Raw genomic sequence first — 72,089 nt, forward strand, 5'->3', positions numbered from 1 at the left:
GCATACTATTTGGTCCTGAATTGTGACACAGTTCTTAGTTCTTACTGCTGGTCTGCAGTTTTGATGAGTATTTATTTTCCTCCTGTGCCCGGTAAAAAGAGGCTCTGTCTTCACCTTGTCTTCATCATCCTGTTCTGGTCTCCCTCCTCTTCACACTAGGCCAGCATAAGTATTTATGAAGTTGTATGCAGTAAATCAGCTCAAGCACTGACCCTTCTGAAAAATAACCAAGAATAACATTGTATTAGTATTAAATATGTTGTGAGAGAGTGAGAATAAATAGTTGGGGGCATAAAGAAGGTAACAATAGACCTTTATTTCCAGTGACTATGCTGATTTATGTGCATGTCAAAGTACATCCTCAGAAACTAATTACAGGCAATACTTTTTTCTTCCATCTCTGTATAAGGAAACCCATCTTTTTCACTCTGTGTTAGTACAGTTTTACACCTCATGGAGTGTTTTACAATGCTTGCTGAACATAGCGTGTTTTTCATTTACCTTTGACAGCTTTTCCAGATATTTAGAGGACAGTGAAAACAATAATGAACAGAAGGGTGGCCGTGAAACATACTGAAGGTGAGAAGAATGGACATTCTTAGGGCTCATCTGGCTATCTTCTGGCCTCTAGAAACAATTTGAGTTTGGAAGAGACAGTATTTACTTTCAGCTTAGTACACTTCTGTTATTCTATGTATGATACCTACTGCATTCCCATGGAGTATTTTAAGGCTGTACAAAACACAATTCCTTGTTTTTATCCACTGCTAGCAGAACAAATTGTATCCAGCATAGATAGGATCTGCCTCTTAGTCCCATGCAGAAAGGGATGACAGTTACACGTGATTTTGTAGATTATATTTAAAGTTGCAAAAATATTTTTCTTTTTATTTGTCAGTGTTTCTCTGTTCTTGTGCACACAAACTTCAGGAGCCTCACACTGAGGTTTAGCACAGGTTTTACATTTCACCTCTCCCATTCCACCTTCCAGAATTTGGTCATAAGGCAAAAGTGAACAACTCTTTTCAAAACTATTATTTTCCACAGTAAATTTCCTGCTTTAAGTAATTTCCCATTTTGTTAAAGTTTTTCAGTTCTTCACTGGAAAAGGGAAAAAAACCAAACAAACCCAAAACCAAACAGTCCATATCAATCCATCTTCCTACTCTGAAATGGCATAACATTTTTGTGAGATGTCAATTCTCTTTTAAACCATGAACCATCCTTTGGTATTTTTTGACATCCCCTTATAGGAGTTGAAGATTAATCATATAAGAATCCATGTTTTAAACCTCCAGCATTGTCCTTCAGTGAAACTGTATTTCCCACAATGCCAAACAAGTGCAGGATAAGAACCATTCTCTTTGTTTGTTGCCTAGCACGTTATAAGCCCTTATTCCGACCGGTGTCTAGGGATGCTGCTGCTGTGCAAAATATAATTAACAACATTATTAATGCACAATTATGTAAATATTCCCTTTTCTATTAGAGAAGGTTTGTTTGTCTTGAGTCATTTATTGAGCTTTATGTAAGCACAATTAAATATAATAGTTAATTAGGGTACTGAAATCACCTAATAGCTAACTATATGTCTATCCTGAGACTTTCAGCATGAAAAGACATCAAACTAAAAGTACAAAGTTAAATATTTTGATAAAACTGATCAATATTAAAAACTCCTAAGAATGTTATGTTTCATTAGTTTGATCAGTTTTATCCATGAGCTGTCTTACAGGTTTCAGAAAGGTACTTTGCAAGTTTCTTAATTATTAGGAGTGGCAAAACTGGATCCTTTGACATAATGCAAAGCTATCAAAGGAGAAAATAACTTTTAAATAAATAACAGTAAATTATGCATTGCTCCTAATTATAGATGACCCTGGGTGGAAGGAAACTCAACGTCTCTCATCCAACCCTCTGCAAGCAGGGTGAGCAATGAGATCAGTCCAGGTTCCTCAGGGCTTTATCCAGTCAGATCTTGAAAATCTCCAAGGACAGAGACTGCACTACCTCTCTGGCAAACTGTTCCACTGATTGACTCTCCTCATGGGGAAAAAGCATCTCATTCCAAGCTGGGCTTTCTCCTGCATCAATGCATGTCCACTGCGTCTCCTCCTCGAACCAGGCAATGATGTGGAGAGCTTGACTCCGTCTTCTTCATGGGCTTCTTGTAGGTACTGACCAGATGTTTTTAGGTCCCCCGTAGCTGCTTCCCTAGCTGAACAAGCCCACTTCCCTCAGTGACATCTCATAGCTGAACAAGCCCACTCCTCAGCCTCAGCCCTGACCAGCTTGGTGGCCCTTTGTTAAATTTGCTCCAGTTGATCAATATCTCTCTTGTATTGGAGGTACCCAACCCTGGATGCAGTATTCTAGATGTGGTCTAGACAGTACTGACCAGAAGGCAATACAGCCCAGGATGCTGTTGACTTAGTTTGTGGCAGACTGGTTCCTGTTCAGCTTGCTGTGCCCCAGCTTGTTTTTCTGCAGAACTGCTCCCTCCAGACCCCAGGCTTTCCTATTTCCAGGGGTTCATCTTTCTTTTCCAGATGCAGGACTTTGCACTTTTTCTTACTGGCTTTCAAAATGTTCCTTGTTGGCCCTATCCTCCAGCCTGTCTAGGTCCCTCTGTATGGCAACCCAGACACTGAGCATATTGGTTGATCCTCCCAGTTTAGTATCAGCTGCAAACTTGATGAGGATGCATTTCACCACCTCCTCCCAGTCATTGGTACATATTATACAGGATGCATCCCAGATGGACCTCTGTGGTACCCCACTTGTCAATTCTTTATCAGGTAGAGTCCAGCCCACTAACTTTCTGAGCCATCCAACATGGTCTTTCACAATTTAGTTGTCCACCCATCCAGACTGCAACACCCCAACTTGGACATGAGAATATTGTGGGAGACAATGTTGAAAGCCTTGATAAAATCAAAGAAAATTGAATCCACTGCTGTCCCATAATCTGAAAATCCAGGCATTTTGTCATAGAAACCAGTAAGGTCTGTCAGGCCTGATTTACAAATGGTAAATTTCTGCTGACTATTCCCAATCACCTAACACCTTGCAGATTTCTGTACCAAAAAAAAATATCTTTCTATTAGCCACCCGTTTTGTCTGGTGTTATGTTTACCCTTCCAGTGCTTCTTGGAACGTAACACTGGAAGTTTCAGCTTTCCTCAAGCAGACTAGGGGAGGAATGGGGGGGAATTTGAGGGATATGGTGTTTCAACAGCGTCTTGAATCCTTTGTTGGGAGGGCAATGGTGTTCATGGGAGCCTGAGCATCTACTTGGAAAGCTATCTTTATGTTTTCTCATCTCAGCCTGCTTCCTTCTTACTCTTCGCTAGCTACTTTGAAAATTGCACAATAAGGTCCTCCAACCCCAAATGGCATAAAGTTTGTTGTTTGTTACACATTGGTTACGTATGTTTGTCAGGCCTGTACGATATGTCATATTTCCAGAGGTTAAGCTCAAACAGGTTATGCAATAAACACTTTACCACTAGGCACCTACTGAAACAGAGTAAAAGCAGATGAAGTCACAACAAACCCAGATGAGTCCTAAGAACCTTCTCTGTCAACACAGGTATTTTATTAGGAATGGGGCAAAAATCATATTCATTGGGCTACCAAACCACATCAAGAAATGGTAGAAAGGCAGGCAGTAATGCAGAGAGACTTTAGTAAAAAACTATAATCTAGACATCATATCAGGATAGAAAACTGACTGTGTAAGAGAAAACATGCAAAAACACATTTCCATCAAAAATTTTTTAGTCACAGTATACAATCCACTTAGCTGACAGGACAAGTGAACATTTCAACTAATGAATAGGCAGCTGAGCACACATTAAGACATAAAGTATTGTTGCACTAAGGGTAAAATCTTATCATCTTCCAAAACTCTGCTAAAATTGAAACAGTAAACTTAGAAATTGTAATAAAGGGATTCTTGTCCTCAGTATTTTTTCCTGCTTGCTGTTTAATCTTGAAAACCGATTATTATACTTAAATCATGTTATAATACCTAAAAGAAAGGGGGATCACTAAGAGGCAGTAAGGTTCACCTCCTAAATTTAACTTACTTTCTTCTAGTCATTCTACTTTTCATTATAAATGTACTTTTATCATCTTTTGTTCTGGGCAAATCCTATATTACTAGACAAATTCTTTCCCTCTTCTCATCTTTTAAATATGTGCTTTATCTTAGTGGCCGACTGAAATTAGGCACATGGCGTGACACTTATTACTTAATACATTGTCATTACATTTCATAAACCTTTGTAATACACCCATTCTCTTTCTTCTTACAAAAATAACAGCAGCAACATAAAAAAACTGCTGCTAGACTCTCATCTAGTGTCTTCACTGGGTTCACTGCAAAGACTCCTCCACCCATCCTCAGAGGCTCTTGCCTCTGGAAAGGAACTTAGACCATTTTCAGACTGTGCTACACTAAACTCTCCCAAGAATGTGCTCAAGCTTTCAAACCATGTGTTTTGGTAGGAATGGCAGAGATGTTTCATTGCTTCAGGTAGTTTTTCTCAATGTAGAAAAACATCAATATAATCAATTAAGCATTCAAAAACCCAGGCATTTGCATGACTTAAAATTATCTCCAGAGGTCTGGGGTTTTAAATTTTTTTTTTCCTGTTTTCTTGGGAAAAGTCAACGATAAAAGCAAATTGTACCATCCTTGACATACATATTGAGGTACTTAATATTCACTGAAAGTTCAAGAGTTTTTAATAGTATAAATTGGTACAAAAATTCTAGCCTTAAATTCAGAGAAGAAAACAGCCTATCATTGTGAAATCATATGTATAAATTTTTGTGCTTTGGCATTTTCTAAATTGTGAATTTTACTTTAGAGTGTTATTGCTACCCTGTTTACATGTAGTGGATGTGTTGTGCCATGTAATGATTATTATATCAAATGATACATTAAATCCATAAATCACAGATATTTTTTAACTTCCTAGTTCCCAGTGTACATTAAAGTAAATTTAAATTATTTGTACTCTTAGACTAGAAAGATACTGACTAATTCCTTAATGGAACAGAACTAAGTTGTTACTGATGTATAAACAATTCTATTCTTTCATTCTCTAACATTAGTGATTCTCACCATTTACATACTTCTAGGAAAATCCTGGCACAGTCTCATCCGAACAGCAAGGTTTACCTAAAGAAATCCCAAACTTTTTAAATTAGAAGACAGAAAAATTAAAATATAAAATAATCTTGATTTTACAGTAAAGGCAGGAGCCTATGCTTTGACTTATGTAGCTGTGCCATGAACTTTGACATAAGACAAAATCTTTAATCTCTAGCTGCTGCAGCTATCTTTTTCTAGAATGGGAATAAAATAAATTCTCACTATTTTCTGTTTTACCTTTCTTCCAGTTTATATATCTATATTAACAACTTGTATGAAAAGGAACTTTTGTCTTGCTGATGTCTGTTCAGTGCATCAGGGAATAATATCAATAATACTCTCTCAGTAATAATAAGGCTGCTTGAAATTCTCTAACAGCTCTAAAATAAGGAGTGTAGCTAGCTGAAAACAATTTCCCTTTACTTTAGCAAAGGCATAATGCAGACTTCATTAGCAAAGTAATGGTTATTAAAATGATTACTAAAAGATCTGTCCTTAAATCCTTTGAATAGAAAGGGCAGGAAATTGGGGTACTAACACAACAAAGACCTAGCCTGAGTTAACGGTTTGGATCCTGAAGTGGAATCCAGCTCCAGAAGGAGGTGCTGAATCTTCCTAGGGAGTGTTGGAGAAAACTACTCACCTAAGAATGGGTGAAAACAAGAGACCACACTTGGCCATAAATTTTTTTTGAGTAATAGAAAATGCTAAGCATGGGAGTGCTTCCTCCTCCAAGATTTCCTTCTTTTTGCAGGAAAGTGCCTTTATATGTTCAAGATCATTAGTCCTGTACTTTTTTCTGGCAGTAGCTGCCTAAAGTCAGATCTGAAAGGGCTCACTGAATTCACTTCATGGGTCTAGGAGGGCCTTTGAATCCAGATCCATGGTAACATACAGCAGCATGGAAATTTACCTTTTATGTTGGAGCCCTTTTCATTCTCTTTTTAAAGTTCTTAATGCATTTTGACTGATGATAACAAATTCACCCACAATTTGTCTCATATATATGACGCCATTTCACTTCTAGCTACACATAATTATGAAGGAGAGTGCTTGGTCCCTGGCCTCATGGACCAGAGCTTTGTGCTTCAGTAAGTTTCTGCGTAGCAGTTTCTTTCTTCAGCTGGCATTCAGAGTGTTAAATATCTGGAACATGCTTACGAAACAGCTTTTGGGCCAAGTACTGACAGTATATACAATAGTAATGCTGCAGATTTCAAACTAACAATTTTAGAAAAAGATGGGCCTGAGGAAATACGGAAGCCTGTTAAGTTATCTGCAGGAAGCAACACACCAAGCAAACCCAGCACTTCTGCCATTGTTTAAAACCCTTTGATTCTGGTTGGGGAGAAGTGATCCCAAGTATGGCAAAGACAGTGTCAGTCTATTTATGTAAATATTACTCAGCAGTTTTTAGGGATTTGAGGACAGGTTCCAAAACTTGAATCTCTTAATGAAGCTTTTGTTTGCTTTGTGAGTAGGTGCCTATTTGCAACTGATTGCATCCCAACTGCCTACAGGGACTCACACAACCTCACATTAGATGTTTCACTATGGCATGGTGCCACATAAAACATGCACATAATGTCAGTTAGCACAGTCTTTCAGGATACTATTTTCTGCACTTAGGAGTGTTTGATACCGTTACATTCCTTCCCCTTAGTTACTCACACAAGAGAATGCATATCATTTTACTAACAGCATGAATGGTTTTCTTTAGTTTGATTATTGTAATTACACTCCACTGGTACTTACTGATATATGCAGCAATTGCTACTAAAAACCACCCTTTTTGTTATTCTCACAGATGGTATTTTTTTTCTTGAATGCTGAAAGACAAATGTAGCTTGAATTAGAAGAGATCAGTCCAAACTCTTGATAATGGTACAGATTATAATCTACTATCTATAGTGGTTTCATGCAGTCCTAATGTGAATTACAGTAAGTTCTACCAGGATTTTCCTTTAGTGTAATGAAACAAATTTCTGTTCCAAGAAACTTGGAAAATGTAAAGTCTGAATGTAATAATCAACTTATTGCGTCGCTGTACAATAGCACTCACTGAAAAATATTCTAGAGTCTGTTTAAAGACAAGGGCCTGGAATCACTGTTATGCTGGTGGTAGCAGAGCTCACACATGTTGGTGGCCTTGACAAGCGGTAGGTTTAGTTATCTCATGATTTGATGGAATGTCAGTGGAACAAAGCAACTTAAGCATATTGGCATATAGTGTGCAAATCCCTATATTCGAATAAAAAAATAATGGCTTCTTAAATTATGCCTCAGTTCAGTATCACTGTTTCTGGATGCCTTCAGTTAGGAGCTGAAATGCTGCACACTGCAGACAATGCCAGAAATGTTATTAAGTCATTTTAGCCAGAATTTTACTTGAGGAATTCAATTGCTTTTCTTTGAAAGAATGTCCTCCATGATCATGAAGCCTCAGTATTCAAACCTCCAGACTATAGTTTACACACTTCTTGGCACTTAAATGATCATGTAAATACCCGTGGAAGCAAAATACACATTTTTAATAGTGATAGGGTTGCTTCAACTACCACTGACAATGTGTGGATTCTAGCACTGTTTGCCATTTAGCAAATCACACATACCAAATGTATTAGTCAAAAATACATGCTCTTTGAAAAAAAGAGGGCTGTTAAGTGTTCATGAAATCAAGTTTAGATTGGAAGTTTAATAACTGATATTAATTTGCTATGGGAATAAACTGACGATTGTTTTCATGGAGTGCACTTAGACATCTGTTACCATCCAGAATAAACTGAAATAGCCACTGTAATTAAAATAATTAATTTAACTGTTCTCTGAGTGAAATTTCACACTGGCCCACACGGAAAGCATGGAGTAAAATTTTCCTTCCAAAAATAAAACCGATCTTCCTGACAGATGCCTGTGTTTCACAACACTATCCATGATATAGCTATGGAAACTAACTAAAGAAGGCATTGAAGACAATGTTCAGTATAGGCTGGATATAATAGCTTAGCTAATATATTTTAGGTAATTTCCTCTCATATTTTATTATGTTCTTGATAAGTAGGAGACAGCAAGAAGGAAGCAATGTGTCCACATGTCTAAACACAAAATTAATTTAATTATCATAACAAGAGATTTTAAATAATGCATTTGAAAAATCTTTTTAGCAGAGAGGATAGAAGCAATGGGATGTATTGTTTAAAGACATGTAGTTCGTATACCTGGATTTTAAGCACAGGTAAAGGATTCATTTACTGGGAATGCTCTAGGAATAGGTAATTTTGGTTTTGTGGATGTATGTTGGTTTTGGATGGGGTAGAGTTTATTTTCGTCATAGCAGCTACCATGGGGCTATGGTCTGGATTTGTGCTGGCAACAGTGTTGATAACACAGGGATGTTTTAGTTACTGCTGAGCAGGGCTTACACAGAGTCAAGGGCTTTTCTGCTTCTCACAACACCCCACCAGCGAGTGGGCTGGGGGCACACAAGGACTTGGGAGGGGGCCCAGCTGGGACAGCTGACCCCAACTGAGCAAAGGGATGTCCCACACCATGTGACATCACGCTCAGCATATAAAGCTGGGGGAAGAAGAAGGAAGGCAGGGATGTTCATATTGATGGCATTTGTCTTCCCAAGTAACCATTACGCGTGATGGAGCCCTGCTGTCCTGGAGATGGCTGAGCACCTGCCTGCCCGTGGGAAGTGGTGAGTGAATTCCTTGTTTTGCTTTGCTTGCATGACTGACTTTTGCTTTACCTGTTAAACTGTCTTTATCTCAACTCACGAGCTTTTTCACTTTTACTTTTCCAGTTCTCTCCCCATCCCACTGGAGGGGAGTGAGCGAGCGGCTGGGTTGTGCTTAGCTGCTGGTTGGGGTTAAATTACGACACAATGGAACCTATGATTCCTGGTCTCACTGAAGGCCCATTTTTCATGAATTTATATCATGCAAAACACTTACAGTAATTACAAGTCTAAGCTTCCTTGAACAGCAAGAGCAAAATAAGACTAATGTTTTCTAAGGCAAAGTATGTAAAGCTCTCCATCTACAAAGGCATGATACTTGCTGGTATACCAATCTGAAACAGTGCATCAGGAAGTCACACGACTTCTGGGTCAAAAAGCCTCCAGAGGATGAAATCTGGAGTGTAACTAATCTGCAGAATAGATTAAAATTCTATTACACATAGTTCTTGTAGCATTGCTAAAGCTGTCTGACGCTGCACATTTGAAGATCATTATTTTCAAAAGCTTTTAAAATAAATCAACATTTACCACTTAAGCCTTCCCATCTCACTTAGCTGTGGAAAGTAAGGCATCTAATTTATGACTGTCTTTTAGACTCCCTCTAAAGACAACAGAGAGAGAGGTAAATGCTTCTGGAAGATTATCTTGTCTTAAGATGATTGTTCAAACTAGATGGTTACCATCAATCTCCACTGACTACCAGTGCAGTCAACAGCAACAGCTAAGACTAGGTACCTCCAACAGCTGCCACTGCGTGAGCAGAATCCAAGTTATTGCAAGTTATTTGTACTCTTTCATATGAAAACATATTTAGAATATTTGTAAGGTATTTCTGAGGCTATTTGAATTGAAGGCTACTTTTAAAACAGACAAAAACTCTTCCTAGATTTTAAATTGGATTAATGTATCTGGTTTTGGATGCTTAAGGAGCCTACTATGGGTCTCTGAGGTTTCATTGTTATTGTCCCTTGATAAGATCTGCTCTAAAAAATATTTACCTAACACTGCTCTTCCTTGCCCCTTAAGAGGCACCATATGCATAGTCCTTCCTGATTAACTGTATCCTCACATTCAATGAGGCTGAAGAATTTTCTTTTTTAGGTTATTTCAGTTGTTACATAGAAAGTTGTTAAATTAAGTAAGAAAATTTCTTTCATCTGCACTCAAAACTACTGATAGCTGAAACAGATTAAACGTTAAACTGAAGCTGAAATATTTAATCAGTCATGAAGTAGCTTTCTGTGAAGCTGGGAGAAAGCAGGAGAGGTGACTACATTCTGTAACTATGATGTATTTGTGTGTTTTTATAACACCCTTCAACCAATGATCTCAGACAAATTCCTGTCAACTTTCAGAAAGCTTTTAGAATACAAAAGAAGTGGTGGAGTCAAAGAAAAATAATCCTTTTCTTTCCTCTTAATGCAGATTTCCTAGAATGTGTTACTTGTTATTTTCTAACCCAGACACATCAGAGACATGGATAATGAATTATTTGGTAGAAATGAAATTCAATTTTAACTGAAACTAGGCAAAAAAACTTCAGGAAATAGTAATCTTCTTGAAATATATGTCACAGAGCACAGCTAGCAAAATAAAATTAATGTCAAAGAACAACAACTGAATTTCTTAAGGAGAAGTTAATAAAAAATGAGCTCTCATCAACCTATATCCTGTTGGATTTATATACCAAAATCCACTTATTATTTGAAGCAGCAGACTAGTCTGCCTACTTTCCAGGACAATTTGTTCTTTATATACCTTACTAAACCCCCTTCCCATTAACTTGGAAATCCCTTGAATCTACCTGCCATGCACCATCCAGCGTTCAAAGAGAGACCTTCTCTGTTAAGATAAGAACATTCATCACAATCCAGGCTTGGGGCGAAAAGCACAGAAGCTTTATTTACCTTCCTGGAAATACACAAAAGTTTAGATTTGTCAGGACTACTGCTAATTTCATTTGACATGGTCGTGACATTTCCCTTCCATGTAATAATTTTCTGGTTAGGAAATCTATTCAGAAGAAAGTAACTTAGTCAGGTCTTATTTGAGAAGCACTGAAAAGTCAGCTGACTTGAGCCTACCATTAATCATTGTCCAGACCTGAAGAATAATAATAAATAGTTAGTTATTACTTTTCAGGGGGACAAAAGCCACCTGAATCTGGAAAATGTTGTTAGTTTGTAGACTATTGTGCAAAAGACAGGAAGCCATATCATCATCTATTTTCAATTCTCAGGAGAAAATTAAGTATACTGAATCCCAGATGGATGGAGGCATTTGACATACAGTATCGGTTCCCTATATTCTCAATAGATGTAACAGAAATGCGTTCTAAGTAGACTGGGTCATTTTACAGAGACATTCGCGTTTTCTTTAGAGTTGATGGATAGAAAGAAATGGATAGAAAAAACCACCTATATTAATATGCAAATCCCCTTCAGAATTCCTCAAGCATCAACCCCTTTCTGCTCCCATTTTAGCACAATGCTTTCACTGTCATGACAGTACATGTCCCGTTTCAATTAACACATATTCATCCAAAATACCAAAAGCAGCAGTATGATTTTGCTGTAGGGGATGGTGAAAGTATAGTCCATGCTATTCTACAGCATTGTTTATCCTGTTTTGCCAAAGCGACTACCTATTCCAACATTGTAACAATGCCAAATGCGCCAATTATCTTCATCAGCTGGAAGTCATCTGCATTGCGCTATATGGACACTGAGAAGTTGTGCCTGTAGGCTCACTGCAGGAAGAAGAGCTGTGGGAAACTGGAGAGGAGGTGGAATAAAAGTGGTGGCTCACGTGTAAGTGAGCTGCTGCAGTGCACTTTTCTCTCTTCTCTGTGATGGGGAGTTGAGGGATGACTGGCTACCAGACTTCAGCCTGAACCACCCAGGTGAGACAGGGGCAGGATCAGAGCTGGAGGCTGGACAAACGGGGCCCAGAGCCTGGGATGGGGCTCTGGGCAGATGGGATCGGGGCAGATTGCTCTGGGGTTTGAAGGATCTGCAGATGTGAGCGTACCAGTGGACAAAGAGAGTGTGGGGTGAGGCAGAGAGGGGGTGCCCACTGGGGAATCCCTGCCCTGGTGAGCTGGCGAGAAGGAAGAGCACTTGTGCTGGTGGTGGTGATGTCTATGTGAGTGCTGATGGCATTTGTGTGGGTGCAGGAACGGCACTGCTTTCGGTGCTGATCCCTGCAGTCCGACGTGTGTGCACTCTGTGCATGTGTGTGTATCTGCATGGGACAGAGGAACTTCCCTGAGTCTTAGAGTCCACTAGATTTGGCTTCCTTTAACCTCTCGGAGCTATGGCTCCACTAATAGGGGCTTTCGCAATTTCCTTGCTTGTAACTTAAGGTTTCTGGTGTCTGTTAAGAACACTGGCAGTCCACCACCGTCAATAGTTATACTGCTACAAATGCTTATTGTGAATATGTTACATTGACATATATCAAGATTTCCACTTGTGCACAAGAGAAAATTACACCTTGCTTAAATGTTACTGTATTACGTCACAAATTTCAACCTCATTAATATTGTTACACCAACGGGAAAATTGCTTGGAACAGTGGTTGGCTGTGAAGAATCAGTTCTTTACATTACTGAAAGATTTAATTTGTTAGTCTTTATCACATTAGATCTGGCTGTGTTTCACATTCTCAATGGTATGTAGTTTTGCTGAAGAGAGCTGCGGAAGAGGACGCATGATCTGAATACATACTTCCATCAGATCATTGTGTAGTAGTCTGGAAACACATTTGAATTGTTAATTGTCTTTTTTTAATGTGTTGTGCATGTCATGCATTAAATATCTGGCACAGTTTAACTAACAGATGTGTGTTTTAGGTTGCTCACTCTTTCATCATTTGGCTAAGATTAGATAGAATTATTAATCTTTTTGTAATGCATATGTATTTTTAGCAAAGAAAGAATAAAAAATATTTCTTATAACTGAATGTACTTTAATTCTGGATTTCTTACCAGTTGTAGAAAAGGTCAGCTTCACTGTGCCCATACAAAGGAGTATCGCCAGAATTTTCAATATATTCACATGGGAACTGCAATTTCTGTTAGGTCTACACAAGAAGTAATACATACATATGAATCAGGAAGAGATCTATGCAAATAAAGTTTTTCCTTCTACTATCTGAAGATCTCCCACAGAACATTTCTCCATATACATCTCTGCACATTGTACGGCACAATAAAATAGAGGTTCTGCTTTGTAGGAAGATTATTTATTGAAACGGGTATTCATAATGTTGTACCTTGGCCTGCACTGGAAAATTACAGAAGGTGTTTTGTCACTTTGATATCTAAACATAAGGCTCCTGTCTAAGAAGAGCAGAGGCAATCGCAATAGTTCCTGCAGCAACACAGAGAGTGTTGGGAGATAGCAGAGAGAAGGCAAGGCTTGTTAACTGTGTGCTATAACCCTGTTTTCCCCCTCTTAGCTGCCCTCTGGCAGCCAGCTGGTCCCTCCACAGCTGTGTGGTCCAGTGCCCCAGCCAGCACTAAAATGAGTTACGGTGGCTCAGCGTGCTGCAGGGGCACTCCCCCAAGCCCTCGAGGGACAGGAATAAAAACAACTCCGTATCTCCTCCTTTCAGGAAAGGAATTGTGTTTACCTATCTTACTGAGAAATGTTACGCTGATTTCATTAACATTTGCAGGGTGCTTTGGTATCCCCCAAAAGCAGGCTGAATGGAGCTGTAAAGTATAATCATCATCACCATCATCATTATTTGCCTAAGATGAAGACCTAGTATTAAATGCATGTAAGTCCTGTTCTTTATGGATAAAACATTGAACTATATATAGCGTCACCTTCATTTTCCTTCTCTAACACTGCACATATTAGGCAGCAGGCTGAATTTTTTCAGCACATGTGCACAGTGCCACCCACTGTTCTACAGAAATTTCATTCTGCTCTGCGCTGTCTCTTTTATGCTGCATTTGTCTGGCATCTCCATTTCCTCTTCTTTATTTGCTGTACCACAGGTATATGTCACAAAATGGCCATTTATCTCCTGTGAGTGTTCACCTCGCTTGAGCTATCAGGCTAGTGCTTGTTCACACATCTAAGCCAGTAATAAATGTTGCAGCTATTGTATCCGTGCACCGATTCATGAATGGGCTGTAGACAGTTTGTGGAACAGACTTTTCAAACGGCAGTAGCTGCCTGTGTTCTAAATATACAAAGTCTGTTTAATTATCTTTTTTTTTTTTTTTTAACTGATATCCCAAATCCTCCCTTCACCCCTGCAGAGGGAGCTGTGGGGTGATGAAGAATGCTTCAGGTTTGTGGGAAATAATCAGCTCCACTAGGTATGATCAAAATTTACTGAAGGTAGCAGGAGCTTCTAACCTTGAATCTGCCCCTTTCAGAGGCACAAATTGCTACACAGCTATAAATCTATTCTTTTACTCCAAACCTCATGTGCCTAACAGGAGCTATTCAGTGTTCAATGTGCAGATGCCCTACCTGTTATCATATTCTCTCTTTGTCTTAATGTTTGAAACCATAAAACATTATTCTTCTGTGGGGTGGAAGGGTGAAGTTCACTAATCTACAAATTAATTAGTTGAGGAGAATTATTGCTTGGTATCACTTCCATCTTCTTTGGACAGTATCAGAAAAATCTACCCATCTTAACATGCCAAACAAACAGTGATTTATTCATTATCTTGTCTCTCTCCAGAGCAAGTTTGGCAAAAAAAAAAAAACAAACCAACAACAAACTACATGATTAAGGAAAAAAACAAAAATATTCTCCAACCACCCCCTGTAAGTAATTAGCTAGGCGTTGTGTAGACACACACTTTGGTTTTCTCATGATTTGGCACTCTCACTACAGTTTACGTTCGCACAGGGAAATGATTCGGTTAAGGGTCAACCTGCTAAACAGGAGACAAGGCATGAGTAGAAATGAGCAAAGGGAACACATGACTGGATAATTAATTTCCATATGCAAAAGTTTCCTTAGCACCTATGTTGTGGAAACCTAGAAGGAAAACAGCAAGTCTAACAAGACCCTATTACATGTTATGATTTTGTAGATACTATTGCTGTATGCTGTAAGCAGAATGTGTATAAGTGGAGTTACTTTAAACTGTAATCTCAGGTACTCTGTGTACTCTTGTGTGAGAATTTTACCCAAAGCCCTCTATAGCTGCCAAGAAGAATTAAAATATTTCTAATGATACTTCAGTAGTACAAAATCTGTGAGGACTAAGGCTAAGGTAGGTATGCATAAACTCCATTAGTCAGACTTTTTAATGCCATTACTGACATAGCCATGACAGTAATAAGAATGAGAAATTCTGGAGAATTTACATACAAATAACTGGGAAGAAAACAGTTTGTCTACAGAGTCCTGGGAACAGAGGAATATAGACATAAGAAGATAGGACAACCCTTGCCTTGGTTTGAAAGCACATGCAGTGAAAAGGAGGGAAATCAGCTAATTTGTGCTGGGAGATGTCCACAACAGAGGAAAAAGTCTCAGGTAAACTGAACACAAGGCTTTCTGAAATTTTCTCAATGTGGATCATTAATCCCTTAAGTAATGGTAGAGTTATTTGATTGGTTGTGCATTAAGAAAATACGTTATTGCCCATACCTATAGTTTTCGTAACAGAAAACATGGTTAACACTACCAAAATTTTATTTGGTAAGGAAGGAAAATAGCTTTCTTACATTAGTAATTTGAAATGCATCTAGATATGTGTCTGAAAATGCAGATAAGTGCTTAACTGCCTTTTCAGAAATAGTCATCACTAAACCCAATGATTCTAAAAATTTCACTATTGGCATATATTATTTTTGCAGAGATATTGCCATTCCAGGACGTAAATTATATGGGACAGAAAGACACTGTTGTACTAGTAACAGAGCAGTAGTTTATAAAAGGTTACTTAAAGTCAAAGCGGAAAAATTAATTGGCCGTATCAGCTCATACCACAGAATTTCTATTACAGGCAGGGATATCACTGTGGTGTTACTGCCTGACCAAGACAGCATCAGATGCTATGCTGCGACATGCTGAGATAGGTCTAAAAAGTTGCAGAACTAGGAGACAGAGTATGTGGGATTGATCAAATATATAATTATGAGACATCACAGGCAATTCTGAGACTACATTTTTAGACACTGTAAATGGAGCAACTAGGCTAAGAAGACAGCCAAAGGAAAGCAATACCATTCTCCACAAGTTCTGAAGGAAATCAATTCACTGCCATGTGTAACCATGCGCTTAAAACCATCTCAGTATCAAGCGTAGAAAGTAGTAAACACGATGGTAATTTTTAAAAAGGGCTCTGGGAATTCCAGAGAAGTAAATCTGAAATTGTACCAGGCAAATTCTTATGAAGTATAGTAAAAAATAGAATTAAAGAGTGGCTACATGGATGAAAATATATTGAGGAAGAATCAACATAGCTTTGTAAAGAGAAGCCATACCTTACAAATCGATTGGAGAAAAACCTATTTGGTGTAATCTGCCAGGATCCCCAGGAAGCATTCAACAGGATTGTTCACCAAAGCTAGTTACAGACAATAAGCTGTCATGAAGAGGGAAATCCCTCATATGAATAAAGACCTGCTTTAAAGCTGTGAAACAAAAGCAAGACAAAATAAGCATAAGTTACTTTTTTTTCTCAGTGGAAGGAGGATAACAACAGGATCCCCTAGATATGCTCAAGAATGATCTGGAAAAAGGAACAAATAGTTAAGTGATGCGATTTTCTTATGCCACAAAGTTATTCAGGGCTCTAACAGTAACAGTCCAGTGGGTGGGGTTGGGGAAATAACAGTAACATGATAGTAAGCAGTAACACATGAAAATCAGTCTAGATAAAATAAACTAATGTACATAGAGAAAAACAATCTTACCCTGACATTTTCACTGTAGGATTCTGAATTACCTATCACTACTCAAGAAAAATATCCTGGTGTTTTAACAGCACTTATGCAAACCTGAGCTCAGTAGAGGGAAAAAAACCGCACAGAATGTTAAAAAGTGTAAAAATAGAAAAAGAAAATAAAATAGAGCAGATCATTATAACTCCAAGGTGCACCCACAACATGAATATCTTGTGCTGTTTTGGCCCCTCTCCAGTCTTCACTTTCATAATGGGTAAAGCAGAGAAGGTTGAAAAAGACAATGAAGGGTGGAAAATAAGATGCTCAACTGCTCCTGTAGGTGCTTTAATCCAAATTCTGGCTTCTTAAAATTCCCATTAAAAGTGTCAATCCATAGAGATGTTTTAGGTCTAGGATGCCTAAGTTTTATCCTGTAAAGGTGCCCTGAGTACCAACAGATCTGCTCTTGGTCTGTCCAGGACTGCCTAACGGTACTGTACTAAGCAAGCCAGGTATGAAGGCTCCTTAGCTCCACCATGAGCTGCAGTCATGCTTCTGCAGACATTGCACACATGCCAAATACTGTGGGCACTTGGAGAGCCCATCTCGACTCTTTTTTAGAGAGAGATTGTCCTGAATAAAATGAGAGGAAATGGTATAGATTCCATACATTCTACCAGTGGACTCCGCCTTCAACAGGACATGAAGAGATATGGATGTTCATCAGTCATGTCTCAGAGGAATGAGTGTGTTTCAGTCTCCCCCGACGAAGTTACTCCATTCTCTCAAATTAACTAAATAAAAGAAAGAATGATGTTAACATAGAACCAAATACCAACCTGAAGCTACCAGCTGAGCACCACAGCTTCTAAGCTTTCCTATGTGTCTATCTGTTGAAAGTGGGAGTAAGCCTCTAAATTACTCAGAAAATTCTATACAAACTGCATAATGTAACAGCAGGTGGCACTGTCATGCCAAAATGCAGACAATCATCTCATGTTCATATATAATCAGGTTTTATTCACAGATAATGGAATGGAAAAGTGAGTGACATGGAAATTTGCACAGAATAATTAAATATGATTTGCTAAACATTATTCTTCATCTCTGATTAACCATTTGAGTCTTGCAATGTTCTAATGCTGATTTGGACTATTACATTTGCCAATACATTTGCACTGATTCCTTTTGCTCTGCTCAGCTATCACAGCAGTTCTACATTCCTAGTAGAAATCAGCTGAAGCATACGTAATTATTTCTTCTAAAACTGCTCATCATCACACAGCTAATAAGAAAACAAAACTGAAATGTCCTCTTCTTTCACATACAATGCTATATATGAAAGCTGTAATGACAAACAAAAAACAGCTTTTACTATATCTTAAAAGAAACAGCTTCTTACTGAAAGATTTACCAAATGGCTGGAAATAATCAGACCCTTCATGAATGAGGAGCAGGAGCAGTCTGGCCACTCTGAAGCACCAATAGCTACAGCCATAACAGTTCACCTGTAGAAGTGTCAGCTATAACCACCTCTGGAAAAGGCTCCCGAACACATGCTCCCTGTTTGATATCTATGAAATACTTCTGAGTGCTTCTGCCCTTAAGACACTTGTAACACAAGCTGATATGCCTTTTTCAAGGCCCTTATTCCCACACGGAGGCCAAATTGCTGAAGCACAAACACTTTACAAGGCATTGGGCCACGCAATTGATAACTAACTACAGGTCGTGATTATGAAACCTCAGCCAGCTATCAGAAGAGCAACTGTCTGTTTAACTGCCAGTCCCTCTCTGCCATGCGAAACCTTTACATTTCCATTAATCACAAGGTGGGCTTCAAATGCATACTCTCTGCCTTCTCAGGGTAGGTGACGTGGACCATAATCTTGAAGACAAAAACAGTCTGTCAGAGATGAGAGCTCTCCTTCCACAGAGCCCTCCTGGCCCCAGGGAAGGTTTCATATCAAACACGTATTTCCAAATCAAAATGTGAGATCCCTGGATGGGAGTGGAGGATATGTTAGCCTATTATTTTATTGGACTGAATTAAGAAAATCTCAGTTTCATTTTGGGTCAAACATTCATAAACATGAAACAGAAGGTGTTATATCAGCATGTGTTTGTAAATCTGACTGTGTGTGTAACTCCTTCGTTGTGCCATCACCACAGAGCAGAGGGCCACACCAGCCTGCCCTCCACCATGAGGCCCCCTGGAGCAGGGCACCACACTACCAACTACCAATTACTCTACCATAAGGTATCACCATGGAGCAGGGCACCATTCTACCAATTCCTCTGCCATGAGGGGCCATGCAAACACCACAACAGGTCCCATCAGGCTGCTGAGGAGTACCAGGCAAACTAAGAGAAAAGGCAGCACTGCAACTCTGCATAGTATGATATTTTGTAAAATTGTAAAGGGTCCTTGAAAATTTTCAAAGCAGAAAGCCCAGGGCAAGTCATGTCTTTCTCCTCCTTGAGGCAATGTGTTGACTTCCCCCCTGGTTTGGGGACAGGGAGCAGCTGAGGAAGCCTGACGCACACTTACCCCACACCTCATCTCCCAACCCTGTCTCCAGTGAGGCCAAACTACTAATGTAAGGCATTCAAATTCCATGAGATCTTTTAAGAAACATGTCTTTGAATACCAAATAATTTATTTTAATTCTCTCTTTTGGGTTTGAATTATGAACAAAAGATCAACACTTTCTTAAGAAACATGAAAGCCAGGACTTTTATTTTACTTTGTGTTACAATAGAAAATGAGATTATTGTCTAACATCACAGGAGTTCTGGAGGCAAGACTTTACAGAAAACAGGAAAATAATATGATATTTTAAAAAGAATTGTAGAACTTGAAGTTGGGATTCATAATAAATGGGTCATTATCCATAAACTGAGTTAGAGGGAATCTTATCACAGAATAAAATTTGATATACAAACATTATCTTTGGCCTGCACTGGAAAATATAGATTAATAAAACAAAATTCAACATTATTCACTATTGAAACACTGTAAAAATCTTACCAAAATATTTGAATCTGATAATGTAAAAAAGTATTTATGTTTATACCTGAAAAGCCAAGTTTGTGACTTATCTTGGCTTTTTGGTAGAATATCTTACAGTTATATTGCAGGGATCACATTACGAAAAATAAGGCCAGATCCAGTCCCCATCTAAATTAGGATCCCATGTGCAGCAGCACATGCTATGTGCCTCAAAAGGCCAAAATAGGGGAGCACAGCTCCCCTCTGCCTCAAGGCAACTCCACCCCAGTACAGGACACTGAAGGGAAGGTAGGGACTCACATTTAAATAAAACAGGTGACGTTCTCCCATCAGGAATCCATCTTCTTGTTGCTAGCTATCACCAAACTAGGCCCAGGTCTCTTCAGCAGCACATGCCTGTTCATTATCATGGTTCTGATCTAGCATCCCTAACATGGAATGAAGTGCAACAAACTGAAACTGAGCAGGTGGTTTCAACCAGATGACCTCCAGAGGTCTCTTCCAACCTCACTCATCCTGCGACTCTGACGTTCCAAGTCTTGTCTAATCAAGATTTTTAAATGAAATTAACAGATACTAGTGGCCTGCTTATGAACGGCAGGTAAACTTTGGTGCCCTTTTCAAGTGGTTCAATTAGATTAACTTCCCTAGGCTCTCCCTGTAGTTAATGTGTTATCCCTCCTCTCTGTCTACTATAAGAAATCTAGAGAGACACTGTTCAAATGAGCTTTGAGGGTGCAAAAATGTAACACAGAATTTCTTAGCAATTGCCTCCATATCTGGGCTATTCAGCATCACATATGAACACATTGCCTGTAGAAAAACAGTATAGGCAAAATCCTCCCTGTTTGTAAGATACAGATTGTACATGCCATTAGCAGTGCACATGTTGATGCACAAGTGATGCACAAATGGAACATGTCCTCACTGGATCTGGATCTCCCAGGTAAAGGCCAAATCTCACCTATGCTGCTGAGATCTGTAGCTCACAGCTGCAGATCCTTGCCCTTCATCTTCTTCTAGAGAGGGTCAACTCTCTTTCTAGTGCTTTCAAAACTTGTTTTGTACCAAACCTCCTCTCAGAATTAGGAAATAAAGTACTACAGAGAAAAACCAGGAAAACGAACCTTTTAACCTAAGTACTTAAGCCTGTAAAACTAGGTCCCTTAAAAGCCTCTTCATGTAGTTTCAGAAGTTTGATGTTTCGGATATGTTCTAAGCTATTCTGCTGCCGTGCAAAATTAAATCAGAGTTAAAAAAAAATCAATTGTTCAATTTAAATTTAAGCTAAATTAAATTCAAACCCATGCTGTTTTAAATTCTTCAAATGGCATATAAACTCTTTGGGTGGAACAGCAGAAACAATTATTTCCTGTCAGGAAGACCTTTCCTTCAAGTATTAGCAAGCAGATGCATAAAAGCAATGCCTTAAGCCAAAGAAGCTTATTCTAATTTATTTCAACTTGTTCCAATTTATTCCAACCAAGAATCTGCCCCAGTACCTTTAAACTTGCTCTTAGTACTTTGCCTCCCAATTATATTTCAGTGCACTGATTACGGCATAACCGCTTAGTTAGGTGATATATTTAACACGTTAGCATATTTTCCTCTTTGACAACTTTAGAAAACACATGAGTATTCTTCCTCTCTTCTGTGCTTCAAAAACTGTACTGCTGTGATGCTCCTGCTACTCTGAATCATACCACAGTGCTAAAACTGTTGAGGGTTATAACTAATCTTGCAAAACATGAGAGCAAGACATTGGGCCTTTTTCTGCTTTCAATTCCACTACTATATTTTACATACTGCTTCAATGAAATCAAGGGTCACTGAGGTCTTTAGGAGGAACAAAAGAAGATATAGGCCAGAAAAAATTGAGCATTGGCTTATAAGTCTTCTGGTGTGCTGTATTTTAAGAATTCATTAATCATTCACTAGGTGGGGCTGATACCTCACAACCAAGAAAAAGAGTGAAAACAGCCAGACAGGAATTGCTTCAGTAAAAGTAATGCTTTCATTTTAAGGAAAATCTTTGGGTAGGGTAAAATTAATAACTAGCCTTAGATGAAATTTTTCTGAGGTTTGACTTTCTATATTTGAAATTTTACTCATTTAACTATAAAGCATTTTATTCTTTTAACATGGATATTTTGGGCTTAACTCACTTTTTTAAAGTGCAGGCATCTACTGCAATTTGATATTCCTAAGGGTACCTGAGATATCTGCTTAGGACTAGCAGATGTGATGCAAACCCTATCAAAGATCCATGCTTTCCCAAGGAAGCAAGTGGAGGCTAAGAAGCAGAAACATGTTTGTACATGTAAGGTGGTATGAGATGCACACAGGTAAGTAAGATTATGGCAAGAAGCAGATGAGCTGAATATGACATGTCAAGTGCAGGAAAACAACAGGGAAAAATAATTTGAGAAAGATCCTTCTCTGACATATCCAGACCATAAACCTTCATCAGGACAATTTGAAAGCTGATTTGGAAAACAGGGCATTTTTTCAGAAGTCATATACTACATCATAAGCAAAAAAAAAAAGCCAGAGATAGAATTTGCTATAAACCACTTTCCAGAAAAATGCCTTTCTTAGATTTAGCTAATGACATCCAGTCTAGAGACTCCAGCCTGGCAGCTAGGATTTAGCCATATATTTCAGTTGGAGCCTTGAAAGGGAAATGGTTTGAGGGAAGTAAGCAGCAGAAGTTTCCCTCACACACAGGCAGACTCTATCCCAGAGCAGCTTAAAGGGTCTGGCAGGCGTATTGTGTTGCTGAAGCAGCTCAAAGGAGCCAGCTCCAATGAATGAATCCAGCCCTGATATGCCAAAGTTCTGGAAGTCAATAAAACATGGGCAAGAAAGGGGCAGGAATGAGTTGATTCATACAGCTCAATATAGTTATTAAACCTGATGATCTCAGGACAAAAATTTGGGAAGGCAAGGCAAGGCGGCAAAAGATGACATAAGGAAAGGGACACAAAAACTAACACAGGATGCAGCCACTCACTAGTTTAATGCAGAAGGGCATTCAAGTGAAAATAAAACAATAGCTAAATCTGAAAGAATTCCTTAAGACAACGCTTGTTCCACAAATCACAGAAATCTAGTTAAAACTGATGAAGTGGATCAGAGGAATTTTGTTAGTTGTATGAGTGGAATTTAAAGCAAATGAAATCTAGGTGAGAACCCTAGATTGTGCTTTGTGGCAAGCAACAATCGTGTAGAGAAGGACCATTCACAGTATCTATGAATTCACAGAGAATTCACAGCTCAGTAGCCTTTGGTCAATATTTCTGCTGTTTACTTTTAAGACATTTTTACTGATTATCAAAAATTATTCCTACTATAAATGATCAAGTAAAACACTAATAAAAGCACATACATTTAATTATATTTTCAAAGCCAAATCAAAAAAGGATTATTTTACAGAATCACACACCAATTATTCATCAAGCACACAATCTCTTTGATTAGGATTATTATATATGTTCAGTTACAGAAAAACATACATGTGCTTCAGTTCAAGGCTTCTCCCTGAAATGACTGAGTTTATTTGCACATTGAAGTTACACGGGTTTTTTTTTTATTAGAAGTTTTACAGCATTCTTAGCTGCAGGTCCTTTTCTCAGGAATTTTTCAACTGAGTCAAAAGTTGAGAGCTATCAAAGGCAGCAGCCTGATTAAGGTAAGTGGAAATCAGAGTGAAAAGGAAAGAAATTATGGAGACGAAGCAGTGGTATAGGAAAGATAAGAGAACATGGCCAGTCTTTCAGCTTTCTACCATTCCATTTAGGCAAAACCTGAGCACAGCATAAACAGGGTTACTGAAGAGCAGATTTGGATACTACAATTAGATTACCCTTTCTTTCTGGATTCTAATTCCCTTTCAGATGTCAACATGACTGTAGTCTTTTATGGTTACTCATGGTTATTTAAAGTGTTATTGACATTTAAGGTTATTACTGCTATAATATTCTTTGTTACTAATGGTTTGTATTACAGTACTGTCTAGAGGAGAATTCAACTGTGTTAGCTCCCAGGCAAGCTGAGCACAAGGTTTCACTTTCAGTGCTCTAAATACCAACCTCCACCCTCTCAGAGATCCTCTAATGGTCCACAGGCTTTCGAACCCTAAAAGTCACAGTCAAGTGAGTCAGTGTTGCAAAATTCCTTTGGAAACTGTCAGTGGAACACAAAATCTGAGCATTTAGCCCTCTGAGACTATCATCTGTGAATTCATTATTGGCACTACCTAAGGAGACTTCCTGGAGTCCAATAGATTATGAGTTCTCTCTTATTTGTAAACATTACATCGAAGCTATACCAAGTCTCATGCAGCCTGAAGAGAGGAGTGAAATCGATCAGCATGCCCATCACTACCCCTAGGAAATGCTGTCTGACAACAATGAAGGATGTACAAAAACTAGAGACATTAAACAGATTTTTTCTGACAGACTTATACCCATAAACATACACCTACTGACAATTATAAAAGCATTGCCTGCTAGAGTTTTAATATGTGAAAACCAAAGACATTGATACTGAAGCAACTGGAATTGGAATACTGTGTATGAGGGGAATCAATACTAATCTATCTAGTTTTGCAGTTGTTTGAGGTGATTACTTTCAAACATTTGCTTATACACCATTATTTCCTCTTGCTACATGCATCCAACCAAATCAAGAAGTTACTAATGCTGCGTGGGAATCTTCTGTGAGATGATTTATTTTGCACAGTAAAGCCTACAATAAAGAAGGGGGGTTTTAGCTATTGAACAGACATTATGATGATTGCTTATTACTGTTCAGATGTAATAAGATGTGACTAGATTATTTAGAATCCAGTCTTCCCTTACAAAAAATAAAAAGTAAAGAAACTTCATTAGGCCCTACATCCACAGCTGAGTGTGCATCCCACAGTGTATGAAACGAGGGAACTGTTCCAGTGAATGTTCAGGTGATGTTCTTGGTCTATTGGAAAACCTTGGAAAATTTATTACGATCAGTTAATGAGGTACTATTTATGCAGATGTGACAGGCTGAAATTGAGGAACAAGGGCTGTTTCTTTCCATGGAAGTTTTCTCAGAATTGCATTCCCAAAGCTCTCCAGAGGACAAAGACTCCTCACCCAGCACAAATAAGCTCCAGTGCATGAGCTAAGAAGTCAGCAAACACACTTTCCTTTCTATGCACGCAGAAGCAGCAATGAATGCCTCCCCCAAGAAGTTCAGTACTTTATCATGAAGTCCTATATGACCCAGATCCCTCTAAACATTCAGTCACCTGGAAGAACGATGTGTCCTAGGGTAGTACGGCTTAATTGCACATGGCAGCAATTAACTACCATTATTTAATCATAATGGTACTTACCTATTTCACAGTGATACTGTGAGGATTAACCAAATATTGCAATTCTAAAATTATTTGTGACATCCAGAACAAATGATGTTATTTCAAAAATACAAAATATTTTCAGTTATCAAAATGAACATGTTATACACTGGTAATAAATTTTTGTGTTGGTAAGCAAGAACTAATAACTATAGTGATTTAAATAGTAAAGAATTATTTTGATTTTACAAAAACATTTTTTTAAAAAGTAAAAAACTCTAGAGTCAGATTCATCTGGGAAACCACAGACATCTACAGTGTTGATACCTTATCTCAGCTGTTGTCTACCCTTCCCTTGCCATCAGGGGAGACAAATGGACCTGTGTAAGGTGTGATTCATCCCATCCTAAAGCAGAGGTGTAAAAAACTAATAATTAACTGCTTCTTTAAAGCTCCTGTTTCTCTTCTTTGACTGAAGAGGCTAAAGGTTACTGGCAGGGCAAAGAAACCTCAGCTTTTCATAGACAAAGTTAGCCAATTACAGTCAGTCGTGTACACAGGAAGTCAATTTACACATAATAGCCACTTAAGAACCACAGTTCCTCTTACAAAATGAATTATTCTTGCTACAGGATATATGCAAGGTTAGCCAATATACCCAAATTAACTTTGCAAATTTAAAGGCCTTTAAGATACTTGGAATAAATAAAAAGATGGTAAAGAGTCACCTTACATGCTATGCCAAGTACAGGGTTTTTTTCTTTATTAATTGAAGGAAATTATTCAACACATAAAGTATAAACTGCATCACTGTGGGACAAAGAAACCCCACTTAAAGTCAGCAGAGAATGGCAGCAGAGATGAAGTTGCCTGAACACGTTTCTCTTTTGCACTGCATTAATTCATCTAAAGTTATTTCCGTAACGATGTTTTTCTCTTCATGAAGACATGCCCGTTCTGGTTCTCCTGTTTGTTATAGGATGCTCAGCTATTTTGCCTCTTGAGTGCTGTAGACTGAATTGTTAAATACACAGATAGATGGGTTGGATCTTTTTCATTCAGTGCAGATATGTAAGTTATTACAATAAACAAGTTTTATGAATGACTCAATATCCTAAAGCTGCCAGAGGTAACTGCAATGTTGATACTTTGCTGGTGTCATACAGATTCTTAAAAAATAATTATTAGTTTTGCATAAAATAATTATTTTCCATTGCTACTGTTTTATATGTGTAAGTAATATTTTTAATAGGCTGGAATTGATCATATCACTTTTAAAGAAGATGATCTTGCTGCTGGCTGTTATACTTTCTATCCTTTTATAAGTGGGAAAAATACAGGCAAAATTAAAGCTTATAAAAACAGGATCATTCTTTTGTCCAGTATGCCACCAGAAGGTCACAATGTGTTGCAAAACACAATGAACATTCATTGATTCAGGAGTCAATTTCTTTGAAGAGTATGGACTTTATTGCCTGAGAGATGTTTAAAGTTTAAAAGAGCATTGTCTTCCATATCTGCTAAGGTGTGCTATTGAAAAAATAACTAGTAACAAATTCCTCAAAGAGCTTTTTCACTCTTGATTGAGTGCACATTCAGCAAGTTTTCAGATGACACCAAGCTGAGTGGTGCAGTTGATATGCTAGAAGGAAGGGATGCCATCCAGAGGGACTTTGACAGGCTTGAGAACTGGGCCCATGTGAACCTCATAAAGTTCAACAAGGCCAAATGCAAGGTCCTCCACCTGGATCGGGGCAATCCCCAGTATCAATGCAGACTGGGCAACGAATGGGTTAAGAGCAGCCCTGCAGAGGAGGACTTGGGGATATTGGTGGATAAAAAATTAGGTAAGAACTGGCAAAGTGAACTTGCAGCCCAGAAAGCTAACCGTATCCTGGGCTGCATCAAAAGCAGTGTGGCCAGCTGGTTGAGGGAGGCCCCTCTGCTCCACTCTGGTGAGACCCCACCTGGAGTGCTGCATCCAGCTCTGGGGGCCCCAGCACAAGACAGACGTGGACCTGCTTTAGTGAGTCCAGAGAAGGGATGTGAAAGTGATCCAAGGGCTGGAACACCTCTCCTGTGAAGAAAGGTTGAGGGAGCTGGGGTTATTTAGTCTGGAGAAGAAAAGGCTTCAGGGAGACCTTAATGCAATGTTCCAATACCTATAGGGGGCTTATAAGAATGAAAGACAGAGAACTTTTACCAAGGTCTGTAGTGACAGGATAATAGGTAACAGCTCTAAACTAAAAGATGACCGATCTAACTTAGATATAAGGAAGAAATTCTTTACAATAAGGGTTGCCCACCAAGTTGTGGATGCTCCATCACTGGAAGTGTTCAAGGTCAGGTTGGATGGTGCTTTGAGCAATCCAGTGAAAGACGTCACTGCTTACGGCAGGAGGGTTGGACTAGATGATCTTTAAAGGTTCCTTCCAACCTAAACCATGCTGTGATTCTATGGTTCTATAAATCTATGAAAAGAGCCTGGCTCTGTCTTGTTTGCACCTTTAGAAGAGAAAAAGTCCCTGACTATATGACATTTCTCTCTCGAACTCTTCCCTTCCCAGCTATTCAACTATATAAATAGAGGATTATCTTGAAGTTGGACAACAAAAAGATGTGCATTTTGCAAGATCTTTCTGCTCAGAGTGTCTCTGAATTCACCTGCATACAGAGGTCTCTCCACAAAGTGTAGCTTACAGAAGTGTTTTTTTCTCATCATAAGAGAATAGTGAAGAGTCATCAGAAAGTCAATGCTGTGTAAAAAAATGGTAACAGCTGTACAGGTTTTTATGTTCTGAAGAGAAGAACATGCATTACTTTTTTCATATACTTGGTTTTACTAACCAAGTACAATGTTGCAGCAGCACATCAGTGTTCCTTCCTGCGGTGAGTTGACCCAACTGGCAGCTAAGACCCCACGCAGATGCTCGCTTATTCCCCCATGGCATGATGAGGGAGAGAATAGGAAGGACAAAAGCAAGAAAAGCTTATAGGTTGAGATAACACAATTTAATAAGGGAAGGGGGGGAAAAAGAAAAAAAAAAAAACCACAAAAACAGCAAGCGGTGCAAAGGCAATCACTCACTACCTCTCATCAGCAGACAGATGCCCAGCCAGTCTCTGAGAAATGGCTACTTTCAAAAGACTTCCCCTCCTCAGTTTTATCACTGAGCACAACGTCATACGGAATGGAGTATCTCAGTTTGGGTCAGCTGTCCCAGCTGAGTCCCCTCCCAGCATTTTGTTCACCCTCAGCCTACTCCTTGGGGGGGGCAGAGTGAGAAACAGAGAAGGTCTTGACGCTATGTAAGCACTGTTAGCATCAACTAAAACATTGGTCTGTTACCAATACCATTTTACTTAGAAAGCTAAAACACAGCACCATATGGGCTGCTATGAAGAAAATTAACCCTATCCCAGCTAGACCCTCTACATTTTCCTTCATTTACAAGCAAATGATGCATCTTGAGAAAACCTGTCAAGATGTTGTTAACATTAATGACGCCAAGTTATATATGGGAATGTCACAACTGTCCATGGAAAAGAGCAGTGAGCATCAATGTTGGTTTGAAATTCCTGAGGGACCCAGAAGGTGGTCCAGCCAGCTTCTTGCACTGTTGTCTAGACATCAACAGCGTACAGTGTGCTAAGGTAAGCACTTGCAACTCAGTTTAGATACAGCTAGAGAAATAACTCAGGTAATAAGGTATGAGTGGTCTTGAAGGAAAGAAAAAACTTGTCTGGTAAATAAGCACAGGGGAAAACAGTGAGGAAACATAAATAGCAAAGTGTAGCCATTGGAACAGGCCATGGGAAAGAATGCATACAAAATGGATCTAGAAGCTGCAAAGTTTATGTGAGTTGCTAGCAGGAAGGAACTGACATTTGCCAAATTAGAATATTTCATCTGAAGGATATGTAATTTCAAGTTTACTTAAGAAGGAGACCAAAGGCTTTGCTAGTTGGCTGACTGAGCAGTGAGCTTAGCTGCTGAATAAAACTAGTCCTGGGCAGGAACAGTACATAGATTGTTTGCATGCATTTAAAAACTTTAGACTCTTTTGGTGAGGACTGGAAAAATTTTTCTGTAAAGAAGTTAATTCTGTCTCTGAAAATATGGATTTAAATCTCAGATTGATTGATTTAAATCTCATCCTGTGCTGAATGCCTTCACTCTGATCTATTTTAAAATATCTTTTGAATAAGGCATTATTTTGGATACTAAGTCATGAGAGCTTTCCTTCAGAGTAACAAACCATGTCCCTATTTAAAGAGAAGTATTCTTCCTTTTGATATTTGTATGTAATCTTCCTTGGCATTGCTGGGTTGTGCCTGTTCAGTGATAGGAGAATGGAGTAATAGCTCCTAAAAAATGCATTAGGCAGGTAAACAGTCACGTCTGATCGCATATCTTTTATTTGTCTCTGAGAACTTTGGGGCATTTGGCACAATGCACCTAAAATTAAAATCTGAAAATTCTTAATAATCCCCTTCACCAATCTAATAAAAACAGAAGTAGCATTCAGCCTAGCATTACATACACTGTTTGGTAAACTCATTTTTATATATTAAAGCCCATTTCCAATACAATTTCAGCAGAAAATATCAGCAACTTGCTTTCCTATGCAGTTGGTGGATGTAAAGTTAGCCCTTACTTTGAAAATAAAACTGCTCATATGTGTAGGTTGCTCTACAGAACTACCTCCCCAGCTACTCTTTTTTTACTTCCTACCACATTGTAAAAGGCAAGAAAATAAATAGGGTCTGAAAGTGGGTAGTGTTCAAAGATACTGAAAACATCTTTCTTAACATAGCCCTGATTCCATACTCTCTTACACTGTTTTCACACAATGTGAACCAAATTGTATCTTCTTCTGATCTGTCTGTTCCATGCAGCTAGCTCAAAGAAAGTGAGCTCTAGCTGGTTTCAGCTGGACCATTTCCACAAGAAAAGCAGACTATCCCTGCAGGAAATAAAGCTGTTCTAATAAGCACTTATTTCACTTGCCAAAGGAAACAGCAGAAGCTTGTCTAGAGAATTTCTAGGTTTCATCTTTTCTCACCTGTTGTTGCAAGAGTGAGGTTAGAGCAGCTCCCAGACGATATGAAAGAAGGATAGGCTTCAGATAACTAGATTGTAAAAGAACTACAACTGCTCCCTAAGAGCACTGCTTCACACTAACCAAATGGGAGGATTCAACAGAGGATCTAGCCAGTACCATCATGTCATAGTTTAACCCCAGCCAGGAACTAAGACCCACACAGCTGCTCTCTCACTCCCCTCCAGTGGGATGGGGGAGAGAACTGGAAGAGTAAAAGTGAGGCAACTCATGGTTTGAGATAAAAACAATTTAACAGGTAAAGCAAAAGCCGCTCATGCAAGCAAAGCAAAACAAGGAATTCATTCACCACTTCCCATGGGCAGGCAGGTGCTCAGCCATCTCCAGGAAAGCAGGGCTCCATCTTGCAAAACAGTCACTTGGGAAGACAAATGCCATCAGTCCAAATGTCCTCCACTTCCTTCTTCCCCCAGCTTTATATGCTGACCATGACGCCATAGGGTGTGGGATAGCCCTTGGGTCAGTTGGGGTCAGCTGTCCCGGCTGTGTCCCCTCCCAGCTTCTTGTGCACCCCCAGCCCACTCGCTGGTGGGGTGTTGTGAGAGGCGAAAAAGCCCTTGACTCTGTGTAAGCCCTGCTCAGCAGTAACAAAAACATTACCAACACTATTTCCAGCACAAATCCAAACTATAGCCCCATACAAGCTACAATGGAAAAAAAATTAACTCTATCCCATTCAAAACCAGCACACACTGTCATTTTAAGGAAGTGACTTTTGATCTGTCAAGGGAATTGAGTTTATGATACAGATTATATCTGGTGTTAAATGCAATGGAGCTCAGGGCTCAATGGCTTGCACCGAGTCCAAAATTTTCAACAGACAAATGGTGAAATACTGGAACTGCCAAAATCCATTAATTTTAACCCTTGATATGATGTATTACTCACAAAGCTTGGATGCATATAAAAAAGATATATTATTGAAACCGACCACTTCCATGGAAAATACTGTATGGCAGATGTCAGCAAAGTCATGAATGGTGCTGACAACATGACCGGGACCCCATTATTCAGCGGTCACAGCACCAGAACAAAGGAAGGTTTAATAGAACTGTATGGTAACTTTCACCCAGTGCACAGTTAAATTGTGGAGAACCTTACACAAACTGTTAGAGGCATCAAAACAGAAATTAGTTAAAAAATTATTTTGCAGCATCATGAAAGGTTATTAAACATATTAGGCTCCATGCAACTTCTGGCTCGTCATGTCCCTGTGCTGCTGGAAACCGTGAAGAAGTCCCCAAAGAAAGTTTTCACTTGATATGTCCCACCTATCATACTATTACCTAACCTTTTCCCTCTATTCTACCGCATAAGGTCCAGGAGAGCCATTCCAATTTTACATTCCAAATACAGACCAATATATCAGATAAAAACACTTTAAAAATTTGGAAATAAAATGTGTCAGAAATCCCAGTAACTTACAATCATTTGATTTTGAAGCATTACTGTGAGAAGAGAATCAAGGCTATTCGGAAAGATAGGGACCAATTTTGGGACCCGCACATCCCAGCTTTTTCCTGTAGATCACAATAGTCCAGCTGGGAAAAGTGACAACACAATTGCCATAAAATCACAGCTTTCAACACGAGGAGTACAGAAGATCAGGAAAATATATTATAAAAGAGGTTTTTGTAACAGCTGGCTTTCTGCTAAAGCAAATTTTTCAACTCCCACAACAGACAGATTGAGTTGCAATTCATATTTCAGCATTCCAGTAAAAATTTTTCTGTACTGTCTCTTGAAATAATGAAATCTCTTTTTTTCAGTTATACCTGAATCATACCACTGGTGTGATGGAGCACTGGTAAAGACAATAGTGCAGAGAGATGTCACTATCATTCAGTTGTTACAGGTATTCCCGATACAACGAAGCAGCACCGGATAACCCCTTTGGTCTGAACCACACCTCTGAACCATGCAGATGGAGTTCTATCCATCATTACAAATTCCAAGTGCCAAACCGCCTTGGAAGTGTCCATGGCTCACTTCAGCAGCAGCACCTCACTGGCAGAGTAAGACCAAATCACTCTTTCTTTGTCCTGTTTATTAGTTTTTGCCACTACTCCAATGGCATAAGAGCCTGAGCGGGTTTGCCAAGGGAATGATACAATTATGAAAGCTCTTGCTTTGGTTCCTCATGTACAAATGAGCAGGAAAAACGAATAGGAGACCCTTTAGGAGCTCCCCAGAAAATGAAAAAATGTACCAGTAGTCCCCATTTCTTGTGTCTCTAGTGGCAGAAAAATAAATCCTCTATTTTTCAGCCTTCCTACTCATAAAACATTTTTCTCATTTCCTTGAAATGTTCCAGCTTTATTTTATTGCAACATTTGGAAATAATTTTCTGAACAGTTTTCTAAAAGTTCTTTTTTAAATGAAAATCTAAATTTACAACTAGCAGAGAGCCAGAACTCAGAAGTAAGAAACTATATCATGCCCAAATCTCCTGCCTAATTGTGGTGTTGTGAATTGACATTATGGAAGTTACGGACGCTACGGAAGTGTGCTGGTGATGAGCACGCAGAATGCATATTAAGTGCACAGAACTAATGGAGAGTGTAACCTTAACACATGGATTTCCTCTAGTGCTTTGAAGAAAACACTGTAGTTCAAACTCCTGATAATCAGACAAAAAAATTATCCTTGAAGTGACATAAATATACCTGTATACAGTCATTATTCGATAAAGGACACGGGTAAACAGGAAACTGAACCTGGCCTCTCAGTCTCATACACGTGCTGAAAATTATGCATGAGAGTATTTTCAGAACAAGTGATCTACAGTTTTAATGATGCTGTGAATTAGATACTCACTTTGACTAGACAAAATCAAAACTTTTAGTCAGGTTCTTAGAAACACCGGTGGACCTAGACTTTTAGGGGAAGTACCTGTCCATGGTAATGGGAGGGGCCTGTTTTCAGATCTCCCTTCTAACAAGAGAAAATTTGCCTGAAAAAGCCTTCCCGGCTGATGGAAAGAATGATACTGGAAAGACGGGTCTGAAAAGAGGTTGAGTGAGTAGTTTTATGACTGAACAATTATGGGTCTATTACACTCGGGCATCTTGCTGTTCTGAGGTACTTCTCATTGGTGGTCTTAATGAATTGGTCTTACTGATGGTCTTAATGAATTTTTTAATTATTACTTTTAATTAACTGCTGGCTTAAGAGCTTTCCATCAGAGGGACTGCACTTCTGAATGGCAATCCTGGACTAAAAATGTGCTATACTTGAAAGCTGGCTTTGTAACAGCAGTTGCTGCGAATTTCAATGGAAAATGAGTTCATATTTTTGTGAGTATTCACTTAAATTATTTTTCAATATGATCGCTTTAAAGAATAAAAAGTAGAATGTCTAAACAAGTAAGAAATTAGTTTTCTTTCTGACATACTTGAAATACAGAATTATAGAGCCAGAAGGGGTCTCAGGAGGTCACCTAACCTTTCGAGCCTGCCTTGGGAAAGGGAGCACCACACCTCCGCTATTCCTGACAGATCCTTGTCCAGTCAGTTCTTTGATGACCAGTGACAGAGACCAACATTCCCTCCCTGCTTCACCAAAACCTTCTAATGGCTACCCTATACGTCCTTCAACCCCATTACGTCCACACCTGTCCAACGCAGCCAAGCAGACCAGAGTATACCCTTCACCTTTGTGAGCAGCCTTTTATGTATCTGAAGACTGTTATAACGCCCATTCCCTTCCACCACAGCCATCCCACCCCACCTTTTCTCTTTGGGCCACGACTCCCAAACCCCACCCTGGCTGTTCTCCTCTGGATTCACTCCGATCGGTGAACACTTTGGCCAACAGGCACCTGGAGCAGATTTCTACGCCAGCAAGTGATGAGCAGAGAGATTGCTGTGGGTGTTGCAACACTGCAATACGGTAAATGTTCAGCTAATCTTCATGTAAAGTCAGGAAGATTGCCAGTACCCAAAAGATGAACCGTTATGAGACCTCAGTGAAACAGATGTGAGGAAGGTACATAACTGGAAGCGGTTGTGTGCAACAGGTGAAGGGGGATCAAAAGCCAGTGGTACGACATACAATGCTGGTGGCACGAGACACAAAGCCACATTTTTCATGCCACAGTTTTCCCCCTCCTGGCAGGCTCCACCGCACGGCAGGCAGCCGCCCGCCCTGGCAAGGAGTGAGCGGCGGCAGAAAACACAAATTCACAAAAGCGAATATTTTACATTTGTCAGAAATAACTGTTTCATAGGAGAAGTGGAAAAGTAGTAAGGAGGGTGAAGCTCACTTTTGCACCGTTTTACTGAGGAGCTACAAAGTCAGCACAGGATGGTGCCAAAGATATCCCAGAGTATTTTAGAAAACAGGCAGACTGCAGCTAGGTTAAAATAGGCTCTTTCACGTACATCGACTGGCCTTTACAATGACTGTCTTACTTGAGTGACTTCAGACTTGTGGTCGTGGGAGTAGCGTAAGTGGGGATGCATTAGCTATTTAGAAACGCGTTTGGTTTTACGTATGTTTAAGGGGTGGGGGGCGGCTTCAAAATCGCTCTGGGAACTTGCTTGGAGAAGTTTGCAGGGCTGGTCTGTCCCCGGAGGAAGCCCCTGGGCCCCCCTCCCGCCGCAGGCACCGCTCCCGCCGCCGCCGCGCTCCAGCGGGGCTCGGGCCGGGCGGGGAGGGGAGGGGCGGGACGGGGCGGGGGGGCGGCGGCGGCGCTCGGCCCCGCGGCGGGGAGGGCGGCGGCCCTCCCCGGCCCCGCAGCGCCCCCGCGGCCGCCTGCCCCCCGCAGCGCACGGCCCGCCATGGAGGGGCGCCGGCGCTGCCCACAGGCTGGGAGCCGGGGCGGCGGGCAGAGGCTGCGTGCGAGGGGGCGGCGGCGGGCGGCACAGCCGGGCGGCGGGCAGGTAAGGCGGGGCGGCGCAGCCGGGCTGGCCGGGGGGAGGCAGCCGCCACGAGGCGCCCGGTCCGCGGCGGCTGCCCCGGCGGCGGGGGGCGACCGGGGCGGGGGGGGTACCTCGGGCGGCGGCTCCGGGCGAAGTGCGGTGGCGGGGCTGCCGCGGGGCGAGCGCGGGAGGGCGGCCCGGGGCCGGGACCGGAGCCGCGGGGCGAGCAGGGGCTGCCGCGGGGCGGGCGCGGGGAGCGGCCGGGCGGGGACGCAGCCCCTGGGGATGCTGTCGGGGCGGCCCCTGGCTGCCCGGAGACCCGCTGAAGCCGGTGTTCCGTGCCGCGTTGTCCCGGCTGGTTTCCTCCACCCTCGCCCCAGCGGTTGGAGACGAAGGCTGACGCGGAGGGGCCGTCGCGGGCAGGTGGTGCCGGGCGCTGCCCGACGGCTGCCGGCGCAGGCAGCACGAGGTGAAGCCGTCTCAGGTAGCGTTGTTCCGTCTGTATCCTCACAGGTGCAGGCGGTGTTGTGCTGTTCAACACCCTGCCAGCCCTCCGTCTCAGATGGAGGCACCACTCGGAGAAGGTGGGGACGGTGAGGTGTCCCTGGGACGGTAGCCAAAGCGAAGTGATACATTTCTAGTCTGGCCCGGCCACCCCACCCCCCCCCCCCCCGGCAGGGCAGCCTTCTCTGCAGCTTTGTTGTGTTTTCCAACCAGGAGAGTGTGGGCTGCTGCTGGCAGCTACAGGATGAAGTCGCCTCCCTGCTGCATGTCTCTCTCTTCCCAAGCATCCCTGGAGGAACCAGGGAGTAGCACATCCCTGTGCTCCCTGGACTCCAGTGTTTTCTCCAGTGAGGAAGAGCAGGGGCCTCTGCTCCAGAAGGTCATTCCCTCCTTGGACTGCTTTACTATCAATGTAGGGGGCAGCCGCTTTGTGATGTCCCAGCAAACTTTGTCTTGCTACCCTGACACCCGTCTTGGCAAACTGGCCGTAGTGGTCTCTGCTGCCCGGGATGTTGCCTCTGGCCTCCTTGAGCTTTGTGATGATGCCAACCTCGTGGAGAATGAATATTTCTTTGACCGGAGCTCACAGGCATTTCACTACATCCTGAATTACTACCAGACAGGGAGACTGCATGTGATGGAGCAGCTTTGTGCACTCTCCTTCCTGCAAGAGATCCAGTACTGGGGTTTGGACGAGCTCAGCATCGATTCCTGCTGCAGAGACCGGTGAGTTTTAGGAAGACCTGGCACACAGGCTTGTGGGCTGGGTGAGCCCAGCGTTAACCTGTGTGTGGGGATGCTCAGGTGAGAGATCCAGCAGTGGGGGTAGGAGAGGTGCATTGGGAAAAGCGTGCTCAAAGCTGGATGAGTTCAGCCCTGAATCCTGCTCTAGAGGTGGATGGGTGTAGGAAATGGGAGGAGATGTGTTGGGTGAGGTCACTGTTGACATTTGCTGAGGGACAGGTTGGCAGCAGGGTCAAGACAGTGACACCCCAACAGGAGCAGGATCTGGCTTGTCCTGTACAGGTTTCAGACTGGCGCTGGAAGCTCAAAATGAAAGGGACAATGCCAGAGATAAAAAAAGGTCATGGAGGAGAGATGTCCTTTCAGTCACCCAGTTTGGGGTTATCCTAGTTTAGTGGGGTTGGATGTGGAGTCAGGCATGGTGCCGGGAGAGTTTGGAGCCTCCTTACCCTGCACTTGTCATTCTGGTGGATTTCCAGATCCAAGCTGGAGAGGCAGAAGGGGGGGTGGTCACCTGCCAGGCTGAGTGTGGGTGGCATGGCTCCAGGAAGAGCACTGATGGGAAGCATCGCACATGGATGTAGCAGCTTACAGGGAGGGGGCAGCAACAGCGGGAACATGGCTCACTGGAGACAAATTGTAACAGGCAGCTTAGGAATGAGGTGGGTTTCAAGTGAATCACCCCCAGGACGTTTCTGTTAATTCTATTTGCAGTTAATTTTACGCCATTTTTATTGTTACTGGTTTTTTTGTTAGTATTGAAGAAATTAATTCTCTAAAGAGTATAACTGATATTCATCTAAAGCAAAATTATTGCAAAAAACCAAAGAAGCAATCCTACCCCAAAAGGATACTGGAGTCATCCTACCCTAGCATGGTTCAGTTCTGCAACTGAGAGAGTTGGATCCTAGTTTTCATCCCTTTTTTTTCTTCCCTGGTAGGTGTAACGGAAAGCTCCTACTTCTTTGGTGGTATGAGGAGCTACAGACCTCTCTGGCATATGGAGAAGTAACTGTGTATGAAATGAAGGCAAAATTGCACAGCCCCTTTGTCTAAGGCTTGAGATTTGCAGCAGTCAAGAAATACAGATATGAAAGAAAATGATTTTTTTGTGTGTGTGTGCTTTAGGAATGTTTTTGTTTAATGAAATTGTTGTTACTCTAACAAAACACGCAACTATGCATTCACAATCTCTAAGTTTTACTCAACACAGGTGCACCTGTGTTGTGTGAGGACCCATATATTTAAAGAAAGTAACATGACTTGTCACCAGAGTGTATAGTGATCAGAACTTGGTCCATGGTCTTCATGGTCTTTATTATGCCTTCCCTTTTAGTATTGCAGACACACACCAATGTAATAGAAATGCAATATAATTAATAAAATTAAGCATAGTTTAGAAACAGAGGGTCTGGTTGTGCCAGGGTTGCTTACAAGAAGGCATGTTAGTCATGAAGCAGATCCTACTGTAGTCAACATGATCCATTTAAAGAGCATGCTATCAGAATAAAATTACTCCACACATACAAACTGTCATTGATGTGAAATGAGGGAATAGAAATATCAGGTCAACGGAAACATGCTGCAGGGCCTTAATTAATAAAATGATTAATGATATGCTTGACAGCAGGGTTTTCCGAGCTCATGTGAGGTATACTTTAATGTGTATTCTTATGCTTCATTTGGTAGAGGATAAGAAAAAACATACGTATATTGGTATTAAAAATCTTGGGGGGTGGGGGGGTGTTTCTGGGCAGGTACTTCAGGAGGAAGGAGCTGAGTGAAGCCTTAGACATCAAGAAAGATGCAGAAGAACTGGATGCCCAAGATGAGGAAGAGGACTTTTCTGGTAGCCTCTGTCCCAGTGTCAGACAGAAACTTTGGGAAGTTTTGGAAAAGCCTGGCTCCTCCGCAGCTGCAAGGACTTTCGGCACTCTCTCCATGGCTTTTGTTGTTGTGTCCATTGCCAACATGGCTTTGATTTCAGTAGAGCTAAGCTGGCTGGCACCACCGCTACTGGATGCCCTAGAGTACCTGTGCATCGCATGGTTCACTGTGGAGTTTGTTCTGAGGTTCCTGTGTGCACGGGATCGCTGTCGCTTCCTAAGGAGTGTGGCAAACATCATAGACCTCCTTGCTATCTTACCTTTCTACATCACCCTGCTGGTGGAGAGCCTGTGTGGTGGGGAGAGCTCCCAAGAACTAGAGAATGTGGGGCGCATTGTCCAGGTGCTGAGACTGCTCAGAGCCCTGCGGATGCTGAAGCTGGGAAGACATTCAACAGGTACTTTCAGCCATGGCAGTGGTACTCCTCAGTTTTGTTGCCTACAACAGGTGTTCCTGGGCACAGCCCCCCATTCTGTGTGCATTTCTGCCTAACCTTTTTACCCAATCTAATGTTAGCAGTAATGGCTTGTGAAATCTTACTTTTGGACATTGATAATTGAGTGGCAAGGCATCTTCTCCAATGTATTTCAGTTCTTCATCAAGCCAGTGTATACTGTTTGCACAGAATATTTACAAAAGCAGGCCCCAAAGTTGCATACTGTAAATCATCCACCAGTCATTCAAGATGTCATAAATTTACAAACTTATATTTGAGTTGATTTGGTTAGGGATGGAGCAAGAGAAAAAGCAGAGATCATTGACCCACAATTTTTGTATTATCAAAAGCCCATTCAAAGAGCTTGTATTGCCTGTCACAGTTTGGTTTGTTAAGGACTATATGCAAAGAAATATATAATGATTTTGCCTACAACATAGATCCTGAAAACACTGGGGTAAAGAATGTTTCAAGAAAACTGTTAAAACCAAATCATATCGGGCAGTGGGTTGAGGGGCTGTCTGTCCCTGCTGAACACACTGATATCTATGTGACAGGTGGAGCACAGCTCAGGGCTGTTTGCTGAGTGGACCTAGGTGCAGCTCAGAGCAGCAGTGTCAGGTTCAGTCAGCATTCACCCATCAGGTGGGGCCCTTGGTTTCCAGGCACTTCTGACAGGTCAGCAGAAGGATGGATGAACAGCAAGCAGGTGGAGGGTGAAAAGCATTTCTGAGAACACTTTAGTTCACTCTGAGTAATGAAGGGAAGGCATAAAAGGTAACATTTTCCAGACATTACAGAGGAAGCTGTAAATGATTGGAAGGTGTTGCATTTTCCCTTGCGTTTACCCCATTTTTATTACTACTTCATGGCATGTGTGTGCCTGGATAGATGAAAGAGTAAAAGCTGTAGTCCCGCCACACCCTCTCCATGCCATGATGTTGTCCAGTGCTTGGTGTTTTCAAAGTGATTTAATTATGTTCGCACTTAAATCATTGCTGAATATGGCACTGAATTTGACAGGAGAAATGTTCAGCCAACGCATGGAGCTTTGAAAACTCAGATCCTAATAGTAAATCATGGTCTCAGTCCCACAATACTAGCCTGTTCTGAAGATGGTGATGGTTGTTCTTACATAGCACTCAACATACCCTTCCAGGATTTCCTGCCACGGAGCAGGAATGGGTTGACACCTCTCTTTTTTGGAGAGCCATGTCCACCCTCTTTGTGAATTGGCCCTGCTCCAGCAGGCATTACAGTGTACTCGCAGCAGCAGAATGTGTCCCTTTATTTTTGTTCCCACTGAAGGCTGCTGAACCTGCCTGCCAATGGTAGGGAGTAGCTTTAATGCTACCGGGCGTAAGCATAGTGGTTTAGAAGTGTTTGCTCGCCTACTCTAATTTATGCCTATACTGATGCATAACTGTCCCTTAGAAAGCTTATAATGAAAGGAAGCTTGTAGTGATTCAGTCTGTCAATGAGTTTGTTTTGCTTCATTACAATTTTTGCAGGATTTAGTGGGTTTTTTTTGCAAGAAAGGCTGCTACTGACTTTTGATGGTAGCTGTAATGTGGATGCATTTCTCTCTAATTGTATTTTTAAAATAAGAACAAGATTTGAACTCATCAAGGCACTTTTGTGCTGATAACAAAATAGTGATCCAAAAGTATGTTGATTCTAGTTATAAAGTCCCCAGTTTATCACATTTTACTCTTTATAGAATGAATCCATGAAACTCAGTTCTAAAGTTCTTTCTGTCGGCTTGAAACCAGATGTTTCAGACACTTGTATAATAACTGTTAACTTCAGGTATATTAACTTTCAGGGATGGTCTACATTTTTTTGTCTATTTATTCTTAAATTCATTAAAATATTACCACAGTTTATATCACTGTATTGAGTGCCATTAAGAGTTTAGTAATTTCATGTTAGGTAGAAGTGAATTAATTATATATAAATCTAGTCTCCTAATCTGGAAGTGAGTTACCATCTTTCTACTAGAAGCAACGTACCAGTTTCAAGATACAAGAAACAACATACGTATCTACTTAAACCATCCAAAGCAGTGTAACTGTTGCTGTGCTTTCTTCTCCAGTAGGTCAGAGTTGCTGCCCACTTAGGCCCAGAACACTAAATCAAACATGTATAATTTAAATGTAGAAAGTCACTGTTTCGATCTTCTGTCAGAGGAGATACTGCTACTAAGACAAAACATAGCCTAATAAATCAAAACAAAAACACACACTTCCAGATCTGAAGCCCTGTTTCTGACCACTGGAGATATGTAGCAGAAGAGAGTTTTGTTAACGTGCTTCTGAACACATCCTTAACCACAGCAGCTAACGTAAGATGAACCCCATAAGTACTACACACAAAGACCATGCTCCTTGTACATACCTACGCAGTCCCGAAAAATCTCAGTGTTTAGGGATGGCACTCACGATTCTGCTCTCTTGCCCTGGATCTGGCAGGTTAAAGCTACCTTCCAGTGAAGCTTCTCTCTGACCCCTGCACTCTCAGACCAGGCAAAGCTCCAGGAACCCCTCACCTGCTTTGTGTGGCAAGAGGCGTGCAAGATCAGAAGAGATGAGAAAATTTGTGGCTGCAGGCAGGAACCCCTCTTTCACCAAGGAGGGGTGATCACAGTTGCAAGTAGGGCATCCTTGTAGCACTGTGCAGACCCATAGGAAAGCTGGGATCCCAACAGCAGCCTTGGTCTGCTCTTAGGGGCAGAAAGTAGTTAGGAGAAAACATAACATCAATTCTTTTTTGCACTTTATTTTTAAAGAAATGACAGATTATGCCTTTTTGTGGGGAAGGGACAGAAAAAGAAATGGAAGAATCATTTCTGCCCCTTTGAAAGCTGAACCCAGCTAAAAGGAGGGATGCGATGCCTAGAAACACTGGAGCTAGGCTGGAGTGTGTAAATTACTTATGCAAAGTGCTATACTGCATCAAGGAGTAACTGAAAAATCATTAGTACCTCTACCCAGAAAATGTACAAGTAGAAGGTTAGTCCCCTCTTATGAGATACCAAAATTATGGATTTGAGTGGCTGCAAGAATAAGGGAGAACTGAACCTGCATTTTTCACATTCTCTGATGCCCCTCAGCTCTTGGCTTCCTTCTGGGGCCACGTTTGGTGTGAAGCCTTGCTGGTCCTCCTCTGGGAAGTGCTTACAGATTGATTCCCTGAGAAGAAGTAGGATGTGAGCATCTTATTTCTGATGGCTATAGGCATATGTTTGAGAGAAGGCTGTAGCGTATGTCAGGATAAGATGCCTCTGGATACACAAAAAATTGAAACTTCAGCACTTTTAGCGCCAAAAATTTAGGATTATTTGAACACTTGTGTTAACAGAAGATCCCAAACATCAGTTTGTATTGCCAAGTCCCTTTGAGCAATAGAGAGATAGAACTTGACCTGCATGGCAGAAATGCCTCCCCTTCCTCCTGCTGGCCCCAGGGCTGAGGCTGCTCGCCTGCCCCATGCCAGCTCTGTTACAGCACCGCAGCACCTTCCAGCACGAGTACCCGAGCTGCTACAGCTCCTGACAAGGAGTTCTCATGGGAGGTCATAAGACTTGCTGAGGTGTCTGTGCTGAAACAGTCCTAGCTTGGCTGTGTGCTAAGGCTCGGAGAGATTTTAAAAAGTTACAATATAATATAGCAGAATATATTATTCTTTTGAATACTCCAACTGATTCCCAGTTAGGAATGAACTGTGGAGTCCAGTAAGTTGTCTGATTCATAGATTCATCTAAAAATGTTTTCTGATTTCAGCTGAAGTCATGAAGAGGTGGACAAGCATTGTTTCACTGATAATTCTGTCTAGTGATTATGTACCCTCACCAAATTAATTTTATTTTATTTTCATTTCGAGGTCCAAGCACTGTTGTAGTTTCTGGGTTGGTTTTGTTTGGGTTTGTTTTTTTGATTTTTGTTTGGTTGTTTTCTGGTTTTTTTGCTTGTTTGTTTGTTTGGGGTTGGCTTTTTTTTGCTTTGACTTTAACAAATTAAAGGTTTCTTTAGTTATTATTTTCCTTTAGATAAGCAAGATAATTCTTCAATACCTGTTTTTCTTTTTGATAACCGAGGCAGCTTCAGCTCTGCTTTTCCAGACACTGAGTCATTTCTGTTACACTCTTCTACACCTTCTGCAGTTTTTCAGTACCTTTGTTTTAGATGAGGATAATAGAACTAAGAATACTAAAAAAATTGCAGACTCCTCAGCAGTCAGAATAATTAACCATAGAAAAAATATTTCACTGAAAGTGTCATCGGTGAGATACAAAGAGGTAGCAGTCACTGCCCTGTTCCTCCTTATTTTGACCTGGTTTATGCAAGAGTTGCACTGGTTTTTTAGCTATAGTATTCTCAGGATCCATCATAAGGGGCAGACCCTTGCTTTTACAGTACTCATTTGTGCTTTGAGAAGTGCCACAGAGGTAATTTTAAATTGGAGTACCTTCTTCCTATGTCACCTGAAAGGACTTATTCTTCTATCTTGTTCAGTAGGAAGTTTTACAGGGCAATTGATGATAGTGTCTTCTCTGGAGGATGGGAGTTTGGTCTGGCTCCTTGCAATTGTCTCACGCAGATTTTACACTGCTTATCTTAGTGCATATCAAAATGTGGAGGCAGTCATATTAATAGATAAAATACTAACCTGATGTATCTTATTCCCCTTGTGTTGAAGATTTAAGCTATATCATTGCAATAAACATTCTAACCAACAGATTGTAGTTATAGTAATGTAAAAGCTGGATATGGGCAAGTCCTTAACTTGAGTTTGTAGAAAAAAAAAACATTGAAAAAGGAAACACTCCTTACAAACTCTAGTGTGTACTTCCACTGTTTGCTGTACATAAACAACAGCTTTAGAAACCATTAGATCCGAAGGGGAAAAGAAGGAACCCAAAGCAGGAAGAAATTTTAACATCTTGTAGTTTGAGGTTGAGGAAAGAAAATCAAATAGAATTGCTGTTACCCTATGAGTATATGAAGTCTGCAAGCAGAGGCAGAGCTCCAATAAGCTATTTTACTAACACTGGTTTAGATAGGAGCGTACCCCAAGAAGGGTAATTCATAAGCATTGTGTTTTTCTCATCTATTAAAGATAACATAGTACGTTTTTAAAGAACAGTATTAAAAAACTGTCCAAGATCACTTATGATTCAAATGATAATCGCAGTCTCTCATGTGTCTCAGCTGAGTTGGTACCCTGTTATCTTCCCTCTTTGTTTATGTGCAACATTTATCCGTTGCGCTATTATTGGATTTACTTTCCTGCTTGCTTTATCAGGCAGCCTAGCCTTGAGGCAGCAGCTTTAAAAGGAACGTGGGGGCTTATGGAGGGTGGTCAGCTGCACACAACTCCCTGTGAAGCTCACAGGCAATAGGACTGATGCAATACATCGGTGAATTAACAGGACAGTATCATGTTTGGATTGGGAGGGTTTGCTTATCTCCGGTTTTGGCACAAATGCAGCTGCTGCTGGAATACTGCATTTGTTTTGATGTCTGCACATAAAGATATTGATAGGTTTTCTGGGGGGAAAGAGGGGTCAAAGAGAGGCTATAAGAGCTATGAAAGGATAGAAAACAGTTCTTAGCAAAGAAAAAGTTACTGAGTGAACTGGGCTCTAAGCACCCACCTGGGAACAAAAATTTGGTAACTAAGTGTAGCTTTGCCCAAGAGAAAAATATGACAATGGCTAGAAAATAAGAACTTGGCACAATCAGGCTGGAAGTAGGGAGCAGGTGTTTTAGTGTGTTTTGTAATGGTTATTTAGATAACTTATTACAAATTGTGCTAGACCTTCTGTTATAGCCAATTACTAAATCAAGATCGGTTAGTTTTCCTAAATCATATGTGTACGTAGTTCAAACGATAAGTAATGAGGCAAACTTCTATGCTCTGTATTAAGGAAACAGAGATGATGTTGGTGGTTCAGTCTAACATTTTAATCTATTTCTTTAAATCATGTTTTCCCAGTAGTGTTTAGAGCAGCACCCACTTTTCTTAGGGCATGCTCACTAGCAGTCAAAGAAAAACATATGGCAGTCAGCTTTCAGATAAGAGAATTTTTGCAAAGTTATGATGGCAGCTACGTGAATCAGCCTACTGACAGCATTTCTTGTCTTTCAGGCTTGCGGTCTCTTGGGATGACTATCGCACAGTGCTACGAGGAGGTTGGCCTTCTGCTGCTTTTCCTCTCTGTAGGAATCTCTATATTTTCCACTGTGGAGTACTTCGTTGAGCAAGGCGTGCCAGGCACAACTTTCACAAGCGTACCTGGTGCTTGGTGGTGGGCAACAACTTCCATGACAACTGTTGGTTATGGTGACATTAGGCCAGACACTACCATCGGTAAGGTAGTGGCCTTTATGTGTATACTGTCAGGAATACTGGTTTTGGCTTTGCCAATAGCTATAATAAATGACCGTTTTTCTGCTTGTTACTTTACACTGAAGATAAAAGAAGCTGCTCTTCGGCAGCGTGAAGCTTTAAAGAAACTAATGAAGAACTCCTCCAGCGACTCTAATATCAATGTTAATTTGCGAGACATATATGCACGCAGTGTCATGGACATGTTACGGTTAAAAAGCAGAGAGAGAGCAAGTACAAGGAGCAGTGGAGCAGATGATTTTTGGTTTTGACTTTTAAGTTATTTAGCCTTGTATAGCAAATAGACTACTTTAAAAATGTAGTATTAAGCATCTCTTTTTTTATTATTCAACACATTGTGTATTTGCTTTCGCAGCTGGAGTTTTACTTTCTTGGACAGGCTGAGATAAATGCTGTATACAAAAGGCAGGATTCATAATATAGAATCTCTCAAGGGGCTCTGAAACCTGCTTCCAGAACTGGATCATGGTGGGTGAGAGGGGAAATAATGGGTCTATCAATCAAAGTAAAACAGTGATACAAACACTTGTCTATGAATCTTATGTCCTTGCTAATATATAGTAATAAAGTCTTAGCCAAAATTGCCATGGTGTTTTGGATTTTAAAGAACTATAAGATTTGTATTTGCTTTGGAAGAACAGAAGTTAAAGACATTAAGGAAATCTGAAAAGGGAATTCTAAGGGAGCGAAATGTTGAATAAATTTATTATGACATTCCTATAATGGTCTTCATCTTCACCCCCTTTCTTATCCCATCTTCTGCTCCATTTGCATGAAAAAGAGTTTACTATACCGGGGGGGGGGAATTTCCTCATTTGAAGAGAAGCAAAGGGCTACCAGATACATGGTGGGTATCAGGAGATAGGTGAACATACTAAGCAGATGCAAGATCTGCAGCAAAATAAAAAATAGTCATGAAATAGGTGCCATAATGTAGAGCATCCTCTGCAGTTGCTCTAGAATTTTTAGGAGCTGTCATGGTTTCAGCTGGGATAGAGTTAATTTTCTTCACTCTAGCTGGTATAGTGCTGTGCTTTGAAATTAGCATGGAAAAAAAACCTGTTGAGATAACACACAGATGTTTAGGCTGTTGCTGGGCAGCGCTGATACTAGTCAAGGACATGTCTAGCCTCCCATGCTCTGCTGGGTGCACAAGAAGCCGGGAGGGGAGGGGGCACAGCTAAGAGAGTGGATTCAGACTGACCAAAGGGATATTCCATATCATGTAACGTCATGCCCAGTGTGTTACCTGGGAGGGGCTGGCCGGGGGAGGGAGGGAGCAATCGCGGCTCGGGGACGGGCAGCGTCGGTCGGCGGGTGGTGAGCGGTTGTATCGTTCGTGTTTCTGCGTTTTTGTTCCCTGTTTCCCCTTTCCTTCCTTTTCCCTTTTATTATATTAACATTACTGTCATTATTATCATAATCATTTATCATCATCATTCTATTGTAGTTATTAAACTGTGCTTATCTCAACCCACAAGTTCTTTTGCTCGTCCGAATCTCTTCCCCATCCCACAGGGGTGGGGGGGGTGTGAGCGAGCGGCTGCGTGGTGTTCAGTTGCCAGCTGAGGCTGAACCACGACAGGAGCTAATACAGGCTTTGCAGCACAGAAGTAATTTACAAACTTAGTTTGAACTATGACTTCTCTGTGTGTTTTGATTCCCACAACGTATTTGTGTAGCTAAGCAGTTTTTGTGCTAAAGTCAAGTCACCAGTGGATATCAGAAGAAACAGAAATGGTAAAAAATAACAAGCTACTCATTTCTCTACCTCCCATTAAAATCAGTAGGTATTCCAAGTGGGCCAGATTTAAAAAAAAAAAAATTAATAATATTCACTGACCCATTATTAGAAAAAACCTTCATAAAAATCTTTTGTTCCAAAGGATAAATGAGCATTTGTTGGACTGGATGCTTAGTCTAATGCAGTAACCAAAGTACAAAATTAAAATAATCGAAGGTATTTTTGGTCAAGTTTCCTACCACTTACCTCTTCAGTGGCCCAATATCATTCTTAGCAAACAAAGTTTTTCTTTAATATAATTTCACTGTCCTAGACGATGACATTACCACAGTATGCATATAACTCAACTAGTAGGTTAAATAAAAAAAATTATAAACCTCTCTCATGTCTCTTTTGGACAATATAAGTACAATCATTATTTACATTTGACATTAATTCAACATACTAAAAAGAAACATCTATTAACTGTGGATTATTTAATTCTGTGAGGTATTTATTTATACAGAAGGCTTAAACTGCCTTTGAGGATATATGAATGGGTGATATAACCTGCTTTTAATAAACATTGAATAATACTTGTTTTGAAACAACAGTGTGTTTTCCTTCCATTCCCATAAATGGTGGTGTAAACATAATACAGCAAGCAAACTTTCAAAGGCTCCAACCTTGATGCAAGCTGAGTAGCATTTCAGCATGAAACTTCTGACTTACGAGCTGGCATCAGTCACCATTGGATTTGGGACCAATGCAGCACACGCAGCTGTCACCAGGGTCAGAAGGAAGCCAAGGGAAAACACTGGAGACCAAAAGAGTGTGTCTTCCTCTACCAGAAATTGTCTAGGTGTGAAAATTCATAGGTCAGCATCATGGTACAGAGAGCACAGTGTTCCCCTCTGCCCAAATACTCTATGAATCCACCACAAAACTCCCATTGATGTCCAGGAGACAAAATTAATCCTGCAGGGGAAGGTTTGATGCAGCCCACTCTAGGTTATTATTTCATAGCTCCTCAGAGCAGGAAGCCTCTCAGGCTGCACAAATTGTACAGGCTGTTTCTCATTCAAAAGTCATTCTAATTATAGAGAATTAGGAAGAAGCTTTCATTGTGGGAAGGCTGTTTTGTAATGTCTTTTGTGCTTTCTTGTACAGCATCTGATCCCTGTTTGAGAAAGGAAATGCGGTTAGATAGCTGATTGATTCTCTTTAGGGAAAGGCTGCTTTTATTGCATCCTGTGCTTTTTATGAAGGACTCAAAAGAATGAGAGAAATGTTCTGGGATGTATCAGTTGATTCACTCCTTTCACCAGCTCTGGAGATAAAGTTTCCTAGAAACGCCTGTGGGGAAACACGGCTGAGACTTTATCCAGTAGCTGCTTTGGCTTCTATTTTCAGACCTCTTGATTTTAAATTCAAAGTCTCCCAAGAAGTGCTTATCAATCATGTTGTTTATGCAGCAAGGTTATCTATCGCATTATGGACTGAGACTGGCAAATAATTTTGCAGATGAAGGCCAGTTCTGCTTTCAGCTCTTACAGACAGAAGGACCAGAGCATTTGTCCTGAGCAACAAACAGTACAGGATGTTGCAACTCTAAAACATGAAGATATGCCATGTACTTACTACCACAGAAAATAACTCAGTCACCACTAACGCACCAAATTAAGGATGTTACTGTGCTATCTTTAGAATATCACACTGAAGATAAGAAACTACCTCTTGTCCTCACATCTGCTCTGCCATTTCCATCCCACAGCAGACTCGTCAGAAAGGATCATGTGTTAGAACCTCAGTAACGTCAGCTGAAAAATCAGCATTTTAGCTTAAAACAAGTATTTTCAAAAACTGCTATCAAAGGGTGTAGCTGTAGCACTTACAGCAAGCCCACATTAACCTCAGTTCCCTCATACAGGAAACAATAATAGTAAAAATGCAGTGGCATAGACTACAGTGCAGACTAACAGTCTGAAAAATCTTGTATATTTCTTTGTAGGTGCTTAGGGGCAGCTTTCAGTTGGGGACAGTGTGGTCCAACCCCACCAGAACTTTTTAAACATTTCTAAAACTGTTCCGTGTTGTTCTTGTTTTGAAGGAAGCCAAGAGCCTCCTGGGGTGCATTAGGCAGAGCGTTGCCAGCAGGTCTTTTCTCAGGCCTGATGAGATGCATCTGGGTGCCACATCCAGTGCTGAGCTCCCCAGTACAAGAAAGACAGGGAGGTACTGGAGATAGTGCAGCAAAGGTGAGGTGCAGAGACCAGCATGTTGGGGAACACCCATGTCCAAGACACAGTCTGGGAATTAATCACTTCTGGGAGTAAGTTTTAGAAAGGTATTTAGAAATTCATGTTTGTTAATATTTTACAGTGTCTAATATTGTGATTTACGTGTTGTATTGTACTGATATTCATCCCAATATATAGTTCACTGATCACTTTAATTATGTGGTCAATTAGTAAGTCAATAAACCACTTCAATCTTGATTTGATATAAACTATCTAAGTTGAGCAATTTTCCCCCAGGACAGGAGTTTTGCTGGCCAACTCTGAGCTTCTGGAATTGCCACGTGGCAAATATGGTTGAGTACCAAAAGGAGCAAAAAGGAAAGGGGAAAGTAATGAGGACTTTTACAAGGTAATGCCCATTTACTTTTCTTTTCTGGCATAACAAAGTATTCTGTCCATCACTTTGATGATGAGTGACACACTTTTCTTATATTCTACAGTTTTGTCCTCTCAAACCTCCATTGAGGTATACATGCATACACACAGATCTACCAGAGCATATTCCATTGAGATCCCTGCCGTCTAAACTGCACTAGAGCAGCTGTTGATGGCGCCTCCAGTACTTAGTAGTCTGTGCTCTTATCACATAGCCTCACTACAAAAGAGTAGAGTGGCACAGGCTGTAGTCACACCTCTGATTGCAGACAAGGGGTCTCCAGGGCTCTGGGCTCTTGAAAACATCATTCGCCAAAGAGGAGAGATGGAGTCAATAATATCTCTAGGACAGAGATGCATTTTTCAGTTATAAACTCTTCTCAATCAGTTTTTTTTGAGAGTTTTAATAAGTCATGTAATTATTATGGCTTTGCCTTTTATTTAAACACAAGTACTAGAAAACAGAATCACAGAATGGCGGGGGCTGGAAGGGACCTCTGGAGATCATTTTGTCCAACCCCCCTGCTGGAGCAGGGACACCCAGAGCAGGGGGCACAGAAACACGTCCCAGCAGGGTTTGAATGTCCCCAGGGAAGGGACTCCACAGCCTCCCTGGGCAGCCTGTGCCACTGCTCTGGCACCCGCACAGGAAAGGAGGTTTTTTTTTCTCATATTGAGGTGGAACTTCCTGTGTTCCAGCTTGCGCCCATTGACCCTTGCCCTGTCATTGGGCACTATTGAAAAGAGCCTATTCCCATTGTCCTGACACCCACCCTTTAGATATTTATAGTATTTATGAAATGCCCCCTCAGTCTTCTCTTCTCCAGGCTGAACAAACCCAGGTCTCTCCGCCTTTCCTCATAAGGGAGATGCTCCAGTCCCCTGATCATCTTCATAAATCTCCACTGCACTTGCTCAAGCAGTCCCATGTCATACTTAAACTGGGAGGCCCAGAACTGGACACAGCACTCCAAATGTGGTCGCACTAGGGCAGAGTAGAGGGGGAGGATAACCCCTCTTGACCTGCTGGCCACACTCCTTTTAATGCATCCCAGGATATCGTTGGCCTTCTTGGCCACTGTCATGGTTCAGCCTCAGTCGGCAGCTAAACACCACACAGCCGCTTGCTTACTCCCCCCACCCCTGCGGGATGGGGGAGAGAATCAGAAGACCAAAAGCACAAAAAAACAAATCTTGTAGGTTGAGATAAGAACAGTTTAGTAATTGCAATACAATAATAATAATTATAATTATAATAATGATTATGATAATAACAATAATGATAATATAATTAAAAGGAAAAGGGAAAAAGGAGAAAAAACAGAAACACAAATGATACAACTGCTCACCACCCACCAACTGATGCTGCCCGTCCCCAAGCCGCAGTGGCCACTTCCCTCCCTCATCCAGCCCCTCCCAGGTAACATACTGGGCATGACATTACATGACATGGAATATCCCTTTGTCCAGTTTGAATCCGCTCTCTTGGCTGTGCCCCCTCCCCTCCTGGCTTCTTGTGCACCCGGCAGAGCCTGGGAACTTGGAAAAGTCCTTGACTAGTACAAGCACTGCCCAGCAACAACCAAAATATCAGTGTGTTATCAACATTGTTTTCATACTAAGCCCAAAGCACAGCACTATGCCAGCTGCAGTGAAGAAAATTAACTCTATCCCAGCTAAATCCATGACAGCCACAAGGGCCCAGTGCTGGCTCATGGTCAACTTGTTGTCCACCAACACTCCCAGGTCATCCTCAGCAGAGCCGCTTTCCAGTAGTTCAGCCCCAGCCTGTACTGGTGTGTGGGGTTGTTCCTCCCCAGGTGCAGGACCTTGCACTGGCTCTTACTGAATTTCATCAGGTTCCCCTTGGCCCAGCTCTCCAGCCTGTCCAGGTCTCGCTGGGTGGCAGCACAGCCTTCTGGTGTATCAGCCACTCCTCCCAGCTTGGTATCATCAGCGAACTTGCTGAGGTTACACTCTGTCCCATCATCCAGGTCACTGATGGATATGTTGAACAGGACTGGACCCAGTACAGACCCCTGGGGAACACCGCCAGTTACGGGCCTCCATCCAGACTCTGCTCCACTGATCACGACCCTCTGAGTTCTGTTGTTCAGTCACTTCTCAACCCACCTCCCTGTCCACTCAGCCAACCCACACTTCCTTACCTTGCCTGGGAGGAGGCTATGGAGACAGTGCCAAATGCCTTACTGAAGTCAAGATAGACAGCATCCACTGCTCTCCTTCATCGACCCAGCCAGTCATGCCATCGTAGAAGGCTATCAGGTTGGTCAAGCATGATCTTCCCTTGGTGAATCTATGCTGACTACTTCTGTTAACCTTCTTGTCCTCTACGTGCCTGGAGATGACCTCCAGGATGAACTGGTCCATCACCTTTCCAGGGATGGAGGTGAGGCTGACTGGCCTATAGTTCCCCAGGTCCTCCTTCTTGCCCTATTTGAAGACTGGAGTGACATTTGCTGTCCTCCAGTCCTGGGGCACCTCTCCTGTCCTCCATGACCTTTCAAAGATGATGGAGAGGGGCTCAGCAAGAACAACCACCAGCTCCCTCAGCACTCGTGGGTGCATCCCATCGGGGCCCATGGATTTGTGAGAATCAGTTTGCCTAAATGATCTCTGACCCAATCCTTCTCAACTGATGGTAAGTCTTCCTTTCTCCAGATTTGTCCTCTCTTCTCTGGGGGCTGGGATGCCTGAGGGCCAGCCTTAGCAGTGAAGACGGAGGCAAAGAAGGCATTCAGTAACTCTGCCTTCTCTGCATCCTGCGTCACCAGGGACCCTGTCCTTGTTCAGCAGTGGGCCCACTGTATCCCCAGTCTTCCTCTTACTGCTGATGTGTTTGAAGAAGCCCTTCTTGTTATCTTTGACACGCATTGCCAGATTTAATTCCAAGTTGGCCTTGGTCTTCTTCATTGCATCTCTGCATACCCTGACTACATTCATATTTTCCTCCCAAGTGGCCAGTCCTTTTTTCCACATACTGTGAACCTCCTCCTTCTGTTTTTGTTTCTGTAGAAGCCCTTTGCTCATCCATGCAGGTCTCCTGGCTCCTCTGCCTGACTTTTTCCTCTTGGGGATGCACCGATCTTGAGCTCAGACGAAATGGTACCTGAATACTGTGCAGCTGCCACACATTCACTGCTCGTAAGAGTTTGATGAGGCATTTAAATTTGGTGTAAATAGTGAGCTTGACCTGATGACCGGTCAGTAACTAAAGCTATTCCTTCAGAAAAAGGATTTTAATGAAAGATTAAGCTGAAGCATTCAGTTACAATGAATTTTGTTGTTGTTCTTGATATATGAAATGGAGTATTTTCTGAAAAAGCCTTGAGCCCAGTATATAGGACTGGTGCTTCTTCTAGATGATGACACTGTCAGCAGGAGGGAGAGCACAGCCCATTTTGCAAGTGCCTCTCACAGGAATGCTTGAAAAGCATGAGCATACAAACCTCTTCTCACAGAAAAACAGGAGGGAAATTTGGTGCCAGTGGATCTTGCAAACTGCCCTATTACAGGGTTTCTGTGTGAGACAAAAAGTTCTAGACTAACAACAACACCTATTTAAAGGTATCTGGGGCACTATTATCTACTTTACTTATGCTAAGTTTCTGCTGTGCTGACATCAGGAACCCCTTTAGCTGAGGTGAGGGTAAGGAAGGGATCCCATCTAATGTCACAAAAGCAGGTCCAACTCCAGCCAATGTAAACATCAGTTGCTCTAATTTTTTTTCAGAGCCCCAAGAATCTGCCTGTGAGATGGACTTAAAGCATATGAAAGAGTGAGGAACCCAGAACAGCCTGAAGTTAGGTTGGGTCTTCTAAAAAGTCTACTGTTGTGTTCATCTAATTAAAATTGTGTAAAATGCCTACTATGATGTGAAAAAAAAAAAAAGCCTTTGTAACAGCTTCTTAAAATGAATTCGTCTTCCTTATCAAGCAAACAAAGACTCCTGCAGATGTAAGATTTTCTCTAATTGTACCTAATTTTGTACAGCTTTTAATAAAACTAAAAGTACTTTTAAGTCATGTAGCATTGCTGTGTGGTCCTGTAAGCTGTTACACGTTTCATTTCCAACAGCTTGACTCAGAAAGGCAGTTCTATTTCCAACACTGTGCAGCAGAGATAGGTCCTGGAAGTGGCTGAAGTGCATGACTCTTCATTACCTAATGCGTGAGCCAGTTTCTCAGGGGAGAGGAGAGCTTGGAAAAAAGTTCATAACAGCCCCTTGCAATTGCCATAAAAAACAAGCACAGTGAACCGACTTGTCCTGAACACATTTTTTCAACATAACCAGAAAAGGAAATTGGCTTGAAAATAGTTAAAAGATAACTAATGATGTCACTTTTTACAGCTGCCCCTGTGTTACTGTCTTTTGAATTGTAAATCTCAGTCTGAGGTATGAAATATATTATGCAACCCAACCATGTTGAATTATGGAAAAACGTTCCAAGATGAACCTGTTTTTGCTTAAGAACTGCTGTCCAGTGAAGCAACATTCATAAACTCATATCTCTTTCGTCCTAAACTATCAATGTCATTATGGCCATTAGAGCATGGTGTCAGAAACTGCCAGTTACAGGCTCTGTGAGATCCCTCCACAGCTTTTGCGATATATGTTAGATGCTGCAGTGATAAAAGCTATTACTACTGAAGCCCTAAACAGACAGATTAAGCCATTATTAATGCTGAATATATGATAAGAAAAATAATGAAGGTAGAACAGGAAAGAGAAAATTAATTTACATTTAAATTAATTTTAATTTAAAATAAGAAATTGACATTCTTCAGCTGAGATTTACCAGTGACTTTTTGTGACCTACCTTGTGTGTTTTACTCCTCATATCTTCTCATAAGAAATGAAGAGCACATGCAGAGGAAGAAATTCTTTTCAGCTCATTAACTGACATGCATCATACGTCCATACCACAAATTAGATCACATACTAATAACTCATACCTCATCCTAGCCATTCAGCCCTGTATATCAGACACATCTCTGCCCCTGAACCATGTGGCTTCATATTTGCATTGTTCTCTTGTAGATCAACACCAGAAAAAAAAAATTATTGTAAGAAGTAAACATCAAGTTAAAGGAATATGATCAGATTTATCTATTTCCAGTTCCTGCTCTTTGTTATTTCTGCTGTCAGTCCTCATTTAAGCCTCCCATCTTCTCTTCCTGGCAGGAATTGCTGACTAACAGATGGAAGAATTGCCAATCACAGCCTTTCAGTGTCAAAATGTAGACAAACCTACCCCAAAAAACTGTGTTCTGTTTGCCTATATTAGAAACAAAATCCAAGTCAAAAGAAACAAGTGTGTTTGTCTCACAGCTACAAGGACAGTGTTGATTAGGAACCAACAGAACCACAATTTTCCAAATTACTGGAAGCTATATGCTTACCGTTGGTCAAAACTGACCTGTCATGTAACATATCTATTTATATCACTAGGAAAACAGACTACAGTAACAAATAAAGAAGGATACATTCTGAGAAAATATGCCTTCTGAGTTTAGAGAGTTAATATAATTGGTACTGCAAACACACCGAAGAGGCAAAATCCCATTGTGAAAGTCTGGCACTAAATCAAAACACAGCCCTTTCCTGACGAACCTTTCATCCAAATGTGTAGAAAAAACAAACCCTATATTCAATTTGATGGTGTAAAGGAGTTAAGTGTGCCCAAAAAGTCTTCATATGGGTTTGTTGTTGAAATAACGTAATATGTTCACCATGGCAAATCTACAGATGTAATGGAATTACACCAGGATGAATTTGGCCCACTTTCCAGCCAACGCTCTTTATAAGAGGCTTTGTTGTGTGAAAGCTGGCTATGTGGCTGGGCCACAGAAGGGACCAAAACCAACATCCAAATTATGGCCTCTGTTATGCAGACTGCCTCCTTCCATATGGAGAGGAAACCACTTTGCTTGTGCCAGGCATCACAATGGAAATACTGGCAGACTGAGGTAACAAAATGCTGATGGCCATCCTTATAATACAGAGGCTGTATTATGCTGCAAATACTCCCATCAGCTGTCCAGCAGGAGACCTCATCAGAACAGATGTGACAATACACAAGCCAAAAAAAAAAAAAAAAGGGAAAGCGCTTGTCCTCACCACCAGGATTTCAATCTGGTTCAGAACTAGTGCATTTCACTATCAATTATTTAAAGTTCTTAGGGTTCAATACTAGGGTAAGCAAAATATTCAGTGCAAAAATGATGGGCGTTATTTATGCAGTATCTTTCTGTTTCAAGAATGTCACTTTCTGATGACAATTCAGTACTTCAGTAATTATTGCTTGCATTCCCTACCACATTCATCATCACAAACTGCAGACCAGTCTCCAGCTGGTGGATCAAGATAGTTTCGTTTATTCATGGTATGCTTCTGTTCACATTATTTTTTCTGTTTCTGAAGATCAAATGTCTATTCTTGCCTGCATTTTTTTTCATAAGCCTCATATCAGAGCTCCATTTGCCAGGGAGACACGGTCCTTTAGATGAATCATGCCAGAATGATGTGGTCTGTGGTGCAGGTACTAATAATACTGGCGATAGGCAGGAGAAAGTACAGGTTCAATAACAGGACAGAAGGTCACACAAGTGCCTGTTTCAGAAGTGGAAGATGTTATATGGGATGCAGGAAGCCACAGCTTTTCGCATGGCACCCTACAACCCAATTCCAGTCTGTGAGGCAAAACCAAGAGGTCATTAAATGAGCCCACAAAAATGCAGACCCACAAGGTGTGCAGGCAGAAGGAGCTGCTCTGCACATCCTCAGCTCCCTCTCCAGTTTACCTATTCCTCACATTTTTCCCAGCCAGCCTCCCAAAACTATGGAAAAGTCCCAGCAAGCAGGCCAATTGCACCTGGGAGGATGTGTTCAATGCCACTGAACTCACCCAGGGAACAAATATTCTAGAATTTGAATATGTTGAGCGATAAAGATTATTTGCACATTTGACTCTAGCCAGCACAACATGCTTTTTTTCCAGACAGTTTTATTTCCTCACCTAACCTTCCTGTGTAGAGGTGTTCAATTAGCGAAGTAAAATATAATCTGCTAATTAAAGGGAATTTAAGCAAAGACAATTTAAGTAAGGAATCTAAGTAAGGCAGGCAGGCTGAAAATACATGACAGTTTGCTAATTGTAAAAATAATTAAAAGAAAAAGAAAATCTTAAAAGGCTGATTTACAATTTAAACCTGGGCAAAGAAAGGCAGAAAAGTCAGAAACTTGTAGAAGAGAGAAGACAAGTCCAGAATATGAGATCTAGTTTCACATACTAATATTTCCAAACACCTAACATATGGTAACTCCCATGCAAACTATGAACTCTTTTGAAATGCACCTTGTCCTGTACTCTGGGCAAGGATTACAAATTTCTCATGTAGGATTCTGGCATACCAGGTTAGGTGTGTAAACTCAAGCACTTAAAATTATTAATAGATCAGCACAAGATCTGTCCCTGAGTGAGGGAAAAAGCAGTGTAGCTAGATATATACTTTCCTTTTGGAAATAGAATAGTTATTAAACCATCACACTTTAAAAAAACTTTTTTTTTCCTTTTTAGAATAAAAAGATCTGAAGCATTTGTTTAAAACACAAAACAGCTAAACACTCATAGCATTGCAGGAACAGGTTAATGCTCTCCCAGGTTCACCTCCCCTATTTCTACCCCAGCACACAAAAACCAGCTCTTTTCCAGGGAAAGGCTCCTGAAAAACATTGGACACATTGTAGAAAGACTATTTTAAGCTTCTTGCTGCACACTTGGGACAAATTTCATATCAGGGCAAAGGCTACATGGTACATTCCCTTCAGACATCTGAGAAGTGTTAGTATCTGCAGCACAGTCCCAGCATAATAATGGGATGAGAGAAAAAGAAAATAAATAACCATATTGGTGAACCAGGTAGTTGTTTCTGACTGAGCATGATACAATAAAATCCAGGCAGAAAGGACAGGAAAAAATAAGACAGTGGCAAATAGTTTTCTCCATTGGTTCCACTCCTTATCTCCAGCCACCAGCTAAGGATAGGGATTGTAGCATACAAAAGCAGCCTCCCATGCTTATTCAAGCTATATAAAATTTGACAGGCATATTCCCATCCTACCATGGAGGAGGCTAGCAATGGTCAGTACTGGTGCTCAAAATGGCTTTGGAGCAGCACTTGACTGCTGCAACTGGCCTAAATCAATGGGTTGCAGTGACTAGGAGGATGCCTCGCAGGAAGGTTTATATCTCTTCTAGTAGTTGCAGGGAGGTTTCAGAACTGGCACCCACACCTGAGACAGTGAGTTAGTCCTGGGATGCTGCGAAAGGTATCGTTGCTGATGGACCTCAGTTTCTGACTCAACAAAGTGTGTTGATCCTTACTTTATGGGGTTTCTGGAGTCACACCAAACACTGGCTCAAGAAGAGGGCCTGCAAGTCTGTGACTTGTAGAGGGCTTTCTCATATGGCACCTCAGGGCTGCTCCAGGGCTCAGCAGTGGAGAGGCAACTCTCCAGGTCCCACCTGTGTGGCTGCAGGGAAGGAGCAGCATGCCAGTGACCATCTGACTGAGCTGGCTTTTTTTTTTCCTTGTCTTTTTTATTCTGTAACTTGGAATCAGTTTCTTTCCTCTACCCAGAAAAGCAATGCTGGAGCCTTTCTATAGGTCTATTCCTATTTTATTGGGCCCTGTACTCAGAAAACTATAGAGGAAGGATTTTGAAAACACGCAATTAGAAGCTGCTTGAAAACCAGTCCTGCTGCCAGAAGGATTCAGTCTCAATTGCAGTATTCATATGATGCTATCACTACAGCAACCAAGCACATAAACAATACTGGTGGTCACGGATAACACATCAGTACTTGGTTTAGTGATTAGAAACAAAAGCCTTGTCAGACTATTTCTTTCCTGCCATTGCAGGCTTCCTGATGGAAACGCTGTTTCAGGGGCTTTGCTCTGAAGTATAAGTACATTGGTCTTATCCAAGAAAAAGGTTAAGCTGAATACTCCACCAGGTCATCTGGGTGGCTTCTCCTTCACATTTCATTGTTATGATGTGACGTATTTACTCATGTGTTCCCAATGCATACCCACCAGCACGATGACAACACTTTTACTAACACATGTGGGTCCTGCTCCTTCTGAAGTAAGAAAAAACTAGAAACATTCGACATCAGGTTGGACGGGGCTCTGAGCAACCTGATCTAGTTGAAGATGCCCCTGCTCACTGCAGGGGGGTGGGACTAGATGGCCTCTAAAGGTCTCTTCCAACCCAAACTGTTTCATGATTCTGTGAAAACTATAATTTAATTCTGCTGCCTACATAGCGGGATCAGTCTTTTGAGTTGCTTATGAAAAGCATCTAGGGAATTCTGCAAACCCCATGTTATGTAATACCATACAGAAATATTTAATTCACCTGCACCCTAAAAACTAGATAAATATAAAAAGGTGATCTTTGTGGAGCAAGATTACTAAATCCAGAATAATATGCCCAATCTGTGCTTAATAACTTCGAACAAAGGGTTATTTTGTCATTGTCTCATGCAGGGCATTGATATACCTGAGGCAGCTACATGGTACTGTTGAAAAAGCCTCAAAAGGTTGAGAGTCTAATATGCTGCCTTAAAACTCACAGCAGAACTCCCAGTATGGATAAGATGTATTACAGCCAGGAGTGGAAGACGTCTAACTGAACCCTAGATAAGCACAGTGTAGAAAACTTTACACTGAACAGGTCATCTTAATGACTCTCTGCCGTCATTTCATCTAAAATAAGATGTCTGAAATAGAATCATCTAATATTATCCAGTGGCTGAAGGGACCTTTAGAGTGACTAGCTCTGGTTTAGACACTTACCTCTTAGAAGTCAAAATCACGGAGAGATGAATCATTCCTCTTGAGCCTTTTGTGGTGTCTGTAGGTTTATTGTCTAAGCATTCAACACCCAGATTTCAGGAAAGTTCTTCATTCTGGATCCAGATCAGACTGCTTTGAATCAATCTAATCAGGCTGCAGCTGGTGGGCTATGCATCACCTGGGTGATGGTCCTTTCTGGGAAGATTTATTGAATTGGGAATAATAATAAAAATTATTTTCTCCTTCTTTTGCTCAGTGAATCAGTCGAAAATACTTCTTTGGCCCTCTTACTGCTCCCCTCCTTTAGTGCAAGTAAATGTAAGAATGAAATGCCTAAACTTTGATGGAATTAATTTGGGTATAAATATTTTGTATGCATTATAGGATATCTTTTTAAACTCCAGTTCCATGTAGCTCATGTCCTCCAGATGAAGTCATTCATGGGATAAACCAGATAAAAATCTTGAAGGCTTAAAGAACAAAAAGAATTCAACACTCCAAACTTTGAGACCACCCAGAGCAAAACGTGTCACCTCTGGATTGTTTGGGGACTAATGATTAAATATTTATGAACTTATTTCTTCAGTCTTGCTTGTTTTCTATGACTGCATAAACACACATCAGATAGTCTTAAAAAGTTTGTGAAACTTGATGTTTTAATAGATTTTTGTTCTATTTCTTCCATCCATTCAGGAAGTGAGTTATACATTCACCATTTTTCTTCCTCTCATAAAAGGGGAACAATACCATGTGCTTTGAGTGATCAGCTACAAAACATGAATCACTATTACCGAATCATTGAAGTGAGCATTTCACAAACAACCTTGATTCTGAAACTTATTTGTGCAAAACTATTCCACAACTTCTGTGAATAACAAATAATTGAGAAAGGTAAAAACTCAGTTTTTTTAATTGCAAATCAAATGCAGGGCTGCTTTAAAACTAAACTTTAACTGTAGTAACCAATTTGAGCAACGACACAAGCCTACTGTGGGCTCCCTTCCAGCAGTAAAAATGATATTCTTATATTTTAACTTATTTTTTTCATGTTTTGCATATTAAGCATGTTATTTTAAACACCTGTAAAAGACTGATCGTACATACCTGATGTTCATTTTACTTGTAAGAATATATAATCTAGCAAGTTTAAGCAGCATCTGTTACAGCTATAGCTTACTAAAGGCTATCAACTCAATGACAGAGACTCCTTTCAAGTTGTCTTTCATGTTTCATGTATCTGTTCCAAACACATTACTCTTTCTCATCTGAACAGTAAGCAAATGCAACATTCACACAATGACTTTAAAGTTGTCATTCTTAACTGAACCAGGGATGTGAACAGAAAAAGGAAGGATCATACTATAGATATGCATGAAATAGTTAATCTGTATTTTTTTAGCGACTCCTAACATAATTCCATTCCAGATGGCAGTGAGAGTGCAAATCTGTTCTGTTCTGTGAGGATATGAGTGTTATAATAGGCTCCAGTGGATCAGATTTATTTTTTAATGTTTTTTTTCACAGAACACTTTAACCATTTCAGTCAACTGCTGTTTGGTTTTCTATGCTTAGTATGAAGCATTCATATAAGATATTGTGTGTCATTTCTCTCTACAAGATGCCACACTATGGAGTCTTTTCTAAACAAATGATTCCTTGCTAGGGGCATTTCCTCTTAGGAGTCAATAAGTTGGTTAGTCTACTCCATGGTGGATGTAATCTTAAAGCCAGTCAGTTTAGGAACCAGACTCTCAATTACCATAGCCTTTTCCTTGTTTGACTCTTTCACTGTTGCTCCACCTAAAAATTCTATCTCAGGACTCCAGTGTCTTCACACTTAGCAAGCCAAGAAAGCTTATGGATTACTTCTCCTTCACTATGTGATGCTGCTCAGTCCCCCCTGGCTGGTAGGATCTCTGCAGCGTTACAACTAGGACATTGCTCTAGCAGTCTGCACTTCAACTCCTGGTACCAAAGTCCTAAGGTAATTATAGTTGGGGGTAGATGAGTGTTTCTCATTGGTTTTCAGTCAGTTCTTTCATGTTTCAATGAAGAACAAAACTAAAAGGTTGTGAAACCCTGAAGTTTAAAACTTAAGGGGGATGCTGATTTCGACACACAGGTCCCAGGGCTCTGCTCTGGGAATCCACACAGTTCCAAGACTGATCCCTCAGCAGCGGCACTGTGTGAAGAGGAGTGCTGCTTTCAGAGGTCCCAATAGTCAGCAGTTTCCTCCCAAACCATCTGATGTATCCCCTGTCCTAACTGATGGCACTCTTTCTTTTAGGAAAGCCCCTTTCAACAGAGCACAGAGTATGGCTTTGCTTGCCTCAGGAGCTTAATGAAGCATCACACAGTAGAATATATTTGATACAGTCTCTGGGCTACTTACTTTATTGCAAGAGCCAAGAATCTGACAAATACCTTATATATGTGTTGAAATAGACAAAGAACAAATGAGAAGTGTCTCCACTCCCAGTTAGCTGCACCTCATGACTCAAAAACAATTTTTGAGGTTTCAAAATATCTGTATTTTCCATCTGCTTTTCTTTGTTTTATTGAGCTTTTGTATTTGTGTAGTAAGGCAGTTTTCCAAAACGTGCTTTAGATTTGCCCTCAAAAGGGACTTCTCTCGCATAGGAAAGAACAACCGCAGCCTCCATGAGAGTCTGTTTTGCTTTTGAATGGCACATTAGAGGCATAGTTCCTTAGTCCACTGTAAGGTAACCTGAAAAGCCTTCAAGAAAACTAGTTGGCTATTTCATTTCAGCTTATTAATGTTTGACATTGAAGACCCACTACATTGAATTAACAGAACATTTATTCAAGTTAAAAAGCAAAAATAAAACTAGTTTACTTTAAGATCATATCTTGCTCTGATACAAGGTGAATAATAATAATACTAAGAGATGAATGAACGGGTCTGTAAACACTGAAACTTGCATTCCTGATTTGTGTAAAAACAGAAAAACGAGGAGTAGAAGACTGATTTCCCATGCTCTGGACCTGCTCAGTAATAAATAAGAGCTATTACTTTCCAACAATTGCGATATAACAATATTTGGTTTTATTTTATAATTTGCATTTTCCTCATAAGTTTTTCAAATTTGCAATATTGCTTAAGCATGTATAGATTTTTGTTCAGAAAATAAGCTGCCCATAATGACCAGAACGCTAAAGGACTGAAGGATAATATTCGCACTCTACTGAAGCTTGAACAGGGAGATGGACTGTCAAAACAGTCTTGGTTCTCCTCTTAAATAAATGGGAAGAAGGAAAGCACAACCCCCAACTTTCCCCTTAGGACTGTATAAATGTACTGGCAATTTTCATTATAAAATTTCTAAGCAACTTTAATATGTGTCTTCTCATTAAAAAAAAAAAAAAAAGACCGCTGAAAGTGTGTGTCTGGTACTGAAAATGTATCTGTCCTACACAGCCTATGCCATACTACTAAGGATCTGTTTCATTTTCCTTTAATGAAGTCTTTCAATTGTCTTAAAGTGAACAAAATCTTATAAGTAATGTTCAGGGCATGTCTATGGCATAGCAGTTGTTTGCACACTGAATATTCTTATGTGCATATGGCTGTACCTAGAATTCTGGTCCTGAGTCAGACATCTATTATTCCCTTATAAAGCCAAATTTGGGCAGTAAATCTGACTCTGCAGCTGATGAGATAATTGACATTGATTTCTAAATAGGACTATACAAAGCAGATGGAAAGAAAAGTAGAGGTATTTCTTTCAAGTACTTGTTGAAATTTCTGAAACACTTCATTGCAAAAAGACCTGAGATATGTATTTAATATATAAAAGAAATACTATATGTAGCTAGTTCAGATATAGTATATGCTTTAAAACAACGTCAAAGTGTATTTGATAATGGGAATTTTAGGGCAATGTATTGTAACTAACCCACCAACTCTTCTGCTTCTCTGCAACTGGTCATTTTGTAATACTTCAGAAAACACATTTGCACTTCAGGATCTGTTCATCCATTTCATTGCTAGGATGCTCAGATGCCTTCTAAAATACCAGTCATTGTTTACAGAAATAAAAATGATGATTTCTGATGGTTGCCAAGTAGCTAATTAACTACACTAGTATACCCCAATTTTTTTTTTGTCAGGGGTTTGTTTGTTTATTTTTAGTATAATTACTACTTAAATACTAATTTGAAAAGAACAAATTCTCACTGTGGAGAAGACTGTTCTCAGTCTAAATGTAGTGTCCTTCCTCTGGGTTTATAACACTGCAGAAACGTATCTAAGGGACAAATGTGCTTATGCTGTGACCAGATAGGATCCTGAGAAATGGTAATTATGTAGAGGAGAAAAATTCTTCCAGAACAAAATACATCTGTAAAAATAAACCAGAGAAGTCATGAAAGATTGGTTAGAAGATCTGCTTCTGCATGAAGGGAATTATTTGCCTCTCCAGGGACACTACGCAGCACCACCCTGCGTAATACTCCAGGGAACAGCAATCGATACGGGTGCAACATCAGTTCTTGCTGGACAGGGTGTTAGAGATGGCATCGATTAACTCATATGACATACACATTATGAGCAGCTGGATTTCACTTTTCCCCATAAAATATGACATTATTTTAAACGTGCATGCAAAGTGAGTTGGACTTTTCTTGGCAAGGACTTCAAATTATATTGAAAGTTGTTTAAAATAGAGAAGAGGACTTATCTAATTAACTGAACGTGTTTCTCAGCCAGACATTCTGAAAAATTAGAAGAGTTTTATGGAAAAACAAAAATCCTATTTTGCTTGCCTACTCTGCTGAGCTATTACCTTCTTTTCTTTAACTGGGGATATATCTCTTATTCTCACCTCACATTACAAGCAGGCAAGCGCAATCAGTGGCAAACAGTGAAGATTAGGGAACAAGTGTACTTAGAGGCTGTGGAAAATTCTTGCTGTTCTACTTTTTGCAAATGGGTAGTGAGAAAGGGGAAAGCAGTGGGAAATAGCACTGAATGACCAGCAGTGATTCAGCAGCAATGAGGATCTATTCTCATAAACTAGAAATTGTGAAATATTAATCAGAAAAACATGATTTAAAATATAACATATAAAGTTGTCCAGCTTCTATATGTAATATTGCACATACTCAATACATGGAGGATTCAGGGGCTCTAAAGCACTATGAACTGGCTTTTGGGTTTCAGGAGTCTCTGTGGACTATGTGAATTATTCAGGACTGGCAGCCTCACATTTCTACGTGGGCAAAAGAAATGGCTTGCAGGTCTTACTGCACTGGAGGTCAGTAGGCTGGAGTTGTAGATGTAAATAGGCACCTTCAGATGGGATGGGATAGTGGCATATGTATTACTGCCGTTTGTTCTCCTCTGACTTCAGTGGCCTTCTGTTCTGCTAGAGCAAGTAATTTTCACCCCAACTCCAAAGACTATGATTTTGCTTTACAGGACAAATCCTGATCCAAACTGGGGCTTCTTGGCATTACTGTAATGCAAATAAATATTTCTCCCTGCACTTAGAGAAATCTCCTAAAAAAAAAAAGATATTAACAATGTATATTCAAGCACATAAAAGTTAGGAACAGCTGTATTTATGGTTTCTCAAGTACTTTTAATTCTATTGCATTGTATTCCCACCTGGTATAACGAATGAGTTCTTCAGGATTAAAAAGGAAACCAGCTATGTAAACATGATGAATTTTATTATATATCACAAGCTTGACATTACTTAATATTTGTGAGTTTGTTTTTCAGAACTAAAACATGGTCTTTCACAGCATTTTAATATCTTATTGATGAAACAAAAAGAGGCGCACAGAATTTATATTTAACAGTAATATTCCTTCCCTTTCACAAATCATCAGTTTGCCTCTTGGCCCTTAATCACCCCAGGACAACATAGGCTTCCACATCATCTAGAGGGTTTTTAGCATCTCCACCAGAAAGGATCCATTATAAGGAAAAAAGAGGAAAAACAGCTAGTTCCAGAGCTGAGTATGACCCAGTTTTGATACTGCTACATAATGAGAACTGATGTGGAGTGGGCTGAACTGGTGGCAATACTTTAGCATGAGGCAGGGGCACTGACCTGTGGCTAGTCATGCACACGCCTCTGGGGGACAAGGGGGACAAGACCAGGCAGAGGACAGAGGATGGACTTTCACACCAGCCCTGATTTCTTCCTCCGCAGGGCTCAGCACAGCTGCACCACTACCCATCCACAGGAAGAAGCCATCAGGACCAGCAGAAGGTCCTGCCATGAAACACAGGAGCGTGTGTTGTCTATAAGAAGCAGTCATTCTCTCTCACTTTCCTTCATGGCCTGTTACTGTGATCCCAGACACAGCTCTCGAGAGTCAGAGAGTGACTTGATCCCTGAGAGCAGGAGAGAAAACCCCTGAAGGGTCACATTGTGTCCAGCATAAGGTAGAGACGTCTGCTGAGCTCATGGCCCAGCTCTTCCTAGTTTCTGGCAGGACTTGGGCTTAGTCCTAGGGTGTTCCTGTGTTCAGTCTGCTGATCCACTAAATCTTTCTAGAGGAATCCTGAGAAAGAGGAGTTGAGTGGCACATCCCAAAAAACCTGAGTTAAGCCTTCATGGACCAGGAAGAAGTGCTTTCTGGAGTGTGTGTATTCCCACTGCTGGACATCAGCAGTGGAAATCTTCTCCAAATCAACAGCTATTTTCTCAAAAAAAAAGCTATGAGGGAATCCTTTACAAAGGGATGAAGGTGGTATTTATACACAGGGGTGAGTACTGGCTGCCTTCTGACTAAACTGTCCTTACAGCCATGAACTGCTATAATTCTTTGCACAAGCAAGAAGTAAATTTGTTCAAGTCCATGGGAGATTAAAGTTTCAGACAAGTAATTTGACAAACAAGAATACTGAAATGTTTGTGACTGCTGCCCACAGTTTATCAGTGACTCGGCACTTTCCAGGGAAGCCCAGGACCGATTTGCAGGGCTGGTAATCCCCAGGCACACCCACCACAGTCTCAGAGCTGTCTCTACAGGTCCCTGCACTGGGGGCCTCATGGAGTTGTGGCTAAAAGCCAGCAGTTGTTACACAGTCGTCACTCAGAAGAGGCCAGAAATACATTTCACACCAGATTCAGGGCAAAGTTTTCCCACCATCACCTGGGCCAGCTGTCTGTGATCTGCCACCCATTAACTGCTGTAATCGTTCATTAGCTAACTTTTGACAGAGCTTGGAAGTAATGGGGCTAAGAAGTAGGTAGGAGATCACTTGCAGGACTGGGGTCTGTAAGCGTGTTGTCACCAAGAAAGGGGCAGGCCATTCTGAAACATGTAGACTGCACTGAACTGTACCATTGCTGTGCACTGATGCATCAAATCCTTCAACCCCTGACACAGGAGAAAAGCAGTGTGGGTTTTATGGAGTCATGATCCCTACTGTCCTTGTACTGTTCACCCACACAGCCACCCAAGCCCAGGAAGAGGAGAGAATAGCAGAGTATCAGCATGGAGATGAACAAATGAGGGAATCAAGGCACACACAACATGAGATGCTCTATATCCAGATAAAAAATATTTCTATTTGGTGTTTCTGTATCAATTCCTATGTTCATTCTATAGTGATACAACATATACCAATCTTATTATTAAATGTGTATACTGTTGTGACCTCATTAATAATGGTGCAGCTGAGTAGCCCTTTTGGAGAAATGGAGTGTAAACCTGTCCTGGATAGGTCCAAAGAGTATCATATACATCCCACTGCTTATCTAGATGATCTGTCACTGAACAATACCTTGTCAGCTTGTTCTAGTAGGCTGCATTCAAAGGAAATCTCAATAAGTTAGTAGAAGAAAAAACCATTAGATATTATTAAGTATATAGATAAGATCTCTGACTGCAAAACAGAGGCTGGGAAGCAGAGTGAAAACACTACATACAATTGTCTTCTTATGTAACATATTCTTCCCAAGTGAATCACTTGGTTACTTTCAAAGACAAGACCTTAGGTCTAGCCCAGGATGGTCAGTCTAATATTCTTACAGTGTGGGAGGTCATTATGTAAAATTTGGTCTTCTGACAATGTTGATCTCATCATTTGGCCAGCTGTGGCAGAACAAAAGCCCTCAGCAGGGCACACCGCCTCTGTAAATCAAACATCTTGAAACATGTGAGTGTTGTAACTATGCTGCCTATCATCTGAGTGGCTCTCAACTAGTCATTTTAGAGGAAGGCAGTTTCTGGCTGAAGCTATAGTTGTGCATGTGGTCCTCCCTTATGAAAGTCTTTCAGTGGTATTCATTTTAGATTCAGGAGCGCAACCCTTCTGGCATACAACTTACTGGTAAAACACCGTAGTCCTTTGATGAACTAAGAAGGCTAGATGTTTACCAGGGTATAGCTGGTGAAGAAGCATTTTAGCTCATGCACTCAGCTCCACAGGCAATGAGGACAGTGCCATGCCTGGCCTTTTGGTTTACAATTTTTGAGGGTGTGCAGTGAGAAGCAGTGGCTCCCTGTGCAGCTTCCTCAGGGCTTCCAGTGCTCCTAGACCACACATAAGAGGTTCTTGGCATTTCACAGTATCAAAACATTGGCATTTCACAGGATCAAAACAGTCTGGATAGTTGAAGAATTCATCTTCAAGGGGCTTCATTGGGCACCCTTAAATAAGAACACAGACAGAGTCTTGTGGAGTGTCTCTGCTGAACTGGGAAATATAACATTTCACTCCTCTAAGTGTTGAATGGGCCTGCTCTTCAACCTGACAAAACAAAAGTCTTAGGTTACTTCATTCAAATATGTTCTCTTTAGTTTATTACAAAGTAATTGAAATTCTTTTAAACATAAAATTACAGCTTGGAGCTTTGAAAATTCCCAACTTAAGAAGAGCTGACTTAAAGAAAAACTTTTGAAATGATCGGTGGTTTTCATTACATGTTTGTTTGTTTGTCTGTTTTTTCCCCCATTCATAAAACAGTGGATTATTAAAAGCTGCTAAATATTGCCACAAGGTCATTTGACCATATAATCTGAAGCAACAGTTATCCAAAGAAATATCTCCTTCTGAGAGTCAAAATTTTTCTAGTAATATAAGGAGCATAACCTAACCAGAAACTGGGTTTATTTATGTCAATACATATTTGTGATGTTGACCGTTTCTAATAGGACTTCAGAGATTACAGCATTAAACACAATGTTAATTGTGTTTATAAAATGAAATTAAATGAATTGAAATGAAAGATATGAAGTGAAATGTTAATGAGTGTTACAGGGAATGAAGAAAAGTTATTTCAGAATGTGCCACACAAAGAAGAAATATTAAAATGTAATACAGTTTTCTGGCTGTAAAATACATGAAGCATGATAGCATTTAACAGACAAACTGTTTACAGATACTCATCCAAATGAGTGAGATAGCCTTGTCTCAGAAGTAAATAACTTGTGTGCATAAGCTTTCATCAGCGCTGAATTTGTTGATAACATCCTTTTGTCCAATATATATTCAACTTGGTATCTCCAGAGTGATGAATGTCTTATGTCTGTGTATATTCTCAACTTTATGGGTTCTTATGCTCAGATCTCATTATAAAATATTAAACTTCCAAGGATTAAATCCTCCTGTTTGCATTCAAGACCTTATCCATTAATATACTGCCATTGTGGGGATAACAATAATTGCCTTTGGCTTAGTTAGTTATTTGGAGGAGCTCTGAATTTTTGGAAAGGAGGTATTTCAGCAGACTGCCAGTGAAGGAATTGCTGGTTCAGTCTTTTGTGACATTAGTGTATCCATTCTGAGGTACAAAGGAAAAATAATATCACGAGAAGTAAGAAGATTTATCATGAATAAGGTTTTTTCATGAAGTATGGGTCTCAGAAATTACACTACAAAGCTGCAACTGAGGAATTCATAGAGCAAAAATAAAAGTGGACTGACTCTACTCTGAATTAGACTTTAGAGCATTAGCAAAATAAACTATTGTCTCAGGTTTTATTCATACTTCGTAGATTTTACAGGCAAAGCTTATCCCTAAGATAAAAATCTGCAGGTTTTCTAGCTCTTCTTCTCTCAAAAGACTTACCCAGTTATGTGGTGGTGATAGATCACATCAAGAAGTAAGATTGCCACCCAAGCTAGGCCAAGGAGAGTCATGCAATTCCCTGAGACAGTTGTAAGGGGAAGGTCTGAGCAGCTCTTCACTGAGTTTGATGCGACTTAGACACCAAAAATAGGAGTGTCTCAAAATTTGGGGATCTGGCACATGGTGGGAAATATCATGGAAACAGTGATGGCTACTGTGAAGAGGGATAAGGGAAATACAGGGGGAGTGTAAGTAAGATTAAAGCAGTGGAAGTAATGAGCTACCACATGCAAAGAACAAAAGAAGTATGGGGAGTTAGAATGAGAGATAGGAAAATAGAAAATAAAATAAAGAAATGGGAAAAAATAAAGAGAAAGGAAACTGAAGTAGACTGAAGAGAACAGGGTGATATCTCACATCAGTAAGAAAGGCAATGTTGACTAGAGAAAAATGTGAAGGCACACTCAGGAAGGCAGCTCAGAAAATAGAACTGACAAAGCCTAGTCTTTTTTCCAGAGGGATTTTTTTTTTTTTAATAGATTTCCCTTTGCCATCTATCCAGCAGCTACCACACAATCACTTTATAGGAGTCTTCATCTGGGAAGACTAACCTCAGTGATTTACTAATGGGAGGAGCACATTTAACTCAAGATATTAAACTACTAGCTTGAAACCAGGATGAGATGAAGGGAGAAACTGCTCATGAAATGGTAGGAATAGGACTGGATAAAACCACTGAGGAAATTCAGCACCGCTGTTGTGCCTGCCTTTTCTGTCACGGGATCTCTAGGTGCTGTCTCTAACTATGAGATCTCACAGCTGGATTTAAAAGTAGTCAGTTGTTTGTTTTTAAAAGTTTGGGGGTTTTTTTGCTTTTAAAAAGAATGTAGGGCACTTCCAGTGCCTGTCAATCCACTTAGCAGACCTTATTATTTCTTCTTCCTAGACAATCAGAGCAACAAGTCTGAAATAACAAGTGGCAACAGTATTTTAACAAACAGAAAAAAGCTAACCAGCGCAGACCCAGTAGTCCTGACTGGTTTAGTGCCATAGATACAAACAGTAGTAAGGTTTTAGGAACATAGTAGTTGCATGCAGGCCTATTTTCAGAAATTACTTGGAATTATAATTACCTTAATGAATGCACTAAAGCAAAGGCATAGCATTATATAAGAAACGCCAGATGGCAACCATATCGAAATTTGCAGATGAAATCATTTAAGAGAGAAAACAATAATCCCAAAGGTGAAGTCACTGAAATAATGACTAGCGTTCATGGGTAAGAGGTACAAACTCTCATACCTTAATTTATAAAAAAGGGTCTTGTGACTTTTTATCTGAGTGTATCACTGATATGTACTTTGTTTGGGGCTGGTTTTTTGTTTGGGTAATGTTTTGTTCTTTTGTTTTGGTTTTTTTTTTTTTCAGAAAATAGGTTCTATTGAGTTGTTATAGTATGCGTTTCTTTATAGTATCTTACCATATATTCTGTGGGGTTTTTCCCTCAGCTTAGCTTAATTGAGTGGAAAAGGAAAAAAAAATGCAGTCAGTGAATATGAAGCAAATGCTTAAAGATATTTTGAAAATGAAATTTTTAATTAACTTGCAATTGCACTTTTATCCTTCTATTTGCAGTTTAATTCAAGTGAGTAAGAGGAAAATTGACCAAATCACCAGCTGATCATGAACTAATTAAAGACCAAGAACAATAAAGAAATAATCCATAAATAGATAAAAAGCATTTAAGGAAATCAGAATTAAGTGTTGAAGTGTTCATATAAGAATGCAATATGGTATATCTTCCTAATATGAATTAAGTGCACCTGTTTAATTTGAGACATATACTTTAAACAGCTACAGTTTTAAGCTTCTTTAATGCATGAACATGCAACTCATTGTTTCATAAATCATACCATAAAATGCATCTTGGCATTATTTTGCTATGCAAGGAGGTAAAAGACAGAAATCAAGAAAAAAATGGCAGCTCTGCAGCCTTTGGTCTGGCAGTCCCTCTGCCTCAAGCAGCGCTTTTTCACTTTTACAAGTTTTAGCAAGACCAGGACTTGGAATCTGAAAGGATCTGATTTAACAGGGGTAATTTTCAGTTCCCTTTTTAACTGAAGCCTTTAATTTACATCATTAAGAGATGAGTGGTTTTTTACTTGTAGGACACTCCCATTGCATAAGAAACAAGGCAAAGTATGAAATGAGAGGGAGTCATCTGCAGGCAACAGATACATTTCAGTTTGTCAGTGTCCTAAAACCCCTCAGAAATCCCGAACGCACTGGAGCCTTCCAGCACTCCTTAGTGAAGTGCCAAGCATGAAGCTGAAGCTGAGCACGAAAACATAGACCTTGAGAAAAGCAGGCAGAAAATAGATATTAAATTCTCTGTAGCTCTAAACAGAATGGTAGAATGCTGTCCATGAAAAGTGGATCTAAACAGACAAAAAAGATAAGGTTGGGTCACAGATCATGTTTGCCCCATCCAGGCAACCCAGGTCAGACATTGGAGGTGGTTGGTCCCAGCCTGATACCCCAGGCACTACATGAGGTTAGCCTGCAAGCTCACCCAGGGTAAGGGACAGGAGCAGGACACAGATCCTAGCCAAAGAAAGTCCTCTCCAACAGGGCTCCTCCTTTCTGAGGAGC

The 72,089-nt window shown here is 40.6% G+C and overlaps 1 protein-coding gene across 1 annotated transcript; it reads left to right on the forward strand.

Annotated features, from left to right (window-relative positions):
• The first annotated feature begins 35,519 nt into the window (after positions 1–35,519).
• Positions 35,520–45,820, forward strand: KCNV1 (potassium voltage-gated channel modifier subfamily V member 1). Its single transcript, XM_064442211.1, has 3 exons — positions 35,520–36,346; positions 38,122–38,648; positions 44,838–45,820. The coding sequence occupies exons 1-3, from the start codon at positions 35,865–35,867 to the stop codon at positions 45,347–45,349; spliced, it is 1,521 nt and encodes a 506-aa protein (XP_064298281.1). The 5' UTR covers positions 35,520–35,864; the 3' UTR covers positions 45,350–45,820.
• The last annotated feature ends 26,269 nt before the right edge of the window (positions 45,821–72,089 follow it).

This window comes from Phalacrocorax carbo, chromosome 2 (genome assembly GCF_963921805.1).
Source record: "Phalacrocorax carbo chromosome 2, bPhaCar2.1, whole genome shotgun sequence".
Taxonomy (NCBI): Eukaryota; Metazoa; Chordata; class Aves; order Suliformes; family Phalacrocoracidae; genus Phalacrocorax; species Phalacrocorax carbo.

Excerpts from the sequence above, each read along its gene's own strand:
- KCNV1 (XM_064442211.1), top strand. The coding sequence starts at position 35,865 with ATGAAGTCGCCTCCCTGCTGCATGTCTCTCTCTTCCCAAGCATCCCTG. Across the intron at positions 36,347-38,121 it reads GATTCCTGCTGCAGAGACCG|GTACTTCAGGAGGAAGGAGC; the intron begins GTGAGTTTTAGG and ends GTTTCTGGGCAG. Across the intron at positions 38,649-44,837 it reads GCTGGGAAGACATTCAACAG|GCTTGCGGTCTCTTGGGATG; the intron begins GTACTTTCAGCC and ends CTTGTCTTTCAG.